Source organism: Lethenteron reissneri, chromosome 7 (assembly GCF_015708825.2).
Source record: "Lethenteron reissneri isolate LAM-NWPU_2019-01 chromosome 7, ASM1570882v1, whole genome shotgun sequence".
NCBI lineage: Eukaryota > Metazoa > Chordata > Hyperoartia > Petromyzontiformes > Petromyzontidae > Lethenteron > Lethenteron reissneri.
The window spans coordinates 10,017,273-10,089,361 of NC_083785.1; the positions used below are offsets into that span (position 1 = coordinate 10,017,273).

Genomic DNA, 72,089 nt, shown 5'->3' on the forward strand with positions numbered 1-72,089 from the left:
GTTTGTTTGTTGTAGTACGGAGTTAGACTGATGGCCTTAATCTAAGTTGTCTTGTGGTTGTTGTTGTTTGACTTGCATCCCACTGGGATTTTTGCACACAGTGTTGGTGTACGGTGCTTTTTCTGCAATATTTTTCTGTCTTTTCTTGGATTTTCTGTTTGCACTTAGTCACTTTAAGATGTTTCCTTGTTCATGTTTTTGTTTTGTGTTTGTTGCGGTTGCACCCAATTCATGAGCCGAATGGCTCACAGGGCTATACCTAATAAATGAAACTGAAACTGAATTTGGAGGTCGTCACTTGCTCATTAATATTAATGAGGGGGGCTGATCGATATGGATTTACGTCACGAGCATTAAGGACAGACATTCCTGGGTGATTATAGTAGGTATTTGTAAAATAATGTTGCCGAAGGAAATCTGGATACAGATAATTGTACTGCTGAAGATAGTAGCAATGTGTTAACGTTGCAAATGGCAGTGCTGTGTACAGGGTGATCTAGATGTCTTGTGATCCCCACATTGGGAAGTGGGTTAAAATAGAGTTACAAGATTTGAGGATACGACAACAACAACAGACAGAGTGAGTTAAATAAAAGCGTGTAAAAAGAGCTTATATAGCTCAGTGGGCCTTATCTGGTAAAATAAAAAAAATAGTTTAAAATAAAAATAGTTTATAGTTTTTTTAATAGTTAATTGTCTAAAACTTTAAATAGTTTTAAGTAATCTTCTTGGTTCTTTCGGTAAAGTCACGTAGAAGGGAAATAATCGGTAAGGTCACGTAGAAGGGAAATAATAAAATAAAAAAGGTTTATTTTTATTATTTTATTCCCCTTCTACGTGACTTTACCGAATATTTTTATTATTGTATTATTTCCCTTCTACGTGACTTTACCGAAAGAACCAAGAAGATGAATCCCTGCAGTTACGAAAGCTTTAAATCGAAGTTTTAAGTCAGCTTTATTTATAACAGAAATGAACATGTAAAGGAAAAACATGTCTGGGGTCAATTAATTGAGGGTCACAAGACATTTCGATCACCCTGTACAGCTCAGCAGATGGCAGGCGTGGGGAGGCAGGGCATGGAGTGGGGGAGCGAGACTGCGTCCTGCTTAGTCAGCAGTCTTGCTGGCCATGAGTCAGTGTCCTGGAATCCAAGATTCCATCACCGCACCGTCCCAGCATGTTCTTTATCTTTACCAAGTGCCTATTCGGAGTACATCGTGTCTGCATAGACATCACTGCAGCCAACACAACAACAGTAAGAGAGTATTGCACTGAACGTGCACGTTCAATTTTGCATAAAGCACACTCATACAACATGCACCCTTAGTCATTCCACACTCAACCTTTGCTCAACGGGAGGATGGTTCCTTCTCTGAAGCTGATATTATTGCCTGGAATTCCCTTCCGCTGGTTGACTGCACAACTGAGAACCCTTCCTCTTGTTCAATCCCAGGCTCAAATAATTTTCTACAGCAATTGACTGTTTCTCAATTCGTTTGCACCTCTAATATCATCTAAATCCCCTCTCTAGCCTTGATCATTTTAACCCTCTTTCCCGCTCTAAAATATGTATTTTAAACACCGATCTTCAAACTATATATACGTGCTTTCCCCCCCCCCGCCCCATATTTTTACTCAAAGCTATATTATCATGTTATGTCCTCTTCTTTGATAGGCAGGTGCAGTAAATCCAAATACTAAAACAGATAACATTTTTTGAGTACGTTTTCAATGATATGTGTAGAGCCTGAGGGGCATATTATTGCTAAGCATGTCTCTTTCTGAGGTTAGTAACAGCTGTCATGGTATTCACAGACATTGCAGCCTTTGAGCATCTTGATTGATGCTCCTCGTGATTGTGTTTGAAGTCTTAACACCCTTTATTGAGTGCTGTAAGGCTGTAAAAACAAAGAGCTAAGCACTGCCAGTACACTCACCCAGCTTAATAACCAGGCTACAGTCTACATTATAGACTGCCAGTACACTCACCCAGCTTATTAACCAGGCTACAGTCTACATTATAGACTGCCAGTGCACTCACCCAGTTTAATAACCGGGCTACAGTCTACATTATATACTGCCAGTACACTCACCCAGCTTATTAACCAGGCTACAGTCTACATTATAGACTGCCAGTACACTCACCCAGTTTAATAACCGGGATATAGTCTACATTATAGACTGTTAGTACAATCACCCAGCTTAATAACCAGGCTACAGTCTACATTATAGACTGCCAGTACACTCACCCACCTTATTAACCAGGCTACAGTCTACATTATAGACTGCCAGTACACTCACCCAGTTTAATAACCGGGATACAGTCTACATTATAGACTGTCAGTACACTCACCCAGCTTAATAACCAGGCTACAGTCTACATTATAGACTGCCAGTACACTCACCCAGCTTAATAACCAGGCTACAGTCTACATTATAGACTGTCAGTACACTCACCCAGCTTAATAACCAGGCTACAGTCTACATTATAGACTGCCAGTACACTCACTCAACTTAAGAACCAGGCTACAGTCTACATTAATGTTTTTATAATTTTTGTATTCACTTTATTTGTATTATTTTTCTATCTAGCTAAGCACATGTGACTGTTAAGAACATCACACCTACTGGTGAATAAGAGCGAGGCATAAAGGTTAAACGCAGTAGAGTATATTAATTGTTATACCACAATTGATCTGCACAGTTCGCGCGTGGTGGGATAAAGTGTGGCTACTCCTACTTCTGAGACGTCTAGCCAGCATGGAAGAGTAGGCCAAATACCATTCAGAGGGGCTATCTTGATCTCTTTCTAGTGGAGGCCCTTCCGCCAGCATTGGCGTGAGTAGGAAATTACAGGGCTGTACCATTGACCAACTTTGGTTATGTTTAACACTAAAAAGCGTTTTACCACTTTTTACAGTATCGTCTATTATGAACAATACGTAAATGTAGCCATATACCCATGTAGATTGTAACGGTTAACATTCGTGAGCCATTCTCTATTTACTACTGGATGAAGCGCTCGTAATGCTTGGCACCATGGTCTGTGGTTCTGTTCAGGCACGACCCATAATTGTGTCCTGATTATTATTTAGAAATTGTGGAATGTGATATTACCATCCACATTTTCTTAAAGCAAGACTACAGTGCGAACTACACTATGTTAACAAGGAGTGGCTATTCCTGTTGAAGCCAGTTTCTAACGAATGCTTTTGTTTGATAACATAGACTGCCACTACAAGTGATTGGGGTCGAGACACCTTAAAACCCATGTCTGCTCGTGTGTGACTCACGGAGCGTAAAATTGTCACCGGAAAACAGAGGCCTGAAATCGTTTACGTAATGTGGGCAATCCATCAATACAATGGGATGTGTCATATATGCAGTGCTGCACTACTGGTGAGTCTGCTGGTTCACAAAGACATGCAGGCGCTTTTTAAAATTTTCCAGACAGGTGCTCTTTATGTTTTATCAAAGGAAACCATCAGTAACCACCCTATTTCTCGTGGCTTCCGGTGGCTATATTAAAATACGGTACAAATACTAGCAGTGTAAATAGTAAATTTCGATTTAAAGCATTCGTGACTGCAGGGATTCATCTTCTTGGTTCTTTCGGTAAATTCACGTAGAAGGGAAGTAATAAAATAATAAAAATAAAACATAAATAAAATAATTCTCACGACGTTTCGGCCACAACACAAGTACGGCTGCTTGTGTTGTGGTCGAAACGTCGTGAGAATTATTTTATTATGTTTTATTTTTATTATTTTATTACTTCCCTTCTACGTGACTTTACCGAAAGAACCAAGAAAGTGTAAATAGTACTTAAAACTCGTCTTTCTCTTTGTTGCAATAACAAGTCAACGTGTAGCCAAATGCCATATTCGCAAAGTAATACTAAATACAAATTTAATAGATATTACGAAAGAATAAAAAAAAATACTTGTGCCCACATAATTAGGTGCAGAGAAATGCCTTTTCACCACATTTATTATATGGCTGGCACTTTTGGCAGATCCGCGCCCACGACAATAACGCCTGATCTTGACTTAAAGCTTTCGTGAGTGCAGGAATTCATATTATTTGGGTCTTTTCGTTAAAGTCACGTAGATAAAATAACAATAAATAATGAAAATGAAAATAAATGAAAAATGATAAAAATAAAATCACGACGTTTCGATCGCAACACAAGCAATCATCATTAGGAGAATAAAAGGGGGAAAGCTGCTGATGCAGGCTGTTTTTAAATCCTTTATATTAAGTTCGCTTGCTTGCTTGCGTGCTTGCGTGCTTGCTTGCTTGCTTACGACCGTGCAAACATTTTGGTCGTTTTTTAACCCACTTCCCGTGATCTAATCGAGCTGATATTTTGCACACAGACTCGTTGTGCGAGACAATTAATGTTCGTGAAAAAATTTTCCCAAAATTTTACACTGTTTAGGGAAAACAAATTAAATATTTAATTACCAATTGTTTATTACTGCAGACAATCATCTGACCCATAGGTGGCAGCCATCTCAAGCCAGAGGACGAGAGGACTCTAGCCGCCACGCATATAAAGGATTTAGAGTGAAAAACTTTGTTTTTACTGGTTATACTTATTAAAGGTTTGAAATGGGTGTCGTCCAAGGGTCATAAACGAAGTGGGCGGAGCTAGCGATGTTTCCCCAAGTGGCGATGTTGTTACACAGCACCAGGTACTGTACTCATTTGAGGCTGAGTCTACCTAGGGAAGAGACCCAGGACCGGTTCAGATAATCCGTCAGCGGGTGTTGGTGGCTGTGAGCGGCAATCGAACTTGGGTCCGCCGGGTTCGTAGCGCAGTGCTAAGGGGCCGTCCATAAATGACGTCACGCACGAGGGGGGGGGGTGAGAAATGTGACGTCACATCAAAATGCGCAACTTTAAATGAATATATACAACACTTTCTACTTAATTAAATAGACTTTTTAATGTTTTCTCCTACAACATCAGAGTGCAGCGCCACATTAAATACGCACTACAATGACAATAGTTTAAAGCGATTTGAAGCATGTTTTATTTGGGGGGGGGGGGGGGGCATAGCTTTGTGACGTCATATCTGAGGGGGGGGGGGTGACTTTTTGTGACGCCGTGTGACGAGGGGGTGGGGGGGGTCAAAAATCGTACAAAATCGCGTGACGTCATTCATGGACGGCCCCTAACCGCAACACCACCGTTCCAACCCCAACCCACGCACAAAGATAAAGACCCCCCGTATAGCCTTAACAAGAGTGGCAGGGGCAGAGGGGCAAGTGCTGCACAACACAGACGGCGAGACGCAACACTCGACGAATTTGCCACTCCACCACAATAAACTCTCTTTCTTCTCTCGCTCATCTCCCGTCTCTCTCTCCTCTCCCTCCTCTCTTCTCCTCTCTTCCCTCCTCTCCTTCATTCTCTCTCTCTCTCGCAAGTTTCGCTCCACCCCATTGCCCCCACCAGCGTATCCTCCTCCTCCTCCCCGTACCCTCTCAACCCCATTCGCCCGGGCTCCGTGTCCTGTCGATCCTCTTCCGCGGAGGGCGCTCTCCAAACCCACCCACCCCCCACCACTCCTCCTCCTCCTCTCTCATCTCCGCCTTCTGTTTGTGTCCAGCGAAGGCGAACTTCGCTTTCGATCCCAGGGACTGGCTGGGTAAACCCCCCCTTCCCTACACCATCACGACGAGTCTTCTTCTGCCTTCTTGTTGATGTCTAGGTCACCACGAAGTTGTCAACTGAAGCCATCGTCCCGACGCAGGCAGCAACGGAACGAAGAGGAAGGCGAAGTGAGTGGGGAGTTTGTTTGATGAGACTTCGTGTCGTCGGCAAGGCAAACCTTTGCGGTCGGTCAGCGAAATAATTAACTTGCGGTAAGAGTGTGAAGTTACTGTACGGGGAACATTGATGCTTTTGTTTGTGTTGAGTTTAACAGGGTAGTGTACACACACACTGCTGCTGCTGCTGCTTACGGCGTTAAGGAACACACCGAGTGTAAAGTTTACACATCGTTTTGACACACTGTAGGATCGTTCCCTGGTATGTTGTGGTACGTTAATCATTAGAGACACGCACGCACTCAGTTCTGGTAAGTTTGGGATATGTACGTTCACATGCGATGGGCATACTTGTACAAGGACATACACACAATGCCGAGTAAAGTACACGAAACTAAATCAGGTACACGTGTGTTCAATTACAGGGCTGTATGTACGGATAGCATACAGACAGACACACACACACCAACTACACATGTCTAACATGGACACAGAGTGTAAGGTTTATACAGACAGACACTTGTGTACACGAAAAAAACATTGTATCGTTGTAAACCCATCACCGTATAGACACGGTCTATACAGAGATTGTCACACACACAAAGACAAAGATCCCCCGTGTAGCCTTAACAGGCTGTAGGGGCAAGTGCTGTTAGTAAGCACCTATGAAGGCCGGAACGGCACACGAGAGGGTGGGTGGCCAGCACCACGCCCGACCGCCTTTGTCTCGCTAGTGGCGATGTTTACACACCACACCAGGTACTCATTTCAGGCTGAGTCGACCTAGGGGAGGCCCAGGACCGGTTCAGATAATCGTCACTGTTGGCCGTGAGCGGGAATCGAACCCGGGTCGCCGGGTTCATAGCGCACTACCGCTCCCCACACGGTCTATACAGAGATTGTCACACACACACACAACCCATAAGACACCCATCCACAGACACAGACCAAAAAGTTTTTCACTATAAATCCTTTATATGCGTGGCGGCTAGAGTCCTCTCGTCCTTTGGCTTGAGATGGCTGCCACCTATGGGTCAGATGATTGCCTGCCACCATTAAGCAATTGGTAATTAAATATTTTAAAAAATCCTAAAAAGTGTAAAGTTATGGAAAAAAATTTTTCATGAAAATAAATTGTCAAGCACAACGAGTCTGTGTGCAAAATGTCAGCTCGATTGGATCACGGGAAGTGGGTTAAAAAACGACCGAAAGATTTGCACGGTCGTAAGCGCGCAAGCAAGCAAGTGAACTTAATATAAAGGATTTTCAAAAAACGGACATCATCTTCACAGGTTCGTCATCCCCGACCAGTGGGGGGAAGAGAGGGGGGTGACGATGGCTCCAGGCTGCTCGAAGGATGTGATCGGGGTGCGTCTGGTCACCTCTCTGGTCCACCTGATGATGGTCGTGCAATCGACGAGCGCCTTCAATCTGGATGCTACTCGAGCCAATGTGCTCTCGGGTCCAGCTGACAGCTACTTTGGCTATGCGGTGGACTTTTACCTGCCCGCTTCTGACAGGTAAGCCATCGATGGGTGCGTGGGCTGGTTGTTTTAAACTCGGTAATAAAAATAAAACATAATAAAATAATTCTCACGACGTTTCGGCCACAACGCAAGCAGCCGTCCTCAGGTGGAGAACAGGTCTGTCTCCTTTCAGTGGATCTTACCTGGCAAAATAAATTAGTTTGCAGTGCAGTTTAGGTGTGCGTGAGTCGCCATATCAATCTGCAATGCTCGAAATGATCACGGTGATGTTGGCAGTCTCGACATAGAGTAACAACATGCAGTAGACTCCCACAAACAAAGTCGTAGGTTCGATTCGTGCGCCTTTCATGAACCCCCCCCCCCCACACAGTTGCTCAGCAAGGTCACGTGTGGTGAGGTGAATAGTGGGTACCCGTGGTAGAGTTGTGGGTGTCCTCTATGGGTTCCCCTTTCAGATGAGGCCCTTCCGCCAGCATGGACGTGAGCAAGGCCAGTTTCATTGCCGCACCTTTATCCCATTTGACGCGTGGTTGTGTTGCCACCGTTATTAATTTATCTGACCAAAATATTTAACCAGTACCCCGACCCACCTAACAGCACTTAAACGTGGTTCCAAAAGGCATGCAGAGAGATGCATTCCTAGAATTACTCTTGACCGTTAGCCTTACATTGTGAGAGAAAGAGAGAGAGAAAGAGGAGGCCTTTATTCAGCAGTGGAGTGATCGTGGCAGATGATGCACGATGACGACGAGAAAACCCAGCACGGGAAAAACATTTTGTTTTCACAGTTGTCTGTTCGTGCCACGTTCACTGCGTGCTTGTGTGACTGGCCTCTTGTGATGTTGGAGCATGTGTTGGGGTGACCCATCATTCATTGAGCCTGGCGTGGTAATTACCACTTGCCAGATCTCGTTAGAGGATTAAAGGGCACGGTGTGGCACATGAACATTTGTAATCCACCCAGCACATTGGAGACAAGGGTTTGTGGAACACTTGGTGTTGTCTAAACGTCCAAACCAACAGCTGGGCTGCGATGAGTCTGGGAGATGACCGTGCAAGCCAGTGGGTTTGTGAACCTGTATGTGGTGTGGGACCTTTAAGTGTTGTACTTCTAAAACGTGGTGGGTTTTCTCCGGGGACTCAGGTTTTCTCTCCCAACATAAAAAAACTCAAGAAAATTGGCTAAACATCCCAGTGCATGGCCCTCCCCGGTAAAGAATTGATATACAGTGAAGATTTCCCAAATTAAATTACACTTTAAAAATTATCATGGTAAACAATTGGTACAATTATGTAGACAGTGTTCAGTAAAATAAAGACAAGTGTTTCAAAAAGTGAAAGTTGTATATTTAAAAGGGCAGGTTGAAAGACATTTGAATACAATTTGTTTTCAATTGTGCAGTCTTCAAATATAATTTGCTTTGTTTATACTTTGATTTCTTTATTTAGGTTACTTTTTCTCCATTGTCTCCCTCTAAAATGAGACTTGTTTTTCTCCAAATAATCTTTCACTTGGTTTTAAATAAAATACTTTTACAGTATTGATGAATATTTCTGTTGTATATGACATTTCAAAAGGAATACAGTAGTGCCGCTAAGTTGGTGTGAGCTTCATCAGAAATGAGTAAATTATTCCATCCACAGGCAGTTAACCGCAGTGAACACGCACTCATACATTTTAATGGCTGTGGTTCTTTATAACGTTTCCGTCCACACATGCCAGAATATCTGTGCACATTTGAGTGACAGGACAATTTTCCACATCTAGAAAAAATACACAAACTAGAACAAGGGAGAGAACAAGCGAGTTCTAGATACAGTACTCGACTTCAGCATTTGAATAAGTGTGTTGACAGGAATGCGTTAGAAAATAGTATAGTAGTACTGAGGGGCCCCTTAAGGCTTCTGATTTTCTTTTATCACACTGTTAAGGGTGCGATGTAATATTTCTTGAACTGGATAAACACAATTATGTTATTGCCCTGCCTGCCTTATATCGATTGCGTCTCTATTTCCTACCACAATTGTAATTGCCATTACAATACTTTTACGTTTGACACAGTACTTTCCAGTTATCGATTGTTACTGCGTTGGTTATTGTGTTACATCATCAAAGTGATCATTCTTAAAGTAGGTGGAAAATACCGGTGGGTTGCTAAGAGTCTGAACGAGACGGGTGTTTTATTTGCTACTTCTGGGACGAGTGGCCACAAAACAAGTGTTTATTTGCGTATTATGCACAGCTTTGTGGAAACATGTCAAATGTTAGGTGGTGACATTTTTGCTGATATTTTTTCTGCACACAAGAAGCACTCTTCCGTCCACGCGTAGACCTAACAATGTTACTGTGCACGTGCCATATATGACCTTTTAAGTTCTCATAGTTACTTGCACTGCTGTAACATCATGATTTTGTGCAAAGTTTTTGTGGCCTGTCTCTTTAAGCCATATGTAAACTGTTTTTGCCATTGTCCAGAGGATACCCACGACTCCCAGAGTGGCTGATGTTGAGTGTGCTCGCAGGTGGCTTTAAACTAAAAAAACAAAGCCTAATCGAAATATTGATTCAATGAGAGAGAGACTCTTGTGGCTTTTGCTTAGAAAGTGTCCCTCGAATGAGCATTATTATTTCCTGAATTAGGAGCCCTTGTATATATGAATCGTTCTGGTGAGCACGCACCCTCATCCGATACTCTGAATTCTCAATTCGAGAGCCGACCAGCTTCGCTGCACCTTGACATTTGAGAGCAAATCTTACGTTCGGTGACAAAGATGTGCAGTTATAATAACATTGACGTTTTTACATGATTTGATACATTTGCCCATATGACAGTTTGACGCAGAGTACTCCCACGCGTACGTGAATATCAAGTTGGGCTTAGTTCTCTTTGCGTTTGTACGCGTTTTTCTTCAAAGATTGTGTTTATTGAAAGGGAAGCATCCACACACTATACACTGTTTTAAAAATGTGCACGTGTAATTAAGTGCACAATCCGGACACTCCACTGTATCGTTTATCTGCATTTATTTACGAAATCACTTAGAAGATACAGGATGTATGTGTTTAGATCGCGTTATTTATAAATGTGTCGTAACCCTCCACCACCCGACACGGCCAATCAGTAAAAAAGTGTCACGTTGACAAAGGACAAATAGTTCACTGCTTTAGCCCACCGGTGTGTTGAAGCGTGAAAACACATTTACAATTGAGTACGACGTTTCGCTGGTAATTGCATCCAGCATCATCGGGCAATTCGCCGTGACACTTTTTTACTGATTGGCCGTGTCGGGTGGTGGAGGGTTACGACACATTTATAAATAACGCGATCTAAACCCAAAAACGTTGATTGTGAATAATATTGGTCGTGAAAGCCTACGTGTTAAACTGATGTATGTGTAATGTAGACACTTCTTTCTCACCGTACGTAGCCAACAGTGATAATCAGAGGTGCGGAATATTCCATGGTGAACCATTCCCTTAGATTAGAAGACCGTTACCAGGTCTGCCCTGGAAAACACAACACATTTCAATACTCTTCTTGAGGTCTGGCATGCTACAAGCACGTACACTGTAGGGTGTTTATACTGTACTCATGAAAACGATGTGGTTCGTGTAAACAATCTCATAACTTATTGTTGCTGTGCTGCCAAACTTTGAATTGAGTGCAGAAATTAAGAATGTTGTACTTTTCTATTAACTGGAAAACTAGTTCAATACTCTAGTGTACAATGAAATGTCTGTTGTGGTGTTGTATCCGTTAAACCACCATGAATGGTGTCATTTTATGCAGATACATTAGAGTTAATTAAAAATAATTATTAAGCCTATGCTGTTCATAATTTTCTTTAAAAAATCCACGTGGTTTCCATTACTGTGCTGTTCTGCTATGTTACTCATTAATCAACGTATGAGTTCATTAAGAACATATTAATGGCGAGGTCACCATAATATATTTGCATGTAATGATAGCCAGCCATGAGGTTTTAAACATTTGAATTTGAAAGGTAGCACAAACACCATACAGCACTGGTGTATATATCAAACATTTTTAAAGAACCCTTTATTAATCCACTGCTGGATTAAGACCTCAAACTATGTTGATAATATGGTGGTTGTTGCACCGTACGTCACCGCATTAGTTCGTGTGGGTTGGGGAATGTAGGGAGGCTGCCCATGACCGCTTCGTATGTACGTATATGTATGTCTATATACCTTTTGCCACAAATATTTATCCAGGAATCAAACTCAGATTACCAAGTAAGTTCATTGAGCAGGGCGTGAGCCACTATGCAGGCCTCACTCAACTCCCTACTTTCTATACTTTCTATCACATTAATATATTTTTAATAGCTACGATTTGACCATGAAGGTCCTGGTGGTCGCATAATTTGTGATTTTTAATACATTCCTTGAAAGCACATTAGATTAGGCTGGGGGCCCTAGTAACCATGATCAATCGGCCTATGGAGATACGTAGAGCGGAGACACGGGAGGTTTACACACAGACATGGAGAGACACTCGCACACACGTGGAGATGTGGGGAAATGCATTTGGGAAATATTGAGAGAGATGTGGAGATACACACAGACACAGAGAAAGAAAAATACAGATATACAGAGACATATATCTACACACGAAGGATTTTGAAGGGGTGGGTTGATCCTTGATACTACAGGACTGAGCCCCCAACACTTGCCATGGTGAAAGTTTGGCACACGGGTGATTATGTGTGGTTAGGAAGACGCCCAGCCACCTGTTTCCTGCACAGTTGCCACCAACACATGTACCAGCTGAAGTGACCTGAGGATGCTTTCATTGGGTGGAGAATGTCGACACATGTTGGGAAATGTATGACCTCTGAGACGAGACGTCATCCCCAAATTCTTTACTTTGGAAAATTCGCAAGAGACTGGGAATAAGAAAAGTAGCATTAGGATATGTCCTGCAGTACTTACACGGTAGTATCTATCTCTTTTTATTATCACAGTTGCACAGTAGCAGTCCCAAAGGCCCGGAAATGCCGTTAGCCATCAACAAACAGAACTATTGTAGGTATATTACGGACGAATGCGTACGTTTGAATTGAGCAAAAGATATAAAAACTTGGGGAAAAGAGACTAATGGGTGGGAATTCCATTTGTATGCCTGAAGGGTTGTAGGTTCGGGGTGTTTTACACTGATTAGACAGGTGAACAGAGGGGCCGATTGGTGCAGTAACGTCAACTTTGAATATAATACTCATTGTGCACTCTTGTGAAATAAAATTATTAACACAATAAAAAGTGAAATAATATTATGCATCTGTTATTGTTGTCTTACATATTTGTGAGTATGCACAGCATATAGCATAGTTTTTTGTGTTATCCTGAATTTCTACAAAGGCATTCTACAAAGCACACACAGTATTTTCATTGGTAAAATATTGTCTAAATGAAATGAAATATGCTAAATAAGCAATCGATGGTAATGTGTAATCTCAGTAAGCTAAGAATACACCTATGTGCCTGATACATTGAGCAAAATCTTTGTTATGATATTTCAAAACTCCTAAGCACAGCTCATGGTTTTCCTGCTCATGAAGTGTGGATGATGGCACACAGCTGACTGGCTGCAGCTCCGGTGCCACAACAACGGGGCTTCGACATGGAGCGAATATCAAATATACAAATAATATGATTTGTCGCTTACGTGCGTCTCCATTGTTCAGCGTGAGTGTCGTCATCGGAGCTCCCAGAGCGAACACCACCCAGCCCGGAGTGGTAGAAGGTGGTGCAGTCTACAACTGCCCGTGGGCAGGAGATGCTGATTGCACGACAGTCAAATTCGACACCAAAGGTAAATGCGGAGAAAATGTGTCTGTGCTCAGCCGTTCTGCGGCTTTAGTGTGTCTCGCATCAGCATCGTCATCATCGGCTTCATGATCCATCCATTGCTGGATGAAGGCCTCTCCCCATGTCATCATCGTCATTCATGGTCCCACGATGCGACAATCTGTCGCCCGTTTGTGCATGAGTTGACCTTATCGCTGTGGTGGTGCTCCTCTTGGATGCCTTCCGTTCCTTGGTTGCCTTTCCATCACCATCTTCTTGGTTCTTTCGGTAAAGTCACGTAGAAGGGAAATAATAATTATTATTTCCCAAGAAGATGAATCCCTGCAGTCACGAAAGCTTTAAATCGAAATTTCCATCACCAGTTTCGTTCATCGGCCATCATCCCTTCAAGGAACGTGTCCTGTCCTAGCCTATTTTTTTTAATCAGAATCATATAATCTTTATTTAGACTGGAGGAATCTCGTGAACTATGAAGCTCTTTTTCACATATGCCCAGTATGGGCATTTATGTAACAATGTGATGCCACTACTTTTGCACAACTGAGTGTAAACTCTCCATAGGCCTGAGAGCCCTCATATTCCCAGCATAGGGCCCCTTGGCAAATTCGAAAGTAACTGTATCCTACAGGCAAATCTCAAAGGGCATCTTGAGAGACTATTGTATTTAAATGTAGATTTGAAGCTTTCGTGACTGCAAAGATTCATATTCTTAGGTTTTTTCGGTAAAGTCACGTAGGTAAAAAAATATTTTACTTTTATAAAAAAATTTTTGACCTACATGACTTTACCGAAAAAACCTAAGAATATGTATTTAAATGCTTTATTAAGCCAAAAGCAAGCAAACCCCAACTTTAGGTTAATAATTATACGCAGTATTGTACTTAGTATGGTTAGAATCAACTCCCGTATTATCTAGATCTATGCACTTTTCCCTCCTGTATTTGAAATGAAAAGTGTGAGGTAAGTCTTATAATCCAGAGAGAGTGGTAATTCCTCAAGATTACACACTGTCTTTGTTTACCTTTATATATGGTGCATATTTTGTTCGAGTAAAGTCCACTCCTTCTACTCATTCACTCCTACCCGTTGTACTGGAATTGTGTTTATTTACACTTAGACAAGTTTTGTGTAGCGTGTGTGGCAGCGTATGTTTAAGTACATACAATATATTTACGGTGCAGTTAAACCGAATGAGAAAATGCACAAACAGTATGTAAACACTGCCATTGCTGCTCAGTGTGTCCATATTTCTGTTCATTATTTAGAATGCATTTTCAAATGTGACAGCTTTAGGAGCCGAGTTCTGCTCCTGCTTCTCACGAATATAGTCTGGAAGTAATCACTAACAGCCCATGTTCGCTCAGAGAGAGAGAGCGCGCGAGGAGAGAGGGGGGGTACCGTGCGGATGCTGTTACGTGCGTGGGAGTAATGCCAAACTAGTTTGCACAGACGTGTTATGCAGTACAGAAATTGTAACCGGATGCCAGGGCTTTTAAAGTGGCAGCACTATCTGAAGAAATAATGAGAGTAATGCATTTATACTTGCAGATTAAGTAGCGGCCTTATGAGTCTTAAAGAACAAACTTTTAAATGGTTTGTTAAAGCCGTAAAACACATTCTTTGTTTCTATAAGTCATGCCAGTGTAAACAGCGGGTGCAATTTTGCCGAAAGCAAAAACAACGGGATTTTTTTGGTGTGAAAATTGTATGTTGCATTTCGATTTAAAGCTTCTTTTGTGACTGCAGGGATTCATCTTCTTGGTTCTTTCGGTAAAGTCACGTAGAAGGGAAATAATAAAATAATAAAAATAAAACATAATAAAATAATTCTCACGACGTTTCGGCCACAACGCAAGCAGCCGTCCTCAGGTGTCTTTCCGACAGACCTGTTCTTCACCTGAGGACGGCTGCTTGCGTTGTGGCCGAAACGTCGTGAGAATTATTTTATTATGTTTTATTTTTTATTATTTTATTACTTCCCTTCTACGTGACTTTACCGAAAGAACCAATAAGTTGTATGTTGCAGTTCAGCAGCAGCAACGATAAGCATACACGATTATGTAAAACGTATCGTGAAACGTATCTGAGTATGTCTCTTTGTACGTGGCTTCGTTGCTGTTTATCGGTGAGCCCATCCCACATTTCTTCTAGGAATGTAGAAAAGATAGGGAGATATGAGAATGGATGTGGGGTAGTGGAGGGGGAAGACAAGGGTGGGGGGGAAGCGAGTCCTGTTCAGGAAAAATACATTTAAGTGTGTGCTTTATACAAATGTGTACACTAAACTATTTTTGAGACGAGTGTATTCTATATTTTGCCTACAGTTGATAATTTTAAACAAGTTATTTTAGTCTGTTTATTTTAACAAACAGTCCTTTTTTGTTAAAATAATAAAATATAAAGCTTTTTTTTGTTACAAATAATGCTTTAGTTTCTGGTAATGTCTCAGATATATATTCATTATATTATTGAAACAATCCATCTCAGTGGATTAGATCTTTACTGGGTTTGTTTTTTTTTATCTTTGTAACATTCCTGAACAGAAGGAAATGGTTTCTCCACAATTTCCCTTGGAAATACGCTCCGCCGATCGAGCACGCTAAGTACATTGAATTGGCAAAGTGTGGTTGTTTTGAAAATGGTCTTCCTTACTTGACAATGTTCTTCGTAGAAATGACTGATGTGTGTGTGTGTGTGATGAGTCTGAATTCTCAAACGTATCTAATATTGTAGAATAAAATATTTGCTTTTGCAGTTGCGTAGTAAAGTCGGTAATTATCACTGGGTGGCACATTGGTTAGAGTGCATGACTCACAATTGGAAGGTTTCGAGTTCAAATCTCATTTGGGGGTTGAATCATCCCAACATAGTCATTGAAATGATTACCATTCAACAGTGGTTCTCCTATGGACTGAATGGCTCCCACAACAGAAATATGAAATTTCTGCCACTGATTTAGGGCTATAAGCAGAAGATGATTGCAACCAATCTAGATTTGAAGTTTTCGTGACTGCAGGGATCCATACTCTTTGGTTCTTTCGGTAAAGTCACGTAGATAGAAAATAAAATACATTAAATCACGACGTTTCGGGCGCAACACAAGCATCCGTCATCAGGTGGGACAACCACAGCAAGAAACAATTGCTGAAGTGGGCCTTCCTTACTTGACAATTGCTTATTGCTGTGGGTGTTGCACCCGAAACGTCGTGATTTTATTTATTTTATTTTATACCTACGTGACTTTACCGACAGAACCAAAGAGTATGATTGCAACCACACACAATTTTTTAGGGTGGTACCACCCCACACTAACCCACTTTCAATAATCCACACTGACCAGTGTGGTGAAGTACGGTAAAACAACCCTTATGACTTACAAGACGTATGTAGGCTTTCATCCAACAGTGGATTGACAAAGGTCTGTACATTATTCGTAATTATAATACATAATATTTAACAGAAATGTCCAGTGAACAATTAGTGGTCCCTGAATGTCATGTTGTATGTTGCTCTCATGTAATACACTATTTCATGAGAAGACTTAAAACATTTAATTTGCAGTCCTTCCTCATTTTCTGAGATTTCAGCGTTTAATCATCTTTTATAAGCATCCCACTTTTGAATGTATTGCACTTGCTTTGTTCATACAGTTATGTAAACACAAAAGTCCCTTCTCTAATTGTTAACCCCCCCACTAATCTGTTGGTGCCTTGCCACGTTGTTTTGCCTCTGCAGGGGACCGCATGATCACGCTGCCCACGGAAGCGAGAGAAAAGTTGGAGTACAAGTCCAAACAGTGGTTTGGGGCCAGCCTACGAACCCATGGCTCCAAAGTTCTGGTGAGCAGCTCGGATTTTTTTCGTTTCTTATTTTCTCCTCACACTCACCGCACACATTTCACGCACGGGTTGCCCTTAGGCTATTTTGACATTACTGAGGGGTAATGTGCAAATGACTGAATACAATACATTGGCTTCGTCCAGTAGGATGTATCTATGGAACCATTCTTGCCGGTATAAAGACGATCAACAAAGAATAGTTGTTACCCGATCAGGCAATAATACAGGTGTTAAGATATTTAACACACCAAAATGCTTGTGGTAAAACACGTTTTACCACGTTTTACCACACGTTTTACCACAAGCATGTGCGGTTAATGCAGACTTTCATGCCTTGCAATAGGTGTCTGTTTGGTGTTTAAACATCTTAACGCCTGTGTTATTGCCAGAAAGGGTAAAGCCTATTTTATTTTCACCAATGAAAATATGCTCTAGTTAAAGGAGGGAAAACTATTCTTCGTGTTTGGTTGTAAAAAAAAAAATTGGCCGGTAAATGAATTGTAAAGAGCCAAAATTAAAAAGATTATTTTTGGAAATGAGATGCGTTGAGAATGTTCTTCTTGGCCATAGTTACGCAACTGTATCTCACTGAGCTAGCGAACATTTTATATTTGAGGAGGAAACGTTGCTATTTACAATAGAGAAGTACTCTTTACTGCTTCGTCAAAAGTAAACGATTTTATTTTCAATCTTGCATCCTTCTGCAATTTGTGTTTTCAAATTTTAAAAATGTGTTAGTCCATCAGCCTTTCCGCTTATGAGAGCAATGTTATCGAACAGTATTTGTTTAAACCAGTAAATTCTGTCTTCTTGGTTCTTTCGGTAAAGTCACGTAGAAGGGAAATAATTCAATAATAAAAATAAAACATTATAAAATCATTTTCACAACGTTTCGGCCACAACGCAAGCAGCCGTCTTCAGGTGAAGAACGGGTCTGTCGGAAAGTCAGCATCTGACAGACCTGTTCTTCACCTGAGGACGGCTGCTTGCGTTGTGGTCGAAACGTCGTGAGAATTATTATATTATGTTTTATTTTTATTAGTTTATTATTTCCCTTCTACGTGACTTTACCCAAAGAACCAAGACGATGAATCCCTGCAGTCACGAAAGCTTTAAATCGAAATTCAGCAAATTCTGGTATGTTTTTTTTTATAAGTCTTACTGCTGATGAGACCCAGAATGTCAAAACCTGTCAAGAGTTTTCTTTGGTTAAACATGCTGTTTTATAATATCATTCTGAAAAGCCAATAGGCAGATGGACTAAAATAAATTTAAATATCATGTTTGGACAGAACATAACGCTGTTAATTTTTTACTCAGTTCAGTTCAGCAGTTTGTGTGTGGTCAGAGAACATTTACAATGGCTGAGCAGTACTCCAGGATGTGAAGGCTTTGTTTAGGGGCCCGGTGGCGAGATGTTAACGCCCTTGCGTGGTATACAGGAGGTCGTAGGCTTGATCCCGACCCTGACTCCTGTATATTTGGAGTTTGCATGTTTTCCCCGTGGTTGCGTGGATTTTTCCCCAGGTCCTCTGGTTTTCCCCTCCACATTTAGAAACATGCGTTTAGTTTATTTCTCTGCGACGCATTTCCACGTAATAATCCACTCCATCGAGCTATCATTTGTGGCCAGGTCTTTTCTGAAAAAGAGCCGTATTGCTCACTGGACCTTACCTGGTAAAAAAAAAACATTGTGTAAAGTTAAAATAGTTGAATAGTCTTCAACATTTCTCCCATGTCCTTGAGAAGGAAGGCTCCTATTGCTGCTGGCAGTTTCATAAAAGTGATCCCCCCTTCTTGTATTCCCTTCTTCACGTGTGCTGTAGGCCTGTGCTCCACTCTACCATTGGAGAACCATGAAGACCAACAGGGAGAAGGACCCTGTAGGGACCTGCTACTTATCCTCGGACAACTTCAACAAATTTTCCGAGTACTCTCCCTGCCGCACAAGTAAGAGTTGCCCGTTGCACTGTCTGTCACACACACTTCTCATAATTTCCCAAGAGAATGCATGTGTTTTTAAATATAAATAGATACATATTGTGTGTTTACACACCAATTTGAATTTAATTTAACGTGTAACATGTGTTTTTAAATGTGAATTGATCTTCACACGCGTAAATATACACACGTATATAATGCATGTAGACGAATAAAATAGTAATGTACAGCTCTTTGAAGGTCTGCATGCACTGTGCCGGCCATGGAAGATGTTTCTATCATACTTCTCCATGCTGATCACTGCCATTTAGCGAGTAGGAAAGGGATCACCGATTTAGTTTCTGCTCTTCATTGATTTTTTCCATGGCCGAGAATTAAACTCAGGTCGGTGGATCCATTGCGCCACCGAATGGACGTATTTTTATATTAACTTATCAGCAAGTAAATAAATAATAGCATGGAAGAGTAGACCAAATACACTCCGGGATGGGCTCTCTAGATCCCCTTCTGGTGGAGGCCCTCTAGAACACACTCCAGTGGAGGCCCTTCTGCCAGCAATGGCGTGAGCAAGAAATTGCAGGGCTGCACTTTTGCATTAGTGAAGAATGTCAGCACTTGACGCTTGGGGTTTAGGAGCATTTATACATTTGTCTTTTTTTCAGGTTTTGGAGACCCTCAGGGACAAGGATTCTGCCAAGGGGGATTCAGTGTGGACTTCACTAAGGTGAGCCCTGCAACAGGATGCATTACTCATTCTCCCTTTATGATAAATGGTGGAGCTTGTGTGTGTGTATGTGCATGTGTGTGTAGTAGTTATCGCACTGCATTGTGAACCCGACGAAACTGAGTTTGATTCCTAGCCACGGCTGTCATCAGTGGTGATGGATATTTGAATCAGTCCTAGACCTCGCCTGGGTTGACTCAGCCTCAATTGGGTACCTGCTGTGATGTGTTGAAATCAGTATTGGGGAGACAAATTCAGGCCAGGCATGTTGCTGGCAATATCACCCCCTCCTGTGCCATGCTAGCCTTAATAGGTTCCTGCTAGCAACCCTTGCCCCAACAGTCTGTAGGGCTATATAGGTGATCTTTGTGTGTGTGTGTGCATGCTAATGTTGCCTTGGCCTTGCACGGTATTATTTTAAATTTTCCTTTGTATTGAGACGTTGTCTTGTGTTGCAGTCTGGTCGGGTGGTGCTCGGAGGTCCTGGGAGCTTTTACTGGCAAGGTTAGTGCACTCCTCTGCCAACCAATGAATGTTGTTCTCTTCTTGGTTCTTTCGGTAAAGTCACGTAGAAGGGAAGTAATAAAATAATAAAAATAAAACATAATAAAATAATTATATTATTATTTTATTTTCTTATGTTTTATTTTTAAATAATTATATTATTTTTTTTTATTATGTTTTATTTTTATTATTTTATTACTTCCCTTCTACGTGACTTTACCGAAAGAACCAAGAAGATGAATCCCTGGAGTCACGAAAGCTTTAAATCGAAATGTTGTTCTCCTTGGATATTAGGAGGGGGGGATATCATAGTTTGTAGCTGCCCGGTCGACTCCAGAAACGGAGAGCCGTAAGCTTTTCGGCAAGATCCAGGAAATCCTTCCATTTATTTTTTGCCCCGAACAGTGGGAAAAGTAATATTTGTGAGTGGATCTTTCTTGAAAATGAGCTGATGTTGGCAAAACAAATAAATATTTTCATCTCAGTTTAAGTTGTGTAAATATGTGATGGCTGAGCGGTTCAGTGGTCAGAGCAATGAGGTGGGGCCCATGATTAAACTGGGTTGTTCAGTGTTGTTGAGTGAATTATTATTCCCAGCTTGGTCACCAATGACTGTGTTCAAAAAATAATGAGATTGATATATTTTACTTCATTTGCCAAAAACTATAGCTGTGAGAATAAAAATGTTTCGTTTGATTGACATGTATTGGATAATATTGGCAAGGTGTTAAAAAAGGATAGAATGGGTTGTTGAAGTGGTTTCAGAAGTAGTTCCATGATGTAATCTTCTCAGGCAGTATTCTGACGGGATAATACATTGTTTGAAAGTTCCAATGGATTGTTCTCGGTCTCATGACCTGATATTTGTTACAAAATGTATATATAATTGTTAAGAATAAAGTTCAATGAAGAAAATGCTTATACAGATTTCGATTATATAATTCATTTATTTATCCATGAATATAAGTGGTACAATGTCGCCTGGATTAACTGTTGCGATAAGTCTGTTGTATGTCCGTTGTCACAGCCCAACTGTAACTCCTGTTATATGAAACATATAAGAGACACAAGATTCACTTGTATCTCAAGAGGCTTTCGCCCACTTAACTAAAAATTAAACGATACATTTCTTAATACCATAATAGCAAAGATGTCATCCATTGACAGTGGATGACTGACACTGCTATTGCAAAGCAAAACCACTGCATAGCAATCATTAACGCTCTTTACTTGTCACATCAGATGTTGTAAAGATAGGTTAAATATGATAATCTAGTAATGCTTTTTATATAAAATTACTGCTGTGGTGGGTTCCATTTAACCCGTTATGTGTTTGGATATGAAACATTGTGTACATCTACCAAAGTATGTTGTAACAACTAATAACCAGTCAAAAATTCGTATGAAACTTTGTTTTCAGCTGTCGTTTGGTTCACTCGTGTGACATGTGTGATTTGGTGTAACATTTTTAAATAGACATAACACCAATTTTGACCGGTCACCATTCACTTTTTAAATATAAATTTAACCGCATTTTGAAACAGTGTCAAGCAAGCTAGGCACAGTTGTTTATGGTGGGCCGCAGGCCTGGCATGGGTGGGCAAGGAAGGTGCTCACCCAGGTATCAGGGAATAGCGGTGGCGAGATGTTATCTCCCTCACCTGGTATGCAGGAGGTCGTGGGTTCAATCCCGACCTTGACGCCTGTTTTATTTGGAGTTGGCATGATCTTTCCGTGGGCGCGTAGATTTTTCACGGGGTATTCCGGTGTTTTCTCTCCGCATTTAGAAACTTGTGTTTCGATTATTTGGCTGTGAGAAATTAAGCCACTTCATTCAGCTATCATTTGTGGCCAGGTCACTTCTGAAAAAGAGATATACGTGGTAAATACAACCCTTTAGTTTAGCAAAGTTGTCAGAGTAGAGTACAACTCCATAACACTGCATATTTCTTACTCAGTTTTAAAGATGTGTGTGAATATGTGTGCAATAAATATCCAGGGCTCTACATTATTGTTTTACACATACAAATATAAAAACACAGACATAATTTCAACCGTGATCATGGTTACTAACTGAGTAATCATTGGAAAGATGTCATTAACCTTGCAAAAAAGATTTAACTACACTTATTTGGACCATCTTATTTGACAGACAACTATTACAGGTTATTGATAGACAGCCAGGCTTGTTTTACCATGTTTAGTTGTTTCTTTTTTCACACTTGTTATGTAGGCCAGGCTTAGTCACAAACCGTACCTCTCCATAACAAAGGCTCAGCCTCTTAAGCCTCACCTTACCATATTAATAAAAAGTATGCCCTACTTGGCCCTTCCCCCTCTCCAACCATTATATATACGGAGTGGTAGCTCTTGCAATCTCTCATTTACTTGATACAGCTGTCGTGGCTGTGACAGGTTCCACCTGAAGACGGAAGCTTGTGTTGCCTCCGAAACGTCGTGATTTTTATTTTATTTTACTTTTATTAATTTTACTGTTTTACCTACGTGACTTTACCGAAAAAACCTAAGAATATGTTTTACACAGGGCAATATTTACATGAAGGTTGGGTCTTGTGTGCAGTGTTATAATCACAACGCCGGCCTTGAGTCACACAGACATTCCTCACTGCAGGGCAGCTGATCACCGCCCCCTCGGAGGCAGTGATGAAGGACCCTACCTCAGAAAGTATGGTGCGGAGCATTGAAGGACAGAAGCAAACCGGTTCTGCCCCTCCCAGCTACGATGACAGCTACCTCGGTAAGATTGTAAAGCGTCGGTTGTCATCTGCTTGGTTCTTTCGGTAAAGTCACGTAGAAGGGAAAAAAATATATAATTCTCACGACGTTTCGGCCACAACGCAAGCAGCCGTCCTCAGGTGAAGAACAGGTCTGTCGGAAAGACAGCGTCTGAAGGACACTGTCTCATTCAGACACTGTCTTTCCGACAGACCTGTTTTTCACTTGAGGACGGCTGCTTGCGTTGTGGTCGAAACGTCGTGAGAATAATTTTATTTTGTTTTATTTTTATTATTTTATTATTTCCCTTCTACGTGACTTTACCAAAAGAACCAAGAAGATGAATCCCTGCAGTCACGAAAGCTTTAAATCGTTGGTTGTCAGTTGTGAGCTCGCGTGTTCGTGAGTTAGTCTCCATAATGGTGGATTTTTGTTGTTGCTTAACTTTAACTTTGGTTGTAACCTTATCCCTTAAAAAAAAAATCGAATTGTATTTTTTCAAATAGCGAGCGGATGGCAGTGGAGGCACGCAATGAGCAATGGCGATATTTTAACGCAGAAATTATTATCGTGCGAACAGTTTTAAAGTCTATTGTTTTTATAGAGATCAACATTGTGGCCATGAATCTGTACAAATTGGAGAATGATGTACAACTGAATGTCAGGATTAGGTTTTGTTTTTGCCTTTCTATCCCATAGTTTGCTAGTTATGATGCCACTCCAGCCATGCAGTGTTGTTTTTTTGCAGGTATATTGATAACCATACTCTTAGTTTTTTTTCGGTAAAGTCACGTAGGTAAAAAAATGAAAAACAAATTACGTAAAAATTCATAAAAATAAAATAATTCTTATTAATTTTTATTTCATTTTTTTATTTTCATTTTTTACCTACGTGACTTTACCAAAAAAATTAAGAGTATGAATCCTTGCAGTCACGAAAGCTTCAAATCTAGAATTGATAACCATTTTGCCAAGCTGTTTTTTTGACTTTCTGCAAACACCATTGATAGCGCACCCTCACTCAAACACTACACCCAGTGTTTGAAAAAAAGCATATATGTAAACAGACAGTTTTAAGCTTGTTAAGTGCTGTATTTTTTTTTACAAACTAGGCTATTCTGTGACCGTGGGAGAATTTACCGGTGACAATCAGCAAGGTGCGTTCCTCACATTCTTTTATATATTTAAATGTTACTACTAGCAGATATTTTTACGTATATGATTTTCTTCACAAAATCAACAAGCGGATTTTTTGTTGTACTAATTGAGTTAACTTATTTCATTACCACAGATTTTGTGACTGGTGTACCGAAAGGCTTTCGGACACTTGGATACGTAAGTTGTGATCTGAACCGACAGGCCAGCACATTCCTATGTTAGTCTGTGCAGGAGAAAGTAACTAAAAGTAAGGTCTGGCTTATGTCCACTAAGGTTAAAAATTTATTTACAAGTTGGCTGACCTTTGCTGGAATTTTCCCCTTTGTTACGAAGGTAGCATTTTGTTAATCTGTTTCTCGCAGAGTAACTGTCATTCTATGACTGCAGTTGGTGCATTACGATGCAAAAAAAACATCAATAGAGCAGCCTCTTAAGGCACCGTTGAACCAGAAGATCTTGGGAGTGATAGACAAAAAGTAAATGTATGAATTATTTACAAATAGTAAAATGTGTTTTTGCATGTACACGGGACCCCCAAATGGCTAATAACATCTTTGCACTGCCAAATGTCTCTTTCTGTGCTCCTCAATTTGGTTCTTTTCTTTTCAGGTTGGAATTTTAGACGGTGAAAACATGACCTCCCTGCATAACTTTTCTGGCGAACAGGTACTATGGCTGTGCTTGGTTGATCCAACTGTTGGACTCGCTTGCGAGAGATCTGCGCCCCTGTTTTAGACCTCGTGAACGGAACATCCCTTGACCCTTCTCTGGCTTGCCGCCTTGCAGATGGCTTCCTACTTCGGATTCAGCGTTGCGGTCACAGACGTCAATGGAGACAAGTGAGTGGAGGATGGCTCGGGGGATGTTAAATTAATCACGGGGGAAGTGGAAATGAGCCGAGCATCTGCTGCACTTAGTAATTTCGTCACCGGTTAACATAGCGGCCCATTGATTTTGTTCCCACTCGGCACGCAACTGAGCATCACATCCCCCCCTCCCCCTTTCGCCAATTCTTAAAATTTCGACGATTCGAAGTTACGATTAGATCACATTTCTTATTTTGTTGTCTTGTTTTTAACATCATTTGTATGTTTTGCTATGTTTTTATTTTTTGATTGTACACTATTTGTCTGCCCCATTCATTAACCTATATGTAACTCATAATTTGCTTGTCGTTTTTAAAAACCTCGGATAACTTTTTGTGCGAATCACGAGCGTAAAAATTAATTGCTGAATGGAGGCATCGTGATAAGTGTGGTACTCATTGTACATGTATGCTCGTAATTGTATCTGTATCCACAGATGTGGGATTAACAAAAATGTCTCATGAGTTTAGAAGCAAGTAAACAGCTGTTGTGGCGAGACAGGATAAGCAGCTGTGCTGAATGGTCATTTCTTCTTTCTTAAATGCTTATCCGCTTATCTGCTTATGTTCTTATGGGCATACTGTTCTTAGGCATCTTACAAGGCAGAGAGCTGCAACTGCTGCATTACAATATGCATAGTCATAGGCTCTAGACTTGAGTAGCAGTCGTTCTCGAGCTATAGATGTCTATATTATATATCAACAGAACCCGGAGGTGCTGTTTAGTTCTACTTCAATAGTGTATTTATAGTGAGTGGATCATGTGATCTTGTTTTTCGTAGCCCTTCCAGCTGTAGGTGTTGTTGCTATTTTAGATCTTAATTACCAAAAGCTTTTACACGAGCTCTTGGTAATTAAGTGAGCTTTCGTAAGAGTAGAAGTAGTTGTTGTGGAAGCTACCCAAAACATGCCAACAAGGAGGGAACAGGTGTCCTGAGAGGGTTAATAACATGTCAAAGCACTGAGTCAGGACGACTGAGATCCTGTGCTCAGGTTTGTGCAACTGACCTTGATTGAGCCAGGTTCTTATTTGTAACAATTTGATGGTCTCAGCCTGATCGCCGAATGACGTTTTGGTTTTACTTTATTAGACTTCTGTCCTACTCTGGGAATGGTAAAACGTATCATTGCCATGTGATGAACACCTGTAGAGTGTTTAATACATATTCACGAAAATATCTTAGAAGTAGTTCCGTGTAAACAACTTCCTAAGACCGTTCACTTTTAACCATTCTCTAACGTGTCACATTGCTTTGCTGCAAGCATTTCAAACGGAAATGCAATCGTCTCGACATTGCAAATGCGCACATTCGGAACTTTTAAAATATACGTATATATAAGTAAACGTACCAACATGTAAGTAGACGATTTCCATTGCTTGCCAGTCTGGCAACGAGCACTTGGACCACCTCCCGTTCGTCGTATCTCGTTGCTGCAGGCTGGAAGACGTGCTGGTGGGAGCGCCGCTCTTCATGGACCGCGGATCGGACGGGAAGCTGCGTGAGGTCGGCCGTGTCTACCTCTTCCTGCAGGAGCGAACACTGTCCTTCCGCGAGCCGCAGCGCTTCACGGGCGAAGAGATGTACTCGCGTTTTGGCAGCGCACTCGCCCCGCTGGGCGACGTCGACCAGGACGGGTTCAATGGTACGTGACGGCCCAAGGTCCTAGATTTAGATCATTTTGGCTGCTGTGCTTTTCCCACTCGATGAGCCACTTCGTTGAGCTATCGTTTGTGGCCAGGTCACTTCTACACAGCTCAGTAGGGCCTTACATGGTAAAAAACAACAACATAGTTTCATATAGGGCCTAGGTTTTAACTGAATATTAGCTTCCCTGGGTTTTTGGGAGAATGAAATAGGCATAGAAACAGGATGGTAGAGGGGGGTAAAGGTGCAGCCCTGCAATTTCTTTCCCATACCACTGGTGGCAGAAGGACCTGCACTAAATGGAGCTCTAGAGAGCCCCCTCTAGAGGAAACTTTGCCGACCGTTCCACCCCTTCTACATGTCTTTGAAGAGCCAGGAGTATCTACACTTAACCCCACCACACGCCACCTGCAGATCAGCTAACTGGTGTACCCATTCATACCTCCGAGTTGACAGAGGGTGTGGGCTTTGAAGTAAACTAACCATTGTTTCAAATGCTGCTCTGTAAAATTGAACCAGCATCCTCTAGATTGCAAGTCCAGTGTGCTAACCATTACACCATGGCAACATCTGTGGGGGGACTACACATAAGTTAGGGGGCCGAAGCCTAAATTAGGAATTCGGTAACAAAAATCCAATGCCTATGCATTATCACTTCATGTCAGAATACCTGTTCGTGTAGAAAACCAGGTCTATTCATGCTTATTGTTGTCGTATTTCTGGGTGCGAATTTTTTTTCTGGGTCACTGACCCGAACATACCCGGCTGAAACTAAGTCTTTTAGGTGGAAGCACTTGGGGTCCTACCAAGTTTTTGTCCCACCACAACAGCCCATGCAATGGGTTCTTGACGCAATACTAAATAACAAATAACAACTGGTCTGCACGAATGTGATTCCTAAGCAATAAAAAAAATAAGGCAAGGATATACGCTTTCAAGATGCAATGCTAGAGGCGCATACTCCGCATTTTTTGGATGACATGCAGGACAAATGAGTCGGTACTGGGAGAATGGGAAATAGAAAAGAGAAGTACACCATAGAAAACCTTACTGCTTTGGGCATATGAGAAGAGGCATCAGTAGCCCAGAAGAGATTATCACCCAAGGAAAGTGTGTTGGGAAGAGGCGTCGATGAACACGATGACAAAGAGAGTGTTTTTGTGAAGCTGGGAATTAATGTAGCAGCTGCGGGAAGCATGGACATGAAAGGTACTCATCGTAGTTGCCACAAAGTCCCTAACGGGATATGCTAAATGAATGAGTGATGATTTCAGTTCAAATGAGTTTTTTCTTTTACACTGCGGTGCAGGCAATTACCCCTAATGGCTGCAGGGGTCATGTGACATACAATATATTTAAATAAAAATGTAGTGCTTTTTAGATGCATGAATGTATGCTTGTATCATGTGCAAGAATACTTATTACATTTCAATAATTATTTTACTTTTCCATTTTGTGCACTTTTAACATTTTATAATTGGCTAGCGGGAAGTACCCGGCGTTGACCGGGGGATTTTTTTTTTCAAAACTTCTCTTAAAAAATAACATATACATACACAAATACTAAGCTATTGTGAAAGCCCAGCATGTCATTTGTCTGTCCATTTGTCTATCAACAAAATGTAAAGAGGCTTGCAGAAGTCTAAAAAGTTATGGAAAGTGGGGGGTAGACACCACACAGCCACCAACATAGACATACGGCACTTCAGTAGCTATGAAGGCTGGAACTCCACATACAGAGACACCAAAAACACACACACACAGACACCACACACGCAGGCAGACACGACACACACACCACAAACACACACAGACAGCACACACACACAGACAGCACACACAGACACGCACACGAACGTGGTGAGGCCTAGTCTCATGCAGAGCCCCCGGCCTCACCTAGATTGGCAAGCCGGCCGAGATGGCACCTTGGCAGGCTCGGGCTGGGCCGCTACCCCGGCCCCCCCACCCAATCATCCCCCCGCCCGCTATACAGTAGTTATTTACGGACTATAGTAGTAGCATCGTCATATAGACCAACTCTAGAGTAGCATATATCGACTCTATAATAGTACTCACTTCATAAAGTGTAGTGGTGAGGCCTAGTCCAGTGCAGAGCCCCCAGCCCCGGCCGAGATGGCACCTTGGTATGCTGGGGCTGGGCTGCTATACCGCCCCCCCCCCACCGCCCGCTCTACAATAGCAGTACCTACAAACTCTACAGTAGTATCTACCTACTCTACAGTAGTATGTACCCACTCTATAGTTGTATATACCGACTCTAGAATAGTATATAGCGACTCTGTAATAGTACTCACTTCACAGAGTGTAGTGGTGAGGCCTAGTCCCATGCAGAGTCCCCTGCCTCGCCTAGATTGGCCAGCCAGCTGAGGTGGCACCTTGGTAGGCTGGGGCTGGGCTGCTACCCCGGCCCCCCCTCCCACCATCCCCCCGCCCGCTCTACAGTAGTTATCTACGGACTATAGTAGTAGCATCTACCAACTTTATAGTCGTAACTGCACACATTGGGTAGGATGCGAAGATGAAATAGCGCTGGTTCACCACGGGGCTTATGGCATGGTACCTGGCTACTTTTTTTAAACGTAAACCCCACGGTTTGCGAGCCAAATCCCTCGCAAGTTTCGTCCACACCCAGACAGACACACACAGACAGACAAAAAATGAATTATATAGGTTAGATTAATATTATTTTTCTTTCTTCTCCTTTGGCAGATGTGGCGGTCGGGATCCCTTTTGGCGGAGAGAACCGGCAGGGTCTCGTGTACATCTACAACGGCGACAAGGATGGGCTGAAGCCAGTTCCTTCGCAGGTGCTGGAGAGCCGGTGGCCAGGGACTAGCATGCCCTCCAGCTTCGGTTACGCCTTGCGCGGCACAGTCGATGTGGACAAAAACGGATACCCAGGTGACTTGCGTGGTGCGGCACCTTTCATACAACTAGTTGAGAGGCCACCGAGTTTATGTGTTTGTTATGCAAAGGGAAACCTGGGGGTCCTATAATTAACTTCTTCCCCATTCCGAGATATCTGCAAGTTCGTTGCAGGGTGGGGGTCCCGCTCACCGTTGAATCTCTGAACGCGCAAGCGTTGAGAACCGTAGTGACACAACCGCACTCTGATAGCTGAGGCCAAACTGTGCCACACGCCCTCCTGTATGGCCTTTTACTTAAGATTTCGTGCCGATGATGTACACATGCATACATGTACATAATCGGAAGAAAAACTGCTGACGTGCGTCATTGGAACAGGAAAAGGTTAAGTTGTGGGTCTTTTCAACATCCTCCACAGACTTACCCTGCCCAGCTCTCCCTCTCTCATTTCATACAACTCACTCTATCCTCACTACATAAACCAAAGCTTTCTATCAAGGCCTCCGGTAGCTAGAATGTTGTCAAAGTAGCGTCACCGGATGACGGCAGAGCTAAGGTATACACAAAAGAGAGATGTTTTTCGCGTTACATTGTTTTTTTTACATTGGTTATAGAATGATTAAGTGCTACCAAGAAAATTGTCTAAATGTCAGGAAATGTTTGTAATTTCAGATCTTGTTGTGGGTGCTTTTGGCGCTTCCAAGGCTATAGTGTACAGGTGAGTGTTTTTTGTATTGCACCTCCGGCTCATATTGAATGACGCAGTGGTTAATGTATTGCATTAAGAATGGTTGTTTGTTAGAATCCTATGTCAATTAAGGTGCATTCCACACTGGATCACTGAACAATAATAATCAACGTAATGGCGACTTGAGCCTCACCTGAGTGCGATGTCAAAAGTGAATGTACCGCCAGATTGAAATATTGACCGTTCACTAAACTAGAAGCGAAATAGCAGCGACATCAGGATTAGAGCGAAGGAAAGGGGGGAGGGGGGGGCAACACCCAAGGTGTCTGAAGAAATAATCACGTGACACACCATGTGACCCCAGCGTTGAGTTCGACTGTGGTGAGATTTTAAACGTTACGCGTGATGCAAGGGACTTTGACGTTCACTGAACAGGGAGTCAGAAATAAATTGTGACCCTTCAATCAAAATGTTTAAGAATGTGTTTGTGCTTACACTCTTGCACAGGGCACGTCCGGTGGTAACAGTGGAAGCAGAACTTCAGCTCGAACCACAGATCATTAATTTGGAAAGCAAGGACTGCAAACAGGCTGGGAGCACATCTTCCTTCGCATGGTACAGGAGCTTCTTATCGTCCCACACAGGCTCCACTGCAAACAGTGCCCGTGCATTGTTGCTGTGGAGGTGCGGTGGCCTTTCCTAAGAGGCACTGCAGCCCTGCGGGTTCCAGCCTTCTGTGGCTCCATCCAATGGAGTGGACATGGCTGCTTTGTATTGATTTGGGCAGTATTCTCATTGATGGCTGAAACTCATGGAACCTAAAATAAATTTCGATTTAAAGCTTTCGTGACTGCAGGGATTCATCTTCTTGGTTCTTTCGGTAAAGTCACGTAGAAGGGAAGTAATAAAATAATAAAAATTAAACCTAATAAAATAATTCTCATGACGTTTCGGCCACAACGCAAGCAGCCATCTTCAGGTGAAGAATGGCAGTGTTTCATTCATTTTTCACCTGAAGACGGCTGCTTGCGTTGTGGCCGAAACGTCGTGAGAATTATTTTATAATGTTTTATTTTTATTATTTTATTACTTCCCTTCTACGTGACTTTACCAAAAGAACCAAGAAGATGAACCTAAAATACTCTGCATTTAACTGTGACTGCATCTCAAGATTTGCTCATGTTGGTGGTGAATGGTATCACTCGTGCAATCACGACCATTTTCTGCCAGAAATGATTGTCCTATTACGCGTGATAATATATATGAATGCAATTTCCAGTGATATTGAAGTTACCAAATTCATTGATAATAAGTTGACAGCCAATGCTGTGTGGAATTCATTTTCCCAGTGTAGCTTCTCAAAAGGCAATAAAGGTCTCATAATGAAAGTATCATGAAAAGTACATTTAAGTATTTCTTAAACTATAACCAATAATGTTTTCTTTTTTAAAACCCCAACCTTTAAAACATGTTTGTTTTATCCCATCACTTTAGGCAGTTAATTGGATTTCATGTAAAACGGAACTGATTTATAATACATTTTTTCTCAACTCTAATCAATACATGTGCCACAACGACATCCGATCAATACTCAATTGCTGTTCCTGCCATGATGTATTAATCCCCGGGCACGTTAAATTGGCTGGCGACTTGCTGCTTATCGATTTTTATATTGTCCACAATGTCACCCAAAAGCATGCCACTTAAAAGCAACCTCATTACTTCCCCGTGCTTCGAGGCAATTACGGTCGCAGCGGCGCGGGAAGGGGGGTGCTGGCGGTTGTACATTCGTGTCGCCGAATTCACGACACTTAACGCTGACTTGCTCTCTGCTCTTTCCCGTCACAGCTTCACGGTGAATTACTGCGTGCAAGTCGTAGGCAAAGGCGCTCTATCCTCCACGGGTGAGACATGGGACGATGAGCTTACGCATGAATTAGCCGTGCTTGTGCAGTGGACAGTTACTCAATCGGATTGAGCGGTTCTCTACATTTGATGAAGCTATATGACTCTCTGATGCTGCGTGTCAATCGTTCAAATAATTGTTATGGTAGTACCCCAATCGTATCCGATTGTGCTATTAGCATCGTCTCATGAGATCAAGTCTCGCAGAGCAATGCAAAACTCTTGTGTTAGAGAATGATCTGTGTGAAGCAGATGTCGCAAATCTACTTCTGAGAGCCCTTCAAAGTGAACCCTTGTCCACACATTTAGAGGGTATAAAATTCTCACCTGCTCTGCATATGGACAGTAATGTTCATCGCGTGGTAATCACAGAGATGTTTTAATTCTCAGAGCTGGAATTTAGCCAAGTTAGGCATGCTTGTCAATCAGTAACATTTATGGGGGCTATTTTTACCTTCCATTTTTTGCCCTCAAAGCTGGGCCAGGTCATTCCAGTCTCCGCCACATGAAGCACAACACTCATTTAAAAGGAAGTTACCAAACCTGAACAATCTTGAGACCCAAGATAAATAATTTTCTGAATATAGCATAGAAAATATAATGTGTATGGCAAAATAAACCCAGACCATCGTCTTAGTGCAGCATGAGAACCTGGTTTAATTTTGAGTAGCTGAAACTTTGGATTCAAACACAGGGCATCGGCATTGGCAGCTAATTTCCCCTAACGCGGACTTGAGCCCACGAAGCTAGCTGTGGGGTGGTGTGGTGGAGCAGCGATTCACGCACTGGACTACAAAACTCGAGACTTGTGCTTGATTCCCAGCCAGGGCTAACGTCAGTGAAATCTGCACCTATCCTGTGTCCTCTTTTCACCAACCTGACCAGTGTAGTATGGTCAAACAACCCCCGTGTCCAACACAGCATTGGGAGGCCTTTATCCAGCATTTGCTAACCAAAGGATTGTAAACAATAATGGTTATTCATTATAATGTTTGTATAATTGTAACCACAGCGTGATTGGAAACTAGAGATCAATTCAATCTCCCGGTGCAACATTTGAGAAAAATGTGCAAGCTTATTAGATCCATCCACCTCTGCCCACCCACCAGTATGAATGGGTACACCACAGTCGATTGGCAAGGTCACGTGTCATGGGTCAAAGTGTGAATTCTCCTACCTTGTCAAAGCCATCTCTTTGGCATACCTCAGCAACTGTTTTCGCTGTGGTGGTCCCCACCTGATGAAGGACGCTTGTGTTGCATCCGAAACGTCGTGATTTAATTTAGTTGTTTTCACTTTATTATTTTCTTTGATTATTTTCACCTACGTGACTTCTCCCACCTCTTTCTAGACACCTAGCCAGCGTGGAAGAGTAGGCTCCTTAGAGATTCCTCTAGACGAGGGTCGTGCTAGCAGTAGTGTTGGTAAGCAATCGCAGTGCTGCACCTTTTATCTTTTTTCTAAGCTTAGCTAACCACCTCGTGTATTAACCCAAGTGACCACTCCTCCACCTCCTCTGATGGCACCACCATGTGCAGAGCTTAACCTGGAGCTGCAGTTGGACCGGCTGAAGCAAAAGGGCACCATCAAGAGGGCTCTCTTCGCCTTGACGCAGCAGTCACGATATGAGCAGCGCATCACCATCAACAAAGGAGCAGGCCCCACTTGCAACAAGCTCACCGTGCACCTTCGTGTAAGTACTGCTCTGAACGACATGCACAGGAGCTGGCGTGTATGTGTGTGTGCGTGTGCTCATTATGCCCCCGTTTTCTCTGTGGTTGCATAAAGTGGACCCCTTTACAAGAACACTTACACCAGCTTTAAACATTCAGGCTTGCCTGAATACGATTCATCCTGGGTTTACTGGCTGGAGTTCATGAAGAACTTACAGATCCTTGTAAGCGTTGGATGCAGTCATATCAGTGAGTTCCTCCGGCAGGCGAAGTTGTCATGTAACCTACATGCCTAGCACTGCATGCCCCCAAAGCAGCTTACGTTTGGTTGGATAGTTGGGGCTAAATGGCTGCGGCACGGACTCGAGAGGATATTGGCTGATGTGGTAAGGGGGAGTTTAGGTGGTGTTGTGTGCTGTTGTTTGATTCCTGAGCAGAGCTACCTTAGTGACAAGCGATATTTGAACCAGTCCTGGAACTCCCCTAGGCTGTTGCACCTTCAGTGAGTATCTTGTGCAGTGTGTAAACATCAGCATCAGTGAGGCACAGGCAGCCATGCGTGGTGCTGAGCAGACCACCCCATTAAACATTCGACTGGCCTTAATAGATGCTTGCTAACAGCACGTTACCATACAATCTGAATGACTACATGACGGAGGGTCATTTTTACGTATATACGTGCATGTGGTATGTCCATAAGTGTGTGGGGAGTGATGTGGTTAGAACACTGCACAGTGATCCAAGAAAACATGGGTTTGTTCCAGACAACAACTTATTCACTGTCCAATTATTGGACATCCTCTAGATTAACTCAGCCTAAAATGAGTACAAATGAAACAAAAATATAATGAAGTTCATTGTTACAGTCATGGCATATAGATTTTGTAAATAATTAAAAGAATATTTTTGGGCACTGCACTGTTAACATTGAACCTGGTGAGTTTATTTTATTTATGCCTGTGCACCACTGCTAACAAATTCCATTAATTATTTACCGAGCTTGGTTCCTGTTTGCATACAAATCGTAGAACTGATACGGTGAGTAAAAAAAAAAATCACAAAACGGGTCCCACAGTTTTCTTGGAGTGCTGTTTGCGGTAACATCTCACAACCCAGCAGTATTTGTTCAACAAGCCTGATGCAGCTAATGAGACCTTGCAGGTGGAAACCAGTCCAGAGATTGCCTGCGTAAACACATTTCGTGCTGCTGTAAAACTTAGGCGTGAAGTCCCATAGGCCGACAGAATTTAAATAAACGTTCTACTGCATAGGTTTTCTCCATTGTGCTGTATAGCTCACCTCAGCGTTTTTCTGGTTGTACCAAGTATTGTTCGGCATTATAGCTAATATTTTACGCCATGTGCTGTGAGCCTTCTACAGGAACTGAAATGCAGCAACCACTTTGGGTGATAACGTGACCTAGCAATTCGGCGTTGGCCGCTTATCGCAGAGGTTCATAGTTCAAACCCAACGGCCGCTCTAGTTATTATTGTGGCTGTATGAAACAAAATATATGCACCGACTGCTTCACAGTGAATGTTAAAGATCTTTGCCAAAGTAGGCCGTTTGCAAGAGTAGGCCATTGTGCGTGCTGGCGTCGATGCCCATGTTTGCCACAGTTGAAAATGTACCACTAATCATAATTCAATTGGAATATACATACCAATCGTCGCCCCCTACTGATATTCAGTGAGGCTGGGGATACAAGCATAATAAATACATCTTCTTGGTTCTTTCGGTAAAGTCACGTCGAATGGAAATAATAAAATAATAAAAATAAAACATAATAAAATAATTCTCACGACGTTTCGGCCACAACGCAAGCAGCCGCAAGCAGCCATTGTGGCCGAAACGTCATGAGAATTATTTTATAATGTTTTATTTTTATTATTTTATTATTTCCATTCTACGTGACTTTACCGAAAGAACCAAGCAGATGAATCCCTGCAGTCACGAAAGCTTTAAATCGAAATAATAAATACACTTTCACGACAACCCTGAAACACACTGGAGAGACAACAAAAGTAAAAAATTTTAGTTTATGCGTCGAAACAGACTTTCTGTCGTAATTATATTAAGAACCCTGGCTGTGCTCGCATTATCACTGGGGAAATGATGGCAGATGCATTCTCATTTCACATCTCTGTCATGTGTGGCACCCAACCTTCGCCACAGGACGAGACGGAGTTCCGGGACAAGCTGACGCCTATCGCCGTGAGCCTCAACTACACGCTCATGGAGGAGGCGACTTCAGCCTCTCAGGGGCTGCGGCCAATCCGCAACCACTTCAGCCCCGACCACATCCAGAAGCAGGTTCGATGCACGCGAGTTGTGGGTACCTCTTCTTAGGTTCTTTCGTTTTTGTCACGTAGAAGGGAAGTAGCCGTCCTCACCTGAGGACGGCTGCTTGCGTTGTGGCCGAAACGTCGTGAGAATTGTGGCCGAAACATCATGATAATTATTTTATTATGTTTTATTTTTATTATTTTATTACTTCCCTTCTACGTGACTTTACCGAAAGAACCAAGAAGATGAATCCCTGCAGTCACGAAAGCTTTAAATCGAAATTGTGGGTACCTGTTTTGAAATTGGATCGTAACGAAGGCTATGGTTTAGTCACGGAGGTCACGGCGGTCAGGGGAAAGAGTCTATGAAAGATTAGGGGAATGGGGTGGTGGTATGGAAACACATTGGGTTTGGCTCGCCGCTGATTTCCTTTAAATAATTCTATAATGCTTTGCTAAACTTTACTTTTATGATACCAAGTAAAGCCCACTGAGTTATTGGTTCATTTCAGAGGTGACCTGAGCCACCCATCATCACACGTGGGGATTAATAGTAGCAGCCAAATAAACTCAATGCACGTTTATAATTGTAGGAGGGAAAATCCGGAGGACCCGGAGAAAAAAACCACCAGGACCAACACAAGGAAGAGAACACGAACTTCAAATTCACAGGCGTCAAGGGTGGGGATCGAACCCACAAGCTCCTGCATACCAGGGAAATGAGATAACATTTCACCACAGTGAGATGTTGTGGGAGGTCAGGATGAGGGTGGAGGGAGAGGGGGCACTGTCCCACTTTATTCCCTGACCTTTCTGCCAATTTGTTTTTTTTCCCCAACATTTGGGGAAAATTTTAATGACAAATTACTACCGTGGCAAAGCCGTAGCCTGAATCATACATAGGTTTGTCGCGGGCAATATTATGATTCTCAGTTTTAATATTCTGACTGTGTAATCATTTTGTCTCTCTTCATTCAAATGTCTGCTTGGACTGTGTGAGGTGGCCAAGAGAATGCAATACACCAATGGTTCTTGAATCTATATGTTTTGAGCGTTACCCTCATGCACATGGTTATTTTCTCTAAGTACTGGAGTTTCCTCCCACGTGCTAAACACTCATTCATGGAATTTTCCAAAGAAAATTAGAATTTGCCAATCCGAAAAAAAATACAACGGGGCTTGAGACTCATTGTAGATTTTCTGGGCAAATAAAACATCTTCATCAATATAAAGTTTGACGCTCTAAAACAGTGGTCGGACACCAAAACAACAAGAAGAGCCTTTTTTTTTCAATACAATTCGGTACAAAAAACTCTAAACGTCACAAAGCGGCCTTTAAAGAGTCGCATACAGCTCCGGAGTGGGAGGTTTGCCGACCCCGTTGCTCTTAAACATATTGATGGATGCAATTAGTAGTGAGTCTGACTGCTCTGTTTAATGACTGTGATCAGAGAGGAGGTAGTCTATTCATAATCAACGTTTTTGGGGGGTTTAGATCGCATTATTTATAAATGTGTCGTAACCCTCCACCACCCGACACGGCCAATCAGTAAAAAAGTGTCACGTTGACAAAAGACAATTAGTTCACTGCTTTAGCCCACCGGTGTGTTGAAGCGTGAAACCACAACAATTTACAATTTGAGTACGACGTTTCGCTGGTAATTGCATCCAGCATCATTGGGCAATTCGCCAGAATGGTGAGGCTCTGCTGTGTCTCCCGTTCTTATATAGGAGGTAGTCTATGTTAAAATCTAACATCACTCCCATGTCCTCCTTTTAGGCTCATATACTTCTGGACTGTGGGTCAGACAACATTTGCGTGCCATCTCTCAAGCTCTCGGCTCTGTCGTGAGTACTGCGAATCTCACTTGCATCCATTTCTTCAATGAGACAAAATTAATAAATTGATGGTGAACTAATGAATGTTCTAAATGCACAGTTTGATAACTCTCAAAAGGGTTTTTGGGATGTCCCACATGTTGTTTTGTTACGATGTCCGAGGTTTCGTTCCGTTTGCTCGGAGCTTCTTCAGGAACTAAAAATACATTGGAAAACCATGCAGGCACAACTGTGAAAACGTGCACTCATTTGATAAGCTGACAGCTCACATTTGTTATATATATAAAGAAAAATATCACGATGTTTTGTTTATATAAGCATGTTCATTAACATCTTTAAAAATGTTGAGCCGTAACTATACGTACGTGCCCAACGATGTTGACCTTCGAATATGAATGATGTAATTGGGCAGTCAATTCTTTTTTCTCTCTCGCAAAAACAAGGTTTCGCTAACATGGCTCCCGCACCGTTCTTGAGGCTCTGCCAGTGCGGGTGGAAGGAACATTGCCTCATCCACCCTCCCTCCCATCGCCTCCTTGTTGTTTATGTCTCTTTGTGGCTCCCCAAGGGGTACTGTTGTGTTCTAATGGTTAGCACACTGAACGTGCAATCCAGAGGTCACTGGTTTGATCTCCCAGCACGGCAGTTGAACAATGGGCCAAGTTCCTTAAATCCGACCACCTCTTGTCCACCAAGCAGTATAAATGGGTGGTACCACAGTTAATCCATTGGACGGTCATGTGTAATAGGGTAAACTTTTGGCCAATCCCATTCTTCCAATACATCTGAGCAGTGTGGAAGAGTAGGCCAAATTACTGGCTAGAGGGGCTGTCTAGTGCTCCTCTAGTCGAGGCTGGCCAGCAGTGATGTGAACAAGTAATTGCAGGGCTGCACCTTTACCTAGACTATCATACCCTTTTGCTCAATACTCATATCCAGTAAAGTTTAGAGCCTATGTCTGAATACTGAGAGTGGTGCTGTGATTCAAGCGCTGAATCGCTGCACAACTAGCAAGAGTTGGCCAAAAATACCCATTTTGAGGGGGTGGGGGCTCTGTAGAGCTCCCTCACGCGTTTGGACTTAGACACTGTACAGTATTTGTATGGTTGCTGAATTTCTCTCGCACCGAGCGTAGCTATCCACAGTAATGGGAGGTGCGAATTGGAGGTGTAATGGGCGGAACCGTACACCAGCAGGGGAGTGAGATAACGATCCGTTTTTGATAAAGCGCCCTTTATGATGAGGCATCGTGCGGGGCACTTTACGCCCCGTAAGCGACTCGCATCTCATGTCAAACCTTTCAAAGGGCACCCCCAGTGTCAGCCGGTCTCAAGGTGACTCGGTTACCTGGCCTGCAATCAGGCGTTAGTCTGCCCGTACGGGGGCGCGTTTTGCCACGTCTAATCCCGACTCGTGCGAGCGATGTGTTGAGCCGCACCTTGTTCGCCTTTTACCGTGGCCCTGGTTGCACAGAGACCGGAAGCAGCTGTACATCGGCGACGAGAACTCCCTGGTGCTCACGGTGAACTCTCGCAACGACGGGGAGGGCGCCTACGAGGCGGAGCTCCACGTGGTCCTGCCACCCGAGGCCGATTACGTCGGCGTCGTCCGGAATAACGAGGTGCCGGCAACGAATCGCCTTTCCTTCGCACAGAACTCCCAAAGATGACCCCCAATGAGCGAGTCAACCGGATCGTGCGGAATGCCCTCCCCGCTAACCACTGCACCACCACAAAGATTCCCCCCCCCGTATAGCCTGAACAGGCTGTCAAGGCAAGTACTATCTTGATTTGAAGCTTTCGTGACTGCAGGAGTCCATACTCTTTGGTTCTTTCGGTAAATTCAAGATTTGAAGCTTTCGTGACTGCAAGGATTCATATTCTTAGGTTTTTTCGGTAAAGTCACATAGATAAAAAATGTTAATTAATAAAAGTAAAATAAAAATAAAAATCACGACGTTTCGGAGGCAACACAAGCTTCCGTCTTCAGGTGGAACCGTCACAGCACAATAGCTGTATCTTACTTGATACAGCTATCGTGCTGTGACGGTTCCATCTTTCGGTAAAGTCACGAAGGTAGAGAAATAATAGATCACGACGTTTCGATCGCAACACAAGCAATCGTCATCAGGTGGGACAAGCACAGCAAGAAAAATTACTTCAGCAGTTTTTTCTTGCTGTGGTTGTCCCACCTGATGACGATTGCTTGTGTTGCGATCGAAACGTCGTGATGTATTATTTTTCTACCTACGTGACTTTACCGAAAGAACCAAATAGTAAGGCAAGTACTGTTAACGAGTACCTGTGAAGGTCAGCATGGCACACGAGGGGGTGGGTGGCCAGCACCACACTGTATCAGATATTCATTTAAAGCTGAGTCTGCCAAGGGCAGGTCCGGGACTGATGCAGATAATCGTTACTGATGGCCGTGAGCAAAAATCGAACTCGGGTCACCGAGTTCCAGAGTGCTAACCACTACCCTACGCTTCACGCTAAATGCACACACGCATACGTGCACAACCTCTAATACTGCAAAAATAATCATTTGAACATTTATATAGTTTCTTTCGTAGAAATCTACTTTAAGGTCCTTTACAGACCAAATATATCACTTGCACAGGAATAACTTATTCCCGCACACATTCTCTCGCAGGCACACTTGCAGGGTTCCACGCGGTCCAGTGGGACGTTTTGCACTCACGTGTTCACATATTACGGGACAAAATGTAAACACGTTTCTGAAGACAGATCCGTAAGGAAAAGCATGTTTTACAATGAATAGTTTATGGTTATATTTAAAGCAAAACAGCAGCGTACATGATTGATGTTACTCATGAATGAAATGTATGTGTTTATATATGTGTATAGGGGCTCGCTAACAGTACTCACTAAGAATACCAACAGTCAGTGTAGGTTACGTGAGGAATGTTTGTTTTTGTTTGTATATATGTATAAATTAATTTCTTAAAGTGCAGACCTTTTTAAGTAATGGGCCTGAACGTGGCTTGTCTAGCACATCAAAGTGAAGTGTTTGTTTTTCCAGCAGTTATGCGATCACTGGTCATTTCGTTCTTTTTGCCTGAGGTTTTTTAAAATCAGTTATCATGTTCCTGTGAATTGAAATCAAACTTCCGATCTGAGGGGCGTGGATATGTTTTGTAACCTTAGATTGTTGAAAGATGAATGAGCTCAATGACGTTCTAATTTAATTACACCTCCCCGCATGTTGCGTGCGTGCACGCACGCGTGTTTTAAATTACACGCGCCTTTTTCCCCAAGCGCTTCAACATTACTGCATGGATCCAACTGGATGGGAGGGGACGAGATGTTACATGTTGAACAGCCATAGCTTCGGTTACACCTCTGTCCACCCAGCAATGTGAATGGGAACACCACAAACAGTCGATTGGTAGGCCACATTCGGCGGGCTACAGTGAGCGTTTACTCCACCCTCTTCCGACACTTCCAGGCAGCATGGAAGAGTAGGTTAAGGTACCTTCTAGAGTTCCTTCTAGTGGAGGCCCGTCCGCTAGCAGGGCTGAACCTTTTATCAGTGCAGTTCGGTCCAACGAAGCAGGCACATCTTTAAATAGCTGCCGGTAGGGTCTCTCCCGAAACTAATGATTTACACGCTCATTCCTGCCGCTGCCTATTTTACTCTTTGACAGTAAATCCGGACATTGTTTAAAAATGCCTTTCGATCCGTTGGGCTTTCTTCTCAAAAGAGTGCTTTTTGCGGTGACGAAGAGGGGCGGTGCCCTCGTTGTTGGAGAGTCGTTGTGAAGTTCTGACCCGCGTGCCGTGTTCCTGCGGCACGGTGCCGGATAGCTTGGGTGGCGGGTACAGCGTCCCCTGAGCATCGGCCGTGTTCTGCTGTCACGGCGTGAATGATTACAGCCGGCCGCCACAGGAAACCCTAAATAATACCCATCTGGCAAAACAGGCCCTCGCTCGTTCGCTCGTTCCCAGCCGAACTGGCGGGAGTGTGGTGTCACGTCATCGGGCTGACGTGACCTGAGCATTTGTTCTCGTGGTGATTTCTTGATTTATATTTTTAATGGTGGACGAAAGATGATCGTAGCCCCTTTAACAAAAAAACATTCTTGAGTCTACGTAGAAGATAAATGTACAGTTTTCACAAGTGCTCACACTCACCACTGCTAATGGAAAGTATTGAATCCAGGGAGCTCTAGAGAACTGCTCTAGAGCGTATTTGGCCTACTCATCCACACTGGCGAGATGTATTTAAATGTGTGTGTATATTTCTGTGCTTTTCGGCAATTGTCAATTTTTCATTGAGTGTCGGAGAAAGAGACACTTTGTCAAGATTCTTATACAGAAATTAGTTTTTAAATGCACGTTTTTGTTTCAGTAGATTCCTGTAAGCCATAAACACCTTGTCCGACCTTGATTTAAATGTCTTAATAATACAGACGTTTTGGATAGTTTTATTAATGGCGGTGAGTGGAGGTGGAGTGGTTAGTTGCACCGTTCTTTAAACCCTGCGACCCAAGTTTAAGTTCAATCTATGACCCAATATCAGTGGTGCATAATATCAGAACTTGCCGTACTGTACCAACCCGCATTGGCCAGTGTGATGAAATATGGCAAAACAACCATCATCACTGACTTGGTGTGGGGAGGCCTTCGTCCAGTAGTCGAGTGCCAAAGGGCTGTAAACGATCATGTTCATACTTTTTTACCACTGTTTTTTAGGAGTCGGCAAAAGTAAAAAGTCAGTAATTTTTTTGCGAGTAAGATGGTCATTAAGACCGATTAAGGTATGAAAGCTGAATCGGCGGCTGGGCTTTCACTTCACGTCATATTTATTGCCGTGTATTTTTGTTCGCTCGCATTCTTTGCCAGCACAAGAACATGAGCACAACGTATTTTCTTGGAAGCAACCTATATTATATATATTTACGTAGGTTATTGTACAAGAATCTTGTAAATAATTATTATAATTAGGTGAAACTTTGCCATCTGCACTGTGTTACAGCTGTCTCCAACGTGGAAATAGGAGCAGTTTTTTTTTTGCCATTTCCCCCCCCCCACCCCCCTCTGGCCTGGGAGTATAAGACTTGGTTAACACAACTTTGGTTGCTTTCCAGCTGTGTTAGGTACATGATTTGGTATAATTGCTAACATGTTTTGGTTCATTGGCACATTTCAGTATGCTAGGACGCAATTCCACTTTTGAGTTACGAATATTGCTTTTCATAATTCATCAATAACTGTTTAAACTTATCTCATTTCAGCTTCTAAAATAAAAAAAATTGTAGCTTGATTGTCACGTGACAAACACTGACTGTGTTTGCCATCATCATCATCATTAGCTATGGTCAAACCACTGCTGGATAACGGTCTTCCAATACTGTCACCATTCCTCATAGTCTTGCGATGCCACACTCGTTCTAACCTCCCGCACAAAGTAGTTGTCATCCCAGGAATGTTCACTCCATTGACTGTCATTCCATCACCAGTCTCGTCTATTGGCCAACATCCCTTCTTAGTGACGTATTCTACCAAAGCCCACTTAGTTTCTTTGACAGTGAATGTGATGTCTATACTTTGTATTTGTTCTTTGATCCACGTATTCCTCTCTCAGTGAAATCTAAAGAGGGCTATTTAAGTGTAGTTTTGTGACTTCATCTCCGAGGATGTTCCCTGACACACAGAAGGGCACTGCTCACATTGAAATTTGGGAATATAAATGTATTCAGCTAATCACACAATGCCAATTACACGATAGGAATATCATTTCCAGAAGTATATTTTTTAGTTATGCATTTACGTTGAACACAGCTATGAAACGTCAGAAAATTGTCTTTCTAAAAGACTGTGACATACAAAAAGCAACAGTTCAAAATAAATCATGATTCCATCGTCATGTCATAGACAAGGGATTTGATGTTTGTGTTCATACATTTGTTTCGAATCCAGTTTTAAAGACCATGTTATGTTACCGATTATGCATTTCATCAGGCTTTGGCATTTCTGTTTGTCTTAGCAACGACTTGCAGATGATGTCGTTAATTTGGTGTGTTACAGTGTTTGCATACTGGTACCCAATTTAAATAATCTATGTCGTTTACATAAACCTTCTCCGCATGAGATTATCAAAACAATTGTCTAAATCGTCTTACAAACCAGAACGGCTGATGAACGAGGGCTGCACTCTTTTAAAAAATTAAACTTTGCCGTGTTCTGCAACATGGCCGTCTTAACCAAAGTATTTTTGTTTCCATCTCATCCACAGTCTCTTGCCAAGCTCACGTGTGCGTACAAGACAGAAAACCTGACCCGCAGTGTGGTGTGTGATCTGGGAAACCCAATGAGAGGAGGCACCAACGTAAGGCTCCACGCGTCCAAAGACTTTTGCCCCGGCATCGCGCGTGATAGCGGGAAGCCGTTTGTGCCGTACTCGCCACAAACTACTTTAAATTGAACCAGATGGGAATCCTAAAACAAATACGGACTGACGGATGTAGCCAGCTGTCTTATTTTCAGGCAAGAGTATAACTTGCGTAACAATTTTTTGTGTGGGTGTTCTACGTTTAAGCGTGGCATATGGGTGCACTATTCATTGTGTCATTGTTTAATTGTTTTTATTGAAATCCATTTAGGCCGTGCATTTTATTATACGTGCATTCGAATTGGCGTAGATGTTTGCGTGAGTGGGAACGGACTATTTACTATAAAACTATTTTTTATTTTACTGGGTAATGCCCACTGAGTTATATAGCTCTTTTTCAGAAGCGACCAGGCCACAAATGATAGTGCAACAAAGTGGCTTATCACGTGGAAAATTATCGCAGCCAAATACTCTTAACGCATGTTTATTAAATGTGGAGGTAAAAACCGGAGGACCCGCAGAAAAATCCATTCGACCACGGGAAGAAACATGCAAACTCTAAATATACAGGTGTCAGGGTCGGGATCGAGCCCATGACCTCCTGTATACCAGGTGAGGGAGTTAACATCGCCACTGTGGTACCCCGGACTGTATGAGAATCCTCTCACATTGATAAACAGACAGTCGGGCCATGTGACGCTCGCTTCTCTCCAATCTGTCCTCACTCTATTCCTCCAGCTGCTGGTTGGACTGAGATTCAGCGTTCAGCGACTGGAGGAGGCTGTCTCGCCCATTCAATTCAGCCTCCATATCAAGAGGTACCAATCCCAGAACAACGTGTTGGTGAAGCCACATGAATGTTAGAGGGCTCAGTGACAAATATAAATATGCTATTTTTTCTAAGTGTTTAACGAATCTCCCCCACTTTTCATTTTGGTGGATTGTTATGGTTCAGCATTAACATTTGACTTAAGTACCTCAAGGAGATTCAGGGATGATGCGAACCCATTACATACAAAATATAGCAATTGAAGTAATACATTGTTTACTGTCTCAAGGTGCACCTAGCCTGGCACACGCATGGTTGGCTACGTACAGTGCAAAAGAAGTTAAACATATATACACATGATGTAATTCACGTTTTAATGGAATTTCAATTGTTAGTAGATGCATCATTATTCTGGTCTACCACCCAGATTGTAGAAGTGTCTGACCCTTCCATTAAAAAATAATACATTTGTAAGTGTATTGTTTAATATGTATTATTTATATTAGAATTTATAAGTGTGGTGGATTGTGGCACCTCAGAACCATCTTGGATGGCGGCTGAGTAGGAAGGCCTTCACCCACTAATGCAGGGGTGGGGAACGTCCGGCCCGCGGGCCGTACAAGGCCCGCGAAATAATGTGGTCTGGCCCTGCCAAGGCAACCGCAGGCGGGACTCGAAATTCAATAAATCTAGGAGCAAACCTGGAAAAGCAGTTGCGAGTAGCAACATCATCAATACCAACTAACATCACACGCCTCACCAAAGAGAAGCAGTTCCAGCCATCACATTAGGGGTGAGTTATTAAATGTTTGACCAAATATAACAGGCTAATTTTTAAGTTGATAATTTTGTATGGCCCGCGAATGATGTTATAAATATCCAAATTGCCCTCGGGAGAAAAAAGGCTCTCCACCACTGCAAGTCAATTATTGTTTTGTCTCATCTTGCTTGGATTGTACATTTTGCAAATGCTGTGTTATTGCATTGTTTTGTTTACACATTCTTATTTTCTGTAATTATTTAAACTACAGAGTGCTTTTGAAAATAGACAGTTTTAACCGTCTCCTACGTGGTTACGAATAAACTTAACCTGTCTACGGAGGCCGAATTGTTGGCCGTGCATTAAGTTTGTTAGGCCAAAAAGTACGGGAGGCAGTCCGTACACGTGAACTATGTGGTTCATAACTTTTGTTTTGTTCACACACTCCCTGCTCGCACAGTGCTGAGCTGGAACGCACTTTCTTTGCGGTTGCACATGTGTGTGGTGGCAGATGCGGTGTTTAGAAATCACGCTGGCAGTTAGCTCACACACTTCAAACAAAATAAGTCACCACTAGAAAGTACTCACTCGAAGTAATAATCCTCTTTGATTTTTTTACAGCTCCAATGAAAAGAGCCCAGAGAGCAATACGGAGACGGTCGTGCTGCCGGTAGGAGTGTTCGCACAAGTGAATCTAGTTGGGTGAGTATATCACGCTCCCTACGTGTGTGACCGAAATTTTACCTGAAATGAACCCAACCTCATGATGCCAGTTGTAATTGCTGGCGAAACGTTCTCCGCGAATTGTAAATATTGTGGGTTTACTCTCCAACACTCCGGTGTGCTGAACTGGTAACAGATTGGCACGTTTTGTTTACGAGACAAACCTTACTAATTGGCTGTGTCGGGTGGTGGCCGGTTTAAGGACACATTTACACGATCTAACCCAAAAACCTCTTGTGGATAATATTGGTCGTGAAAGCCTACGTATTAAACTGAAGCGAATCAGGTTTCAGCCTAGATAATGCTAGGATTGGCGACCGCCATACACAACAGGTTTATGTAGGCTGCGAGGCAAGGTGATGGGTAGCAGAGGGCAGTGTTGCGAAAGACATTGTTGTACTGTGCTTCTAGGCTTCCACATATGCTCCCCTCCTTCGCCGACCTGCACTTAGCAGCCTGGCCAAGGATGGCTTTATAATTCCCACAAATCTGCAGGGCATGGGGGTCACCCTCATCCAGCAGTGGATTAACAAAAAGAGCTCTACATTTACAAGCGCAATACCTGTGCTGGATAAGCATTGGTGGCTTTAAAATATCAAAAAGTGTTTCGTCCACTTTCAATTGCCGGAGATAGTAGCATTGCAGGACCATTAGGAATGGGAATGACCGCATCCACAAGATCAATATCAGTTTTTTGGTACACGATGAGCAAAATTGTGTTATACACCAGAGCATAAGTTAGCCACACTAAAATCCATGGTGCGCTTGACCATATGGTCCTGGTGACAACAGTATTGTGATTGTGCAATCTCCCTGTGTTATTGTCCAACCTCATTGATTTAGCACGTAGGTTTTCGCAGTCACTCGTAATCCAAGTGTTCACTTCCGGATTAGGCCGCATGTTGAGCATATCTCTTATCGAGCTGTCTCCATGCACTACTATATTAACATTACCACCATTATTCGTGGGCATTTACTGCCTGCAGGAGTGCATCTCAGTCGGTTAACCCATAACACCTTGGACTGTCCCGTGACCTCCTGCCAGCAGTGAGCTTTCGACCCTTCACGTGGCCTCAAATTGCGCCTAGCACTACATGTGTTCTGATGATGTGTGGAAGGTTTGGGTTGTGGTGTCTGGGAAGTTTTGGTGATGCACTTTGCACGCATATGTGACACACCATGACAAATGTTATTGGCTCATGTCCATGGCTTTGATTCACATGCATGCCATTTTATTGACACCTCGGTGTGAATTGTGTCCGCAGGGTGTCCATTCCCGATCAGATTGTGCTCCCCATTATAAACTGGGAGCCAGTTGAGAACCCTGTGAAGGAAGAGGATATTGGACCATTGGTGCAGCATGTTTATGAGGTACGCCAATACAAAATAATATATTCTGCACGGATATACAGCACATGTTAAATTATGTACATTATATAAATCTTAATTTGTCCATCTGTGAGTCGGTCAGCCTGCTATCGCACTTACTGGAGTAATTTGAGTTGGAAGGGTTAAGGGTTCATTCTGACTGGAAGGAACCAGGGACCTATGGTATTAATGGTATGCTATGTATGATCTATGACCTTTGGCCTAACTTTTCATAATGAATCGTTTATTCACACACTCAAGTGAGTTAGGCCAGCCTACATGCCACAAATACATGATAAAAAAAAAATGGAAAAAGGTGGTAAGGGATACAAAACAAGTTCTAAAATGTCTTCATTCGTATAATATTTATTTGTGTAGAGAGCGGGGAAGGGTTTCGTGAAATGATGAAAAATCTGGGTAACATATGGGGAACATTTTCCCCAGATATTTTTCTATTCGTGGGTGGGAGAAGTGTACTGTGAAATATCATAGGGATTTTATTGTTATGATATAATTCCCTGAAATTTCCTACACCTGTATTCAGGTAATACATTTCATTAAAACTGTTAGCAACTGTGCTATGTTATAATGCATTAACATGTCTATCATTGTATGTTCATGGAAGTGTTTGTGGAAGTTATCTGCCTTGTTTGTGTGTATGTATGTGAGTTACTGTCTGTTTTTACTCTACATTAATATAAGATACAGCGTCATATAAGATACAGCAATTGTTAACACTGGTTCTTGTTTCTTATAATGGGGTTTTCCTCGTGTAATTTTCACATCAATATAGCTTTTTACTACATGTAGAAACGCACGTCAAGTCAAGGCAAGCACAATAATTGTGAACATGTAACATGTGCCAACTTTACAACAACAAAAAACGCAACAGTTTCTTGGACCGTTCATCCGAAAAACAATGCATGAAATAAGCACACCATTAATAGGGTTAATATTACCTCGCCTCTTAAATTGAATCTGTCAAATGTCTATATAACAAAATGCACCATAATGAGAGATGGGTCATATTGAAGAGACAAAACATCTGTTAAGTAATCACAGCTGTGCAGGAATCATTTTTTGCTGAGAATAGAATATTTTTTACTAAATTTCACAACAATAGGGAAACGGGAAGGAATTGGCAGCACGTGCGTTTTTCACTTGTTTAAAGCCCCCCCCCACCCCCACCCCCACATGCATCTGTTGACCATCGGTGCGAGCAGCTCCGTAACATTGGGCCCAGTCGCGTGGGCTCTGCAGAGATGGATCTCAGCTGGCCGCTGCGATCCGACGACGACTACATCCTCTATGTCCTGGCGCTGAACACGGAGGGTCCCATTAAGTGTGTTCCCGACTCATCGAACAAGATCAATCCTCTTAACCTCAAGGTGATTCCCTCAACCTCAAGGTCATTCAGTGCTGTAGCCAACGTGGGGGCGGCCGCCACCTGAGTTGAGCCATATTTTTCGAAATCAAAGGGCCATGTAAGCAGTGGCGGCTGGTAGCTCAAAGTTTGGGTGGAGCGGTGCCAGTGCCGAAACAGCAGGGGTGGAGGTGGGGTGCAAGCGTGTGGCACCTTGACCCAGATGCTAAGGTGTCTAGCAACAGCTCTGCTACAGCTACCCGCAATGAGGTACAAAAAAATGAACCCGTAAAAAAAAGTGTTTCACTATAAATCCTTTATATGCGTGGCATCGGTTTTATTTTATTATTCATTTCTGTTTTTCTTGAGTAAGAGTTTAATTTTTATCACATTGGTATTTTAAATTAAATATGAAAATTTTTTTCCCTAAAAAGTGGAAAAATTTAGAATTTTTTTTCACGAAAATAAATTGTCACGCACAACGAGTCTGTGTGCAAAATGTCAGCTCGATTGGATCACGGGAAGTGGGTTAAAAAACGACCGAAAGATTTGTACGGTCGTAAGCGCCCAAGAAAGCAAGCAAGTGAACTTAATATAAAGGATTTTAAAAAAACAGGACAAAGCATGGAAATAAGAATATCTCACAATACTGGAAGAGGCCAGAGAGGTGTGTGCAATTATGCAACTTCCAAAAAAAACTGAAATCTTAATGTCAGACAGCTACCTCAACTTGAAGGCAATCATGGTAAAACCAGGACAGGTCCCCTCGAGATAACGCTGAACATTTATTGGGAAAGTGAGCCCTGGCTTCCCCCCTCCAATATTTTTTTACCACCGTCAAGTTTATGTTTCCACTTAAATTTTTGGATTTGGTACCAGTTTAGTAAACTAGGTTACCTTTTCCAACAAGATAATATTTGCACACTTCGATCCGCTTGGGGAAATAAAATAATTATAAGATTGTTGTCCTATAATAAGATCAAGATTCCATTTGTATCTCTGACTGAGCTGCGCATCAGCCCATGAAATCAAATCAATTGACCTTTATCCACACACTTAGGGGGCACACTTTCCTTATCAGGGTTGGAATTTTGCAAAAGTGGATCGAACGATCAAATTAATTTGATCGTATTTTGTGTGCAGTGAATTAGTGACCGGGCTTGAGACTGTTAACTGCACCACACTTCAGAACCCAAGTCAATCACGGGTGGCTGAAACCCAGATTAGAACCAAGGTGTCAGCAGTGGCCATCCGTGAGCAACCATTTCTTATTTTTGTTAAGCGTCACTTATCGCCGATTCGTTTGTGTGTGTCTGTGTGTGCAGCTGAGTAACTCGCACGATACGCCAGGCGCGAATGAAACGGGCAACCAACAGAAGGAGAACCCCCGCGATATCCATCGCCGGGAGCTTCAAAGTGGCGAAGGCGGACTCAAAATCCCCCAGGACTCTGGTTCGTGGCCTGAACGGCACAATCACACAGACTCGATACCAACAAAAACACCACGTGCGGCCTTACTGGTTGGGCCGCGTTTTCAGCATTTGTTCTTTAGAGCTTTCACCATGCACCACTGCGGGCATCTTCAGTGGTTGAATATGCTTGTGTGCAAGACCACACTTGCATTACGATTGACTGCTAAAACCCGCATGCAAAAAAAAATTGCGCATCATTAAACAAACAAAAACAGGCAATCCCCACCCTCTCAGTTTCCCAGGTATCAGCCAATTCATCATTGGTGAGTGGTGGTTTTTATGTATATCGTTTTCGGACTGGATTATTATCAAAAGGGAGGAAAGTGTTTGCATATTAAAATAAAAAAATATCCTCCGGAATTTCATGATTTTCTGTGTTTATTACCACAGTATACTAATCATGATGGCCAGCTGTCATGGAGGAATATTTTTTTTACACATAAAGTAATACTCTTTGGGTTTTTTGGTTAAGTCACGTAGGTAAAAAATGAAAATAAATTAAATCGTGACTGCAAGTATGAATCCTTGCAGTCACGAAAACTTCAAATCTAGAACAAAAAGTAATGCTTAACATTGTTAGATATATTTTTAAATCTTGTGTTGAAATAACAGTCGTGTGCAACTGATGCAGTTGTTATTTATAAATAACACCAATAATACATTTGAATCCATGCAGCCTTATATGGCATTGTCAAAAAATTACATATTTAAAGTTTAGTATTTTTCATATTAATACTACAGTACTGGTTTTCTCAATTTAAATGTCCAAATATGCTTCCTTTGCTGTGAGAAAATAAATTAGCACTTGGGAGAGGAAAGAACATTTTGCCAATGAGCATAAATCAAGTGTGGCATTTGACTTGGGACATGAGCAGTGGCTGCTCACAGAGGTTAAATGAAAAGTCCGTGTCAATTCACCATTGGAACCTCATTTGCCAGTAAAAAAATATGATAATTGGTTTTGTACCCTTCTATCTGGCAATAACAAAACTGACACCTTTATTTTTATATTAAAAAGGTGTCAGTTTTGTTGCCAGATAGAAGGGTAAAAAAACAATATCAGTGTCAATTGTTTGTTTAAAATATTGGAGAAAACAAAACCTTAGGGTAAGCCAGATTAGCAACACCAAATCAAATAGTTGTTTGTTGTGTGTGGCTCTTCTCCCCGCAGAACTGCAGCACGGCTGAGTGCTTGCACATACGATGCACGGTGCAGACGTTGGAGAGCGGCCACAATGCCGTGCTACAGATCAAGTCACGCCTCTGGGCCAAAGCCTTCATGGAGGTATGGGTTTCTGAGCTCTGAATTCATTCTATTGTCTAAGTTTCTTGCGAGAAGCGATAATATCCAGTAGTTTTTTAGTAAATAATGTTAGTCAGTGCGGCAAATTCACACATCTGTAATTCACGCACGGATAATTTGGCGACTATTCGGAGATATCTTCTTGGTTCTTTCGGTAAAGTCACGTAGAATGGAAATAATAAAATAATAAAAATAAAACGTAATAAAATAATTCGCACGACGTTTCGGCCACAACGCAAGCAGCTGTCCTCAGGTGAAGAACAGAGCTGTCGGGGAGACAGCGTCTGAATGAAACACCACCACGCTTGGAGCGTATATTTAAGCTGGGTTGGAAGGGGGGAAGGGCGCCTTGACAAAATAATTTGCATATCAAGAGGAATTTAGCATATTTATGGGAAATACAGACCTGGTCTTCACCTGAGGACGGCTGCTTGCGTTGTGGCCGAAACGTCGTGAGAATTATTTTAATTATGTTTTATTTGTATTATTTTATTATTTCCCTTCTACGTGACTTTACCGAAAGAACCAAGAAGATGAATCCCTGCAGTCACGAAAGCTTTAAATCGAAATTTTTATTCGGAGATATTTTCGTGCATAATATACTCCGCCAATAAGCGGAACCCAAATCAACACGGATAAGTGAAATTTCACTGTACTTCACACATAGGTGGTGAGCATATGATATCTTCGCGTTGGTATAATTATTGAAACGGTTTTGTTTAATCGACCACCTCTCTGCGCTGCCTGCTTTCACTCGACCGAGTGCAGAAGGAGAGCCAGCAGCACACCATCGAATCGGCGGCACACTTCTCCGTCAATGACATGCCCTACAAGATCCGTCCCGAGAAGCTCCCCAGTGGGGCCTTTCAGGTAATGTTATCGTGCCATCAGCTTCGTCTCCACTTTTTAAATCCTTTATATTAAGTTTGCATGCTTGCGTGCTTGCTTGCTTGCTTACGACCGTGCAAATCTTTCGGTCGTTTTTTAACCCACTTCCTGTGATCCAATCGAGCTGACATTTTCCACACAGACTCGTTGTGCCAGACAATTAATGTTCGTGAAAAAAAATTCCCAAAATTTTACACTGTTTAGGCAAAAAAAATGATTTTACATATATTCAAATAGAACTCATTCTTGGCTTTGGCTGAACGTCACAGTATAAGAGCCCAGAGCGTAACCCCTCCACAGGCCGTGGCGGAGTAGCGCAGTTGGTAGCGCCCTCGCTTCCCATGCCAAAGGTCGCGGGATCGATCCCCGCGTCCTCCACAGGCGAATATATTTTTTAATCCTTTATATTAAGTTCGCTGCCACGCATATAAAGGATTTATAGTGAAAAACTTTGTTTTTACGGGTTATACTTGTTAATCATGCGTTGATACTCTCGATCCTTTGTCTGGACTGTGTAGTCCATCTTGCCGTACTGCCTGTATGGCGTTGTCTTGTTTGTATTGTCTCATCTGCACTGTGTCAATTGCTCTGTCTCATCTACTTCCTGGTCTGTACTGCAGTCTGCTTTGTCTCGTTTGTACTCTTTCTTGCATTGGCTCATTAATTCCGATCATTATTGCCCAAAGGGTGGGAAATACAATTATGCATGAATACAAAATAATCGATATATACACTCAAGCATGCATCGTCAGCATAATAACCTATTTGCACACGTTAATAAATTATATTTAAATGCATCATGTACTGCGCATTGTCAATGCACTGCCTGATGACCATATTTCACCATGCTGGTCAGTGTGGGTTGGTGAAGAACTGCGTTCACATATGGCTCACCACTGGCGTTAGCCAGAGTTGATAATCAAACGCAAGATGCCAGGTTTGTAGTGCAGTTCATGCCACCATTCCAACCCCAGCGTTATTACCAACTCACTGATGTTCTGATTTAAAGCTTTCGTGACTGCAGGGATTCTTCTTCTTGGTTCTTTCGGTAAAGTCACGTAGAAGGGAAATAATAAAAATATAAGCAATAAAAAAAATATTGTAGAATTTTATTATTATTTTATTATTTCCCTTCTACGTGACTTTACCGAAAGAACCAAGAATATGAATCACTGATGTTCATTTGCAATTTTCCAACGCGCTTCGGTGGTGTGAATTGTCTATTGCTTCGGGCGTCGCTTCTCTCTCTGGTGCTGACGAGCGGCGATGTCACTCACAGGTCTCCACCATTGTCGCGTGGGCCAACCAGGACGGCAACCAGCCCGTGCCCGTATGGGTCATCATCGTGGCTGTGCTGGCAGGGTTGCTCCTCCTCTCCCTCCTCGTCTTCGCCATGTGGAAGGTAATCGTTAGGGTTGCTGAAATATAATTCTTCACGATGAAATGTTTTTTTTTTACTTTTGCGAAGTGACAATTATCACTGATGTCAGCTCCCCATAACTTTGTAATTTCAGTCGACATTTTCAATGTATTGTTTTTGTACTTTGCTGTACGAGAAAAGATTATTTAAAATAACTTACATGTTCATCAACTGCAGTCCACTCGCCAAAAGTCTGCCATAGATTTTTCTTATGATTACAATCTATAATGCTGTCAGTTACACCAAAATAATTAGTCTTCAATGCATTGTAGAGATGGTGGAATTCCATGCCATCAATTACTCCTAAAAACGTAACAAAATACTAATTTACTGTATAATAGAATTCATTAGAAATTAATTTATTGCGTTTTCTATTTCCTAAGTATTGTGTGATGATAAAATGTTTAAGAAAAAATAATTAGAAATTATGATCACAATATAATATTTAGCCAAACAGATGATATATTATTGTCGACCATATACTCTTAAGATGTATCGTAGTGTTGCCATATCACGGCAGCCCTACTCAATTTTTATTTTAAAGTGACAATCCCACCCAGTTTTCAAGATGTTTTGTGCGGAATGCTTAATTGAAGTCACCTTCTCACAAAACGATCTCCTCTGTATTGTTCGGGCCCACCCCATCTGGCTCCACAGCTGAGGAACATCTCGCTATGCGGCATTACTTCCTCAAGCATTTGAGCATTTGGTGTGGTGCAGCAATTTGACTGTCCCCTCACACTTCTCCTTCTCTCCTGCAGATGGGATTCTTCAAGCGTGTGCGGCCACCACAAGAGGATAATGGAGAGGAGCAACAGCTGCACACGGAAGAGAATGGCGGTGACCATGCTGACGCATAGCGCCCTTACTGGAGAAGATTGCCTAAACCTGGCCATTAGTGCTACAACTCAGCACCAATGCCTTGTGTTCCTCCTGGACCACCTCCTCCACCCACTAATTCTCCCCCCCTCTCCCCCTTTCCTTTACGTGCGACAGTAGTTATACATACAATGCATTTGCCAACACTGGACTCTATTGGACTCTACGGAACCTCGTGGTGCATCGCTGTTACTGGTGAAATTGCAATTTTGGAACGTATTGTGTCACGGAGCTCTCTTGTGAAAATTAGGGAATAACGTGGCTCGTTGGAAGTCATGGTGGAGACAGGGCAAACGCGTCATGAACTACCCGGAGTTGTTATAACATTGACGGCTGTAGAATACCGAAATGTGGTGTTGTACCCCTCAAGACGTGCCCTGTTTTCTTGGCTGGCCTCAGAAGAGCAGCCGTTGCTTGTCTAGATGATGATTATATAAATAGCGACAGTACTTTTATTACTCATCTGGATCAAGTTGCATTCTGGTTATCTTTACCCCTCTGCTGTCTTTGCGTGGTTTAAAATAATCGCAAGAGTTGTTACGATTGGATGAGACGAGTTTTTAATACACGCTAGCAAATAACGATGTTTACTAACTCGCCACCCTTAATGTTGATCACCAGTGCGCTTTTTTGCCTTCAGCTGTTTTCGACAGTAGTTTGTATGAGCCATCACGGATGCTGGTATTTAACCGGGTTGAATCGTCTTTGGTGTGGGATTTTCTTTCTGCCTGAGACGGGTTAAACCCCTGGCTTCACACTTGGGGACAATTCAGAGTTGTCTTTCCTGTGAATTGTTGACATTCTTGTTATTTGGAGCGTGAGCATGGCCATGCTATTTTCTTATATCACGTCGAGACGATTAACCCAACACATTTTTAGGTTAGTCGGGTTCAATTTCTCCAAAGTAATTGTGTGCTAATTGTCAAAAGTTTGCCATGTTTTCATGAAGTCCGTTTGAATAACATAACATCATGAATCAAGTCTGATAAACCTGTTACAGCTTAGAAATGTACGTAGGGATTAGAGTTGTCTGTGCAGTCAAGGGTTTATTATTTTAATCTATCTTGATTTGAAGCTTTCGTGACTGCAGGAATCCATACTCTTTGGTTCGAGCTAATCAAATAGCAGGTTTATTGTAAGTAAAGTTCCTTGTGGACCCGGTGAACTGCTATCCTTGGTCTTGTACTAAGTTGGGATAGCACCTGCTTCAGTAAATGTGCACTTCTTACCATTTAGCTTTTAATCATGGTTAATAACCGCTTCTTAAAATACACGTAAACACTCTTTAAACAATACTTTTCAAACATGTTTTAAGTCATTAGAGAATGTGCACATTAACCAGAATTAATATCTATGAAGATGTTGTTTCTTCAAAGTTCAAAATATTTTGTTTAGATGTTTATGCCGAATTATTGTTTTTTCTTTAACTGCTGTCGCTGGCAATTAATTTGCTCATAACATTCCTAAAAGCCTACTGAATGCGGCGTCATTTACTACACTCGTGTCAGGAGATGTTGTAGCTTTGGCTCATCGAAGCAATGATAGATTTGGCAATGAATTTTTTTTACATTTCTCCGTAATTATATTTCAAACCTGCACTCCTGCTCTATGTTCTGCACTGAAGACTGGTGCCAGCACATGTATCATTTGTTCATCCCAAGAAGAGAGTGATGTTTGGACAAGTCTCCAACCCCTGTATATAAATTAAGTGATGAAATCTGTGAACAGGGATCAGTTCTAAGGGGTGATGCCGGTTTGTGTTGGTCTAATGCGATTTGGAGCTTTGCTTATTTCTCATGGTGCTTGGGATAATGTTTCCACAATTATACTGTATAGATAGCATGCTGTCAAACATATTTCAAGCATTTGCAGTTAACTTGTGTGCAATATTTTTAGATGCTGTTTAACAATATGCAGGAGATGCAATAGAATGTCTTTGGGGGCTTGGTTGAATTGCAAGGCATTTTGTTTACCAGTGGGGACGATTTTTTACTTACCCATATTTGTTTTGGACAAGCGGTAGGTAGCTGAGCATGATCTTTTCGTGGCCGTGCTGTATAGATGTCCAATGCGTGTTTTTTGTGTTATACTGCATTTTTTTTGGCATGATCTCTGATGTTTGGCTGCACGTCCTGGGAGCTTCTTCAGGAACTTCCATCAGTTCCAGAAGAACTTAAGGCATGCCTAACAAAATGTGGCACAACTCAATAACACGTCAGAGAGCTAAAGCTGTATTATTGTTGACAGGCTCTGTAGGATCGGCCATAAAACTGTCAAAAATTTCTTATGGCAAGGCCAAAATTTGTGAAAGTTTTTAAGCAAATTTTTTTTCTTCCACATTTGATTGTAATTGCATTACTGCCATGTTATTCACGACGTATTTGTCTGCACGTAGATAATCACTTTAATATTTGGTAAAAAATTAAATGTCAAGTTGTAAGTTATCAAATGACAGAAACTTTCAGTACTTTCTGACGTTTGATAACAATATGCCATATTACAATGTCCCTCTTGGGTAATATCTTCAGTTTAAATTTGTATTCCATCGAATGAAAATGCAACTCACTTGTTTGCTTATGAAGGTAAAGGTGCATCCTAGCAGTTACTTGCCACTGCTGGCAAGGTAGTAGGTGCAGTGATTTTCGACACAAGCACAGTCCTTAATGCACACCTTGAGTGCCAAACAAGACACTGAACAAAATGGTGGACATTTTATAAGGGCTCTCATGAATTTATAAAATGTATAGTATGTGGTCTAATTATATAATGGTAACATGGTGAAATTTGCGAGTCATGTTGAGTACAGAGAAGTTTAGCTCCAGCGAGATAATATAGTAAAATGTAACATTGGTGTTTATATTCCGTTTTCTCTCTGCCACATAATAGGTTCCCTTATGGTTGTAGAATGTTGCTGATGATGGGCAAGGAATGCCTCTCTCGAGTGTCTAGATGTGGGTAAGAAACTCGTGTATCTGTGTAGTTCGTTAGCCCACCAAACTGTGTGTGTGGTGAGCATGCCGCCACCAATCTAAATTGGTCCTGGCCATTTGAATCCCACTTTTGTAATATTTTGTTTAGCAAAGCATTTCCTCTAGTGGTCTTAATTAAATTCCTTAAACATTTCACATTGAGGAATGCCTATAAGCTTAAACAAAGTACTCGTCAAATGCTGTAGATTTTTTTTCTATTTTTCAGCTTGATAATTTAAGGTTTTTGGTCAAAGCGATACTAAGTGGTAAATTAAAATTGGTATTCTCTTTATTAAGGCATCAAAATGTACTTTTATTTTACAAGGGAATGGTTTTATTAAATTTTGGTGTGTGTAAATATGGGGGTAATTTTTTTTTAAAAGGCTGTACTGTATTTTAGATTTACTCATTACTGTTTCTCTCTTGTAAAATATTTTCCAAAGATGCACAGTGTTTTTATAATACACTTTTTTTTTGTAAATAGTTGGCAAAGCGATCATTTGTCATTGGATTTTTTTTCCCTTCATTATTGAGCTCAGTGGAGTGTCGGGTGTCTGTGTATGTCTTGCACATGTTGTTGAGCTCACTTATTTCATTTCAAGTGCCTAGCTCCTGCCCTTCTGCCCCCACCCACTGGGGCTCAGCTGCTGCCAGGCAATTCAAGTAGCGCGAGTGGAGCCTCCAGGAGGGTGGGAACGGAGAAATGTTGTGGCTTCAACACACCGGTGGGCTAAAGCAGTGAACTATTTGTCTTTGTCAACGTGACACTTTTTTTTTTACTGATTGGCCGTGTCGGGTGGTGGAGGGTTACGACACATTTATAAATAAACGCGATCTAAACCCAAAAACGTTGATTATGGGAGAAAGGCCTGACTGCCACTACCACCACCATGCTGATTTAGCACGTGTAAACCCAGGCCCTGCACATGTGCACCTCGTTAGGAGAAGGCCGGCAGTGGCGGGGTCGAACTTGCCTGCCTGACCTCTTGCTCATCTCTCGCAAGATGCTTCCGTTGGTCCCGCACAGGGTGGCCCTTCCATGCTGTGGTGGAATGGACTCGCTGCCATGCCGAGCCTTGCACCAACCAACCCATTTTAACAACTGTTTTAGATTGTGTAGTTTGGATGTGTACAAATTCAGTCTTGTTTTTTTGCGGGTTAGTGCAGCACTGCATGTTTGGTTCTTAGGGTTAGGACCTCTTGAGTTACAACATACGAGGACATCGTGAAAAGAATATCACAAGACTGAAATATGGGAGAGCTCCATTTAAATGCGTTGTCACGAGTGTTGTATCATTAGGCGAATGATTAAAACGGAGACTTTTGATGTCCCAGGAAGAATTATACATTTCTCAGGACAGCTTCCTCAAAAAGAGGACAACCTAGGGAAAACCAAGATAGGTGGTAACCCGAATGGTTCTCCAGTATTGATGAGGTGCATCTTAACACGTATCCTTTTCAGAGATATGTTAGAAATTGTCACCTCAATTTTTGTCTGTGTTTAAAACCAAGTAACTGCCAGACAACGACGTCTGCTGGTAATTCTTAATTATTAACTTCACGTGGTGTTTTTGTCTGCTCGACAGAGCGTGTCAAGGTTGTAATTAACCCGGCCTTCTGAGAAAATGACCTGCAGAATGTGCGTGAAGAGGCAGGGGACTCCAAGTGCAGCACACATGGATTCTGTTAAAGACATGGAATGCAGGAAATGTGAACTAAGCCCCCCCCCCCTCCACTCTAAACTAGCAAAACCACCAATATGCCATACTGTCCAAATGCCTACACAAAGGTTACAGGGTCCTTCCAAAGTATATTTTGTTTGTTTAAAAGTATTACATTCGTTTAGTTTATCATCGTCGGAGGGATTGCTCAGAGCTTCAGGGCAATGCTGACATTTTTTATAATGTGTTATTCTGTCGTTATGACTATTGCACAAGAGAGTGACATAGAATGTATTTACATTGGTTGTGATTGTGCCGCTGGGAATTTATTTTGTCTTAATTCCGTGTTGAATGTGACAATGTACTCGGCTGCTCTGCGCAGTAAGAACCATCCATTTAGCCTAAAAGTTGCAGTTTGTACTGGAGTGCAATGTAGACACCTAGGCTTCCACTGCCCTCCGTGGCATCGGCATGAAGCCATTATCCAAATGTTCAATTGTGGAGCGGTACAAAGGATGTTGTGGAAAGGATTTTTTTTATTTTGTTACCAAAAATAATTGCTGTGATAAAACAGCGTTTTGACAAAACACCGATTTGCACCAAGTCCATTAAGGCACAGCACATCAACCCCTCCATAATTTATCATGGGTGGCTTATTAACTCAAACAGGTGGCTTATTTGGCTTTTGAGGCCAATACACACGACCAACCAATGCTTCTTCTTGAGCATGACCTCATACGCCTGCACACAGGTTACATACTAACGAATGCCGCCGTATATTGCAACTGCACGTGTCGAAACCGTGAGCATGCTATATTAGAGCATCCTCGTGTTGTAAGGCTTGTTCTCTAACACTTTAGTGGTTTTAATGCCCACGCGCCGATCCATCATCTTATTTCTTCGCTCAACCCCCAACCGATGTTGATGGCACGTTTATACCCACGATCGCTAAATTATGCATCGCTGGAGTTCCGGTGAAGGCTCCGATGCCATTTATAGCCGTCTGGAGAGGGCTCTGACAGTGAGGCAACCCAGCCTGGGCTATCGGTAGAACGAGCAAAGTCAATAATGCATGGAGAGCCAATGAAGGTTATGCACTCGAGTATGTCCATGAAAGTTGGGAGTCTACGCGTGTTCAGTGCAAGCCGGCTCTTGACATGGAGCTAAACTCAATGTACAATCTTGATTTGAAGCTTTCGTGACTGCAGGAATTCATACTCTTTGGTTCTTTCGGTAAAGTCACGTAGGTATAAAATAAAACAAAATAAATCACGTTTCGGGCGCAACACAAGCGTCCATCATCGGGTGGGAAAGCGTGGTCTGCTGCTGATGCAGACTGTTTTAAAATGTTTGAAATGGGTGTAGCTCAAGGGTCATAAAGAAATATACATTTTGCACGCCGCATTGACAAAGCAATGGCATGTGAAAGCTGATCTCGCTGTTTTTCGAGAAGACATCTCTGATTCCCCAGAGGTTGTTCTTGACCAGTTTTTTTCCCACTGGAACTGCTCCTTCAGGCTTTTGCTTTGGTGAGAGAGAAAAAAAAACACGATATACTGTAATTGTGTTCATACGTATCGTGATGGAATCAGTCCACAACATGCAAACAATCCGTTACAATACATAACGGAATGGCCATGCTCAGCATGTGAGAATGTAAACAAATCTCTGCAGTCGGAGAATATTATGCACGCGTGGACATTCCTGTTCCAAATTATTTAGTGATACTACTGCGTTGGCAGTGGTGCACAAGTACAAATGACAGTTTTATATATAAAAACCGCAGCAAATTCGTCAATATTATTGTTCCATTAAAGGACAAAAATAAATAGGACAAGTTTTTGGCTTTGGCCCATCTTCATAGCAAAAATGTACGTCGGGTCAATATTTATAAGCTGCACAATCTGTATGCATCGCTGCAATTAGTGCCACGGTGTGACACTAGTGCATATGCATGAGCTGCGAGCACGTGTCTTTTTTGCTGTTGCATTGATTAGATTTAAGAATTCTCAAGGGAATGCCAAACGTGTTCATGAATTGTGAGGATCGTTGTCGCGCTGTGTTGCAATGCCCTCTAGCGGCCACCAGTCACTCAGTCCCGTCCATTCATTCGCTTCAATGACATTAAAGGTTGAGAGCTCTGACGCAGTATGGAACAAAGTTGCTCTAGTCTAACACCATTGGAACCTCATTTGCCAGTAAAAATATAATTGTTTTTTTTTCTCAGAGTTATGTTTTTTGTTTGCATTATGACTGCAGGTATTGTGGTCTATGTAAACATGACTCGTTGTAAAAAAGGTGTCAGTTTTGTTGCCAGATAGAAGGGTAAAAAAAACAATTATCAAAGTTGCTCTAAGTTCAACTACGCTACGAACTCGGCCATCAGAGTTGGATTGCCGTGTCGATGGCTCACATCGGTGGCAAGTGATGTCTGAATCGGTGTTTAAGTCCCAATGATAAACCCATATCCTAGATTTGAAGCTTTCGTGACTGCAAGGATTCATACTCTTATGATTTTTTCGGTAAAGTCACGTAGGTAAAAATAAAGTATAAATAAAAAATAAATAATAAATCACGTTTCGGAGGCAACACAAGTCTCCGTCATCAGGTGGGACCGTCACAGCTAAATTTGATACAGTAAATGATACAAATGATACTTGATACAATAAATTTAGCTGTGACATTCCCACCTGATGACGGAGACTTGTGTTGCCTCCGAAACGTCGTGATTTATTATTTAATTTCTATGTTTATTTTTACCTATGTGACTTTACCGAAAAAACCTAAGAGTATAAACCCATATCCCTTCATCAATCCGCACTGACTGGCGTGGTGAAGTATGGTCCTACCAACTTCACCAACACGACGTGGGGAAAGATGCCTTCATCAAGCAGTGGATTTTTGTTCTGTAAAGACTGAGTAGCGGACACGCAGTTATTATACATAATTTGAGCAAAGTGGTATCATTAACAAGTGCAGTATAGACAGTATTTTAATGTTATTTATTTCGTTTTTAAACACAGACGGTGAACGGATATTTCATAGCATCGTTATTCAAAGCTGCGTGCTCAATTGACACACGTAAAAGCACAGCACGTTATTTAAACTGTGTATAGTGTAGTGAATAGTAGTGTAATGTATGGTAGTGTATAGTGTAGTAGTGCTGGAGTCTGTCGCCAGGGAAAGGGGAGGTCTGGACCGCCTCTACTCAACACTCCGCTTGCAGCCGAGACCCTTCACCAGAACAAGCGGACTGAAAAACGAATGAATGAAACGAACGGTTTTGTCTGCAATTAGAAATCGCCAAATGAGTAACAAATTGCACGCGGCCACCGTAGCGGCAGCAGCCGCCGCCGCCACGTGTTTACATTTGGTGCTTTGTAGAAAAAAACCGGCGACCAACTCGCCGCTGATTGGTCCGAAGCCGATCACGTGATGGCCAAGGGAACATTGGGCTGCCACAGTGCAGCTTTACTGCAAACACTATCGAATGCTGCAAATACTGAATGAGGTACTCTTAGGTTTTTTCGGTAAAGTCACGTAGGTAAAAAAAAATACAAATAATAGAAATTAAATATTTATTATATTATTTTAGAAATCATAATAGAAATAAAATAATACATTTGATATTATTTTATTTCTATTATTATTTCTATTTTTATTATTTTTTTATTTTTTACCTACGTAACTTAATCTGAAAAAACTAAGAGTATGAATCCTTGCAGTCACGAAAGCTTCAAATCTAGAACTGAATGAGGTTCCACATTGAGCTGAACGTGCAGTATTGCTGCAAATGCTGCGAAGAAGACCAACATTGGCCTGCGTTTCTGAAAATTCCTTATTGCAAAAAAGGCCCAATTTCGGCTGCAAGTGCAGTATTGCTGCAATTTCTGCAGGAAGGCACACGTTGTGCTGCATTGCTATAAATAACGTGTAAGAAGAAGCCAAACATTGAGCTGCAAATGTAGTATTAATATAAATACTGCACCGCGATGCCAATCCAATATCTCTGATTCCAGGATTAACCCGTATGCCATGTTGCAGCAGTACAGCACTGCCTGACTGACACACTGTCTAGGATTTTGAAATGATTCAAAATAATTTCCCACATAGTGCTACAGGCAATAACTATAATATTATAGTCATAAAAACAACACTATCCGTCCCCTCAATTTTCATATATGTTCAGATCACTGTTCTTCACGCACAGTCAATTATCATTGGCTGAACGTCCTTTTAATTGCATTACTCATTCATGTTGTACACAGTGTTAAGTTTAATTCTGTTCATGGCTAACCAAGGCGGTGAAGTATGGTAAAGTCAACCAAATCCCCATAAACGGACGTGGCCATGGGGAGGTCGTCATCCAACAGTGGATTGACCAGAGGGCTGTAAATGACGAATCGAATTCTGAATGTAAATTATTGATGTGTGGAAATTGGTCCTTACTATGCACGATTGAGCGCACGTATTGATTATTTTCGATTCATGCAAATTACATTCCACCCCACACCCCCTTCGGGTAGTAATGATGACCGACGAGCCCACAGGAGAGACGGAGTGTGTGCAGATGCGACGAAGCAGACAGCAGGTCGGGCGAGAAAGTAGATGGGCACAAAACAAAACGCGACTAACGGTACGGATGAAATATTAAAAGACAAGACAGAACCATACAGGCAGTAAGAAGCAAGGCGGACTAAAAAGTGTATACAAGACAAGAACGGGCCGCACCAATACATAACTTGGCAGGACAGATGTGACCATAAAAAAGGTGTGAAAGTACAAACGAAACAATACAAATGAGACGGGCAGTAGAAATGAGACGGACAATGCATCTCAGACGATCGCAAACGAAACCTCAACAGAGATATTTTTTTGACTGCCCACTCACTTTAACGCGTAGGCTTTCGCGACCAATATCATCCACAATGTAGGGGTTTGGGGTTAGATTGCGTAAATAGTAAGGACCAATTTCCACATCAATAATTTACAATACATAATATTTATGCGATCTAACCCGAAAAACCTAATTGTGGCTGTGTCGGGTGGTGGCTGGTTTAACGACACATTTATATATTTAACGACACATTTATCTATTTAGTAAATATATAAATGTGTCGTTAAACCCGCCACCACCCGACACAGACAATTATCAAGGTTTATCACGTAAACAGAACGTGCCAATTCGTCACTAGGGCAGCGCACCGGTGTGTTGGAGAGCAAAGCCACAACATTTACAATCTGAGTACGACGTTTCGCCGTGCTAAAAAATATTCTAACCGTTCGGATAGCTACAGACTTAATGCTGTTTGGAAGCGAATCATCAAGTCATACATTGTTTAAATGCATGCCTATACAGGTCACCACACTTCAATAGGGATTACCGTTGAACAGTAACAGGGCTATTTTAGTGCACACAATCGACAGGAAGTACAAGAACAATGGGCTTGCATATGTACGTTGCTTACTGAACAAATAACCCAAACGGCAATGGATCCCCATAGTCATCACATCTCTATTAGGAACGAAACAGGAGGATTTCTCCACAAATCTGGCAGTCGCCTGATGAAGCTGGTTGTAATTACTGGCGAAACGTCGTACTCAGATGTAAATGTGCCTTTGCTCTCCAACACACCGGTGTGCTGTACTAGTGACGAATTGGCACGTTCTGTTTACGTGATAAACCTTGATAATTGGCAAGACCGGGTGGTGGCGGGTTTCACGACACATTTATATATTTACGCGATCTAACCAAAAAAAAACTATATTATGAATGTCAACTCACTGTTCACCCTCAAATCGTGCCAGCTGATCGAATCACAGAAGATGTAATTGATTAAGCGAATCGCAGGGTGCTGTGCAAATCATGCGTACGAATCTGGAATAATACAGGGTGCTTTAAAAAAATGGAAACACTTATATGGGACTATCGTTTTTAATGGAAAAAGAACGGATAATACACTAACATGATAACAAATGTGATGTTAACAGCTTCAAAAAGTCAAAGAGTCTGCACTTGTTCGCAATCATTGTCAACGCGTGCCTGGAATCTTCTCCAGGTTGTCTCCAGAGCCCGGGGGCACATTTCCCGTGGTATTGTTGCAAATTCCCAGAAGTGTTCACATTTGTTTTGGTGATCACCCCAGGTAATAATAATCATCATCATCGTCGTCAAACACCACCGCCGCAAGCCAATCCCGACACTGCATTCGTTGCTGGCGTGCGTGCCGCATCAACTGTGAATCCCGCTGCCGTCTGCAAATGCGCCGCAATGTTTGCTTTTGTTATCACTGCGGGGGGAGGGGAGGGAGGGGGTGTGGAGGGGAGGGAGGGGGGAGGGAGGAGGGGAGGGAGAGGGAGGAGGGGAGGGAGGGGGGAGGAGGAGGGGAGGGAGGGGGGAGGAGGAGGGGAGGAAGGAAGGGGGTGGGGAGGAGGGGGAGGGAGGGGAGGGGGAGAGGGGAAGAAGGAAGGGGGAGGGGAGGAGGGGGTGGGGATGGGGGGAGGGGAGGAAGGGTGGGGAGGAGGTGGGGAGGGGGTGGGGAGGAGGGGGAGGGGAGGGGGTGGGGAGGAGGGGAGGGGGAGTGAGGGGAAGGGGAGGAAGGGAGGGGAGGAAGGGATGGGGGGAGGGGATGGGGTGGGGAAGGAGGAGGGGAGGGGGTGGGGAGGGGGGGAAGGGGAGGGGGTGGGGAGGGAGGGGAGGGGGTGGGGAGGGGGGGAAAGGGGAGGGGGTGGGGAGGGGGGGAAAGGGGAGGGGGTGGGGAGGAGGGGGAGGGGAGGGGGAGGGAGGGGAAGGGCCAAGGCCAACCCCCCCAAGCGCGCAGCGAACATTTCCGCCGCGCGAGAACGGCATCCGCTGCTACGCCTCGAGCTCCGTCATGATCGAGGAGTACGTCATGGCCCTGGCCGCCATCGTCCCGCCAGACACCATCGCCCACGCCGCGAAGCTCAGCGGGAAAGCCGTCTTCTTCCTGACGACGAAGAAGGTGGCCGATGCGGCCGTCGAGAAGGGGATAACCGTGCGGGGAGTGTACGTCCAACTGGAACCCATCGTTTCGGTGGCGGCGCGAATCGTCGTTTCCAACGTGCCGCCCTACATCCCCGACAAGGACATGCTGGAGCACGTGTCCAAGCTGGGCACGGTCGTGTCGCCAGTACGTGGCGTGTCGCTGGGGTGCAGACACCCCACCCTGAAACACGTCTTTTGTTTCAGGAGGCAGGTGCAAGTCCTACTGACTCCCGGACAACAGGGGGAGGGATCGTTTGTGATTGTCTATGCAGGCGTTGCCCATAGACTGTACTATGCCAAGGATTGCATCAAATGCAATCTTTGCAAAGAAGAGGGCCACTTCCGAAGGGATTGCCCTAAACCGACGACGCCAAGGGTCGGAGGAAAAGAGTGGGGAGGAGGGAGGCACAGCAGAGGGGGGAAAGCAGCAAGAGCCCCCACTGCAACAAGGCCCCCAACAGCCCACACCGGACCCGCCAGCCACGCAGCCTCCTACACCTGAGGTAGTGGCCCCAACATCGCCACCTCAAGCGACTAATCGCAAGAGGAAAAATACTGAAGAAACCGGATCGCAAGGGTCTAATTCAGAGGAGGAACCCCTCCCAGACCTCGAACCGGAAGAAGCGGTGAAACCTCCCACACCGGGGGAGGAACCAGAACAGCTGCCGGACGCCGACGACATGGTTTTCGCCATCCCGGACGCCACGCCGAGTGACGCGCGGGCGGCGAGGAAGAAACTCGTCATAAGGAAGAAGCAGCGTGTGTCTGGGGACGGGTTTCCACAGCAGGAGAGCGCGGACGATGAAGGCGACATCGCCACGGAAATCGACCCGTCTACTGCGGTGATAGAGACTCACTCCCCACCAGCTATGCATGAAACGATGACAGATCCTATTGGCTCAGCCCTCGACCAAGATGAGGAAGTCGGTGGAGAGTCATCAAGCACACTCACCGAGGATGAAATGGATGGGAATGACGAGGAAGGTCCCCGTCCCACTGCTGACCCAAAACCAGTGGAAGAAACACCCCGGGGCCATCCACCCGAAGAGCCTGAGCAGGAGACATCCCAAATCGTCCACGACACTGGGGGAGAGGATGCCGCTGGGCCATGCGCCAGCCCAGCCGCTGCAGCTCTTCCAGCAGAGACGGACGCCGGGGTAATCGACTCTGATCGGGACGACTGCCTCAGTGTGGGGAGCGACAGCAGCCAGGAGTCTACAGTCCTTGACTCTCAGACTTGCCTGGTCTCCTCGGAAGATCTCTGGAAATTCCTTGATGACACCAACCTGAGGAAGGACAGAGCGGACATGGCCATGGTTCGATGGAAGGACAGCAAGGCAATAAAGGCCTCTGTGACTCAAGCCGACAGAGTCCTCGCCAATCAGGGACTCAAGTCCCGGGGCAAGGAGAGGGCAAAGCTGAGATATTTCCGCAGACAAATTAGGAAGTGGGAGGACATGGAGGCAAGCAAAAACCAATGCCTATGTACATCGCCTCCCTAAATGTGAACGGCTGCAGGGAGGCAGTGCGGAGGTTTTCCGCGATGTCTCTTGCGAGGAAACACGCTGCCTCTGTCTTCTTCATTCAGGAGACGCATCTCACGGTCGAGGACGAGGATGACTGGAGAAAGGAGTGGGGAGGGGACTCCTTCTACAGCCACCTTGACAACACCTCCTGTGGAGTCGCGACCCTGTTCGCTAAAGGGTTTCATCCCGAGCTCATCACCCAGACCGAAGTGGTGAAGGGAAGGCTGCTCGCGGTAACGGTCAGGGTGGGCGATGTCACCACCCACCTACTGAACGTGTACGCGCCGGTCAACAACAAGGAGAAGATCCCGTTCCTGCACCTCCTGAGGAGGCACCTGGCTGGGATCCCGGACGACGAGTGCGTGATTGTGGGTGGCGACCACAACTGCACAATCGGCGCCCTGGATCGTTCGGGAAGGCAGCAGGGGGGAGTTGGGCCGAAGAGGGAGATGCAGGGACTACTGGAGGACGCCGCCTTGGTGGACGTGTGGCGCATACATCACCCTGGCCAACGCCAGTTCACGTACACGAGGACGAGGCGCGATGGCTCGGTGACACAGTCCAGGCTCGACAGATTTTACATCTCTAAGAACTTTGTGACGTGCGCCATAACGTCTGGCATCAGGGCGGCACCCTTCACGGATCACAACCTCATCGTGCTCCGTGTCAGGCTGGAGAGAGCCCGCGAGGGCGCGTCCCACTGGCATTTTAACAACTCGCTGCTGGGGGATGGCACCTTCATAGAGATGTTCGAGGACTTCTGGGAAGAGTGGAAAAAAACCAAAACGCAGTTCGACTCTCTGGCCCAATGGTGGGACATGGGCAAAGTGCACACCAGGCTGTTGTGCCAACAATACACCTGGGGGAGCACCAGACTGAAGAACGCGGACATCACCGACATGGAAGCCCGGGTCCTCGATTTGGAGAGTCGCCTCGCCGAGGACAATGACCCTGCTCTTCTCCGAGAATACGAGGAGATTAGGGAGCGTCTCAAAGGCCTACAGGAGGAGCAGACGAGGGGAGCGTTTGTGCGATCCCGGGTGAAGCTCATCACAGACCTCGACACGGGATCCCCGTTTTTCTACTCCCTCGGGAGGCAGAACGGGAGACGCAAATACATGGAGTGCCTTTTTGATGGTGACAGTGTCCTGGCGCACGAACTCCAGCAGAAGTCGACCATCATCAGAGACTTCTACGGCAGCCTGTTCTCCCCTGAAGAAACATCGGGAGCGGCCCAGGCGGAGGCATGGAGCGGTCTACCCACCCTGGAGGAAGACGGGAAGGAGCTGCTGGAGCTAAAGCTCACCAGGAATGACCTTGACGCAGCTGTAGGAGGACTGGCCCCAAATAAATCTCCAGGGTTAGACGGGCTAACAGGGGAGTTTTACGCCGCTTTTTGGCCATCCCTACGTGAGGACTACAGAGAGGTGCTGGAGGAAGCCTCTGTCACCGGGGTGATGCCTCAGTCTTGGAGGAGAGCGGTGCTCACTCTGCTTCCCAAGAACGGAGACCTGAGGCACCTACAAAACTGGCGTCCGGTGTCCCTCCTGAACACCGACTACAAAATATTGACGAAGGCTCTCTCCCTGCGACTGAAAGGGGTGATTGCACAAGTCGTAAACAGGGACCAGTCCTACACCATCCCCGGACGATCCATCCACGACGGCATCTTCCTGGTCAGAGACCTCATCGCGATGTCCCAGAGGTTGGGCATCCCAATCGCGTTTCTGGCCCTTGACCAGGAAAAGGCTTTTGACAGAGTGGACCACAAATACCTCCTGGGAACCCTCAAGGCCTTTGGTTTTGGAGATGGGTTTGTCCGAACGATCCGCCTACTCTACACCAAGGCGGAGTGCATGATCAAGATCAACGGCACCCTCACTGCCCCTGTCAAATTCGACCGAGGAGTGAGGCAGGGATGCCCATTGTCGGGCCAACTTTATGCACTGGCATTAGAGCCTTTCCTGAATCTCATAAGGCGGAGACTCAGCGGCCTGGTGCTCAGGGAACCAAATGTCAGTTTGGTCCTGACGGCATACGCCGATGACATCCTCCTCATCCTTCGTTCCCTGGATGATGTCGCCCTGCTGCACGAGTGTCAGGAGGTCTTTTCGAAGGCCTCCTCATCCAAAATGAACTGGCAAAAGTGCAGCGGCCTGCTGGTTGGAGCGTGGGACATGACCGAGTGTCCGGAGAAGGCAAAAACCATCAATTGGAGCACGACATCCCTGCACCACCTGGGGGTCTTCCTGGGACCAGAGGAGGAACCACCGCAAAGGAACTGGGTCGAGCTGGAGGGGAAGGTGAAGGAGCGGCTGGGCACCTGGAGTCGCCTGTGCAAGTTCCTCACCTTCAGGACAAAGACGTTGGTGGTGAACCAGCTGGTGACGTCCATGCTGTGGCACCGACTCTTCTCCCTGCACCCCCCCATGAGCCTCGTCAACGCGCTTCAGAAGCGAGTCCTCGACTTCTTCTGGTCGGGCAGAGGACACCGGGTCGCGGCTGGGGTCCTGGCCCTGCCACTGGACGAGGGCGGTCACGGGCTGGTGTGCGTGCGGAGTCAGCTGGCCACCTTCCGACTGCAGGCCGCACAAAAGTTCCTGCACGCCACCACCCCTGCACCAGCCTGGAGCGTCACGGCCTCCTTCCTACTCAAACAGCTGGGGGGTCTGCAGTGCTCCAAACAACTATTCTACATGGACCTGCAGGGCCTCCCACTGGGACAGCTGCCACCTTTCTACAGGAGCGTCCTGCAGACGTGGAGCTCCCTCGCCGTCAGGAGGCTGAACCAGCCGCAATCGGCCGAGGATCTGGTCTTCGAACCGATCTTCAGGAACCCGCAGACAAAGCTGCCGTCCACCACCGCCACCCCCGGCATGGAGAGGCGCCTCACCAACGCGCGGCTCACCAGGATGGGAGATCTGGTGGAGCCTGGAACACGGGGCCGGTGGCTCGGACCAGCAGACATGGCCGCAAAGACAGGGCTGCAATCGCTCCGGGTGGCTGCCCGGATCCTGGCCGAAGCCAAGGTGGCCTTCTCAGCGGCAGCGGGGAGAACGCCCCCCATCGGCGTTGGGGATGACGAGGCCCCTCTCGGTCCCCCTCCACCGGAGCTCTCCGTCGTGCCACTGCGTCGCCAATGCCGACAAGCGAAGGCGGATCACAACCTGTGCCGGCTGGAGGACCTACCAGAGGTGGCCTTCGCAAATGTCAAGAGGAAGGTGCTCTACTCCTACATGGTCCGGTTTCACCAACAGGACACCCTGAGGAGCCATAAGGACCATGCCTGGAGGAAAGCCCTGCCCTGCATCTCTCCGGAGAGGCCTCGCTGGAGGCAACTCTACTCCAGCCCGACGTACAACCGCATCGGCGACCTCAGCTGGAGCATCGCCCACGGCACCGTCACCACCAACGCCTCCCTGGCGCGCTTCACTGACACGCCCCCGGAGTGCCGGTTCTGCGGAAAAGTGGAGACGGTGGCGCACCAATACGTGGAGTGCAAGAGCCTGGACTCGCTGTTCAAGGTCCTGAGAAACATCCTCCTAAAGTTCAGCCTCCACTTCTCCCCGACGGTCCTCATCTTTGGATACCGAAAGGGCGACGGATCCCAACATCTTCAGGGGCTGGTCAACGTGCTTGTCGGCTACGCCAAGCTCGCCATTTACAGGGCGAGGAAGGTGGCCCTGGAGGGGAAACGTCCGGCCAGCAGCCTGGGCATCTTCCGCGCTCTGGTCGGAGCCAGGGTGTGGCTGGAGTTCCGCCATGCGCGGCTGACCCACGCCGTGCCGGCCTTCAAGGAGCAGTGGGCGATGGAGGAGGCCGTGTGCTCCGTGGCAGAT

General features: G+C 43.7%; 1 protein-coding gene across 1 annotated transcript; it reads left to right on the forward strand.

Annotated features, from left to right (window-relative positions):
* The first annotated feature begins 5,563 nt into the window (after positions 1-5,563).
* LOC133357460 (integrin alpha-8-like) lies at positions 5,564-58,553 on the forward strand. The gene is given in 32 exon segments (XM_061575408.1): positions 5,564-5,792; positions 7,073-7,300; positions 12,977-13,104; positions 16,836-16,939; positions 18,766-18,889; positions 19,543-19,604; positions 20,063-20,108; positions 22,741-22,866; positions 23,957-24,001; positions 24,136-24,179; positions 24,612-24,668; positions 24,789-24,841; positions 26,306-26,511; positions 29,244-29,435; positions 30,072-30,117; positions 30,595-30,702; positions 31,936-31,991; positions 33,531-33,685; positions 35,841-35,978; positions 37,731-37,798; positions 39,263-39,410; positions 44,048-44,140; positions 44,882-44,961; positions 46,294-46,374; positions 47,661-47,766; positions 48,987-49,151; positions 50,452-50,550; positions 50,552-50,578; positions 51,770-51,883; positions 52,670-52,771; positions 54,069-54,191; positions 54,971-58,553. Coding segments are annotated over 31 exon segments (3,180 nt in total). The 5' UTR covers positions 5,564-5,792; positions 7,073-7,115; the 3' UTR covers positions 55,070-58,553.
* Positions 58,554-72,089: the final 13,536 nt, after the last annotated feature.